Source organism: Sebastes umbrosus, chromosome 15 (genome assembly GCF_015220745.1).
Source record: "Sebastes umbrosus isolate fSebUmb1 chromosome 15, fSebUmb1.pri, whole genome shotgun sequence".
NCBI classification, from domain to species: Eukaryota; Metazoa; Chordata; class Actinopteri; order Perciformes; family Sebastidae; genus Sebastes; species Sebastes umbrosus.
In genome coordinates, this window is record NC_051283.1 from 15,333,761 (window position 1) to 15,405,849 (window position 72,089).

The window sequence follows — 72,089 nt, forward strand, 5'->3', positions numbered from 1 at the left end:
AGAAAAATGAAGCAGCTATAGACCATTAAAAACACCTCAAAATTTAAATTAAACTCCTTAGTAAACAATTATTAGGCTTTATATCTTTACTGGGTTTGTTTATTTCTCTTCATTTGGCTGCAGAGGGAAATCATTCATATTGATTGACAGGAATGCATGACAGATGTGTATAAACCCACACAAGTTTCACTAATCACTCTGTATCATTAACAGTTCAAGATAATCCTGTCAGTCAAAACCAGCCATATTGATCTTCCCTATAAGCAAAACTATAATTGCTGCTGATGTGATATTATATTTGTATAATGGTCTATATCTTTCTGTTTTGTGTTGTGCTGTTATTCTCCATGTGCATTGTCTTTTGCTGCTGCCTTGCGTCCAAGATTTGACTTCAAAGCAGGGATTTTGTGCACATTTGAATGACAATCCAGTTACCGAATCTCAGAGACAAGGGCATCAGATTAGATACAGTGGCTTTGGTGGCAATATATGGAAAAAGGCCTTGGATTGAACTCTTCAACTTTCTCTCACACTATGGCCTCAGCAGCATATCTGTCTGCACCTTGGAACTGACTTGGAACTTGTTGGTCTTGATTTGGGACTTGACACAGGACTTATTGGTCTTGAAATGGCATTTGGCCTGGGATGTATTGGTCTTAACTTGTGACTTGTTGGTCTTGACTCTGGACTTGTTAGTCCTGACTTGTGACTTGTTTGTCTTGACTTGGCACTTGACCTGGGACTTGTTGGTCTTAACTTGGGACCTGGGACTTATTGGTCTTGATTCTGGATTTGTTGGTCTTGACTTGGCACTTGTTGGTCTTGACTTGGCACTTGACCTGGGACTTGTTGGTCTTAACTTGGGACCTGGGACTTGTTGGTCTTGATTCTGGATTTGTTGGTCTTGACTTGGCACTTGACCTGGGACTTGTTAGTCTTTACTTGGAACATGTTGGTTTTGAAATGACATTTGGCCTGGGATGTATTGGTCTTAACTTGGGACCTGACACTTGTTGGTCTTGATTTGGGACTTGACTTGGGACATGTTAGTCCTGACTTGTGACTTGTTGGTCTTGACTTAGCACTTGATCTGGGACTTGTTGGTCTTAACTTGGGACCTGGGACTTATTGGTCTTAACTTGAGACCTGGGACTTGTTGGTCTTAAATGTCTTGACTCTGGATTTGTTGGTTTTGACTTGTGACTTGACCTGAGACTTGTTGGTCTTAACTTGGAACTTGTTGGTCTTGACTCTGGACTTGTTGGTCAAGACTTGGGACTTGACTTGGGACCTATTGCTCTTGACTTGCAGTTGACTTTATACTTGTCGGTCTTGTCGGAATTGTTGTTCTTCACTTGGAACTTGACTTGGAACTTGTTGGTCTTGTCTTAGGACTTGACCTGGGACTTGTTGGTCTTGAATTGGCACTTGACCAGAGCCTCACCTCAACTTTACCATCAGTCCCTTCTGTAGTTAAACATAAAGCTCTCCTGGGATGCAGATCTGAAGTTGTTGTGGTAGAGGACAGTGTCGCTGAAATCAGGGGAAAAATAAAAGAAGATTGGAAGACACGACTGCTGAAGAGAATATATGTCAGTTTCCAAAACCCCTGCTGCTTGCTGATTGATATTCTCCAACAAGCATCCTTGCATACCACTTTCGAAGACATATTTTTTTTCAGCCTTTTTAAATCAAAGCTCATGGCTCACAGCGTTATTCCTTTTCCTCTAACTACCACTGTGAATCTAATTAGCAGGTCAGGTTTGTGAAGGAAGTTTTAATGATGTGTTCTTCTTTCTGCTTGTGCTCATAAGAGAAACGACTCGCTCATCTGTCAATCAATAAAAGTCCTCGTAAGTCCTCATAAGCTACTGAATCACTCTCACTTATGCATGAACAGATTATTGTGGATTTGTTTGAGGGGTTATTCAGGATATACATTAAGCCTGTTTAGTTTGCCTGAGAGTCACTAACAGCTGAAAATGGACTGGGACCCAGGAGGTGCATGCTGAGACCTGAATGAGATGATTGGACCGGCCTCATTTAGTGGTGTTGATTTGCCAAATCATGACACTCTGGCATTTATTTTCCATGATAAAGGGTGTGTTGTAGTTTTGTGATGATGACAACCGATGTTGACCTTGCTGTTCTTGTTAACCTTAGTAATAGCCTATTTCCCTTTTTGAAAAGAAAAAAAAAAGCCTGGAATTCAAACAGTGTTTCCTTTGAGTGCTTTCAAATCTGCATAAATGCTGCATTTTCAATACAGGCAGAAAGAAACTCTTAACAGGAGAGTAGAGAGCAAAATATCCTCAACAGTATTGATTGTTGAAGATGATGGTTCTTGACTGAACCAGAAAAATGTCTTTCATTTGAAAATATTCCCCATTTCCCTGGACTAGATGAAAGCTCTCCAACAAACTGAATGGGTACTATCTATGTGGGTTTAACATCTTATCTTTTATGTTTTTTTTACTCTGACTGAGTCATACTTTCCATTTCACAAAAAAATCTATTTCTCTGGGACTTTCTGTGTTGGTTCAAATGTTTTAGTCAAAAGATGCAAAAAGTCGCAGTGTGATACTTTAAGGACATTTATACTGGAAGTTACACATTTCTATCTATGTCTCACATATACTGTGCAATAGCTTTATTTTTGACATAGTCAGGCAACTGATTTATGACTTCACTCAGACTTTAGCCTCATTTCCAAGGGATATAAAGAGTCTGATGCAGACAAGAGTAAAACGGCAACATGCAAAACATTTGGCTGAGAAGTTATGTAACAAACCCACTTTGCAGCGATCTTGAATTGGCACTTCACCTCGGCCTTGTTGTTCTTAACTTGGGACCTGGGACTTGTTGATCTTCATTTGGGACTTGTTGGTCTTGAATTGGCACTTGGCCTGGGACTTGTTGGTCTTATTATGGGCCTGGGACTTGTTGATCTTGAATTGGCACTTGACCTGGGACTTGTTGATCTTATTATGGGCCTGGGACTTGTTGGTCTTGATTTTGGACTTGACTTGGGACTTGTTGGTCTTAACTTGGGACCTGGGACTTGTTGATCTTCAGATTGGGAGTTGTTGGTCTTGACTTGGGTCTTGACCTGGGACTTGTTGGTTTTGAATTGGAACTTGACCTGTGACTTGTTGGTCTCGACTCTGGACTTGTTGGTCTTGACTTGGAACTTGTTGGTCTCGACTCTGGACTTGTTGGTCTTGACTTGTGACTTGTTGGTCTTGACCTTGTACTTGTCCCGGGACCTGTTGATCTTAACTTCGAACTTGTTGGTCTTGACTTGGCTCAGTACTTCATAGCTAAGACTTGAGACTTACTTGTGACTTGTTTTGCAGTATCAGAATTTCTGAGGTCCAAACATTGTAATCCCTGGTGTGAGGAGACCTCAACATGCCAGAAGTAACACTGACTCTTAAAACAATGTCCCTCAGCGTGATTTTAAAAAACAGTCAGGAACTAGCTGCTAGTCTTTAAATTGGCCATGAGACTGCTTTCACCAAACAAAGGAGGAAATGCCAGCTGAGAGCTTCTATCTGAAACGGTGCTATTTGATGCAGAAAAACACTAATATATTCTAATTTAACCAGGCTGACTCTTGTTTGTCTTGAATCACAATGACACACAAAGAAAAGACTGTTTACGCCCCAGTTTCCAGTCCGTTATCTCTCCTGATAGCGCTGCTATGATGACTCATTGTTCGAGCCGAGCAAGGGATGCTGGGAAGATATCATTTACATGGTGTCATCTGAGGAATTAACAACACTGTGAAGAGCTGCTGCCCTAAGTCTAACTAGGACGTCTCAGTCTAAATAAAGTCATGTTTATGTGCAACCCTTTATACAAATATTTATCAGCAAAGACTTATCAGGGAAGGTCATGGCTAATGTATTCCTGACAGCATTATGTTGATGTGATCTTCTCTGCACTGACACAGCAGGAGCAGACAGACTGTGCCAATCACTCTTTACGTCAATCAATCTTCATATACAGACTATCTGATTACAAGCCTGGCCGTTTAGGGTGAATGTTCCTTCAGAGCTTGGACAGTAAAGAGGATCGCTCTCATACATTAAACTAGGGGGCACTGTTGCTCTTCCTTCAGTCTTACTGCTGTTAGAGAGAGAAACAAGTGCCATTGTATTAACAAGTACAGCATTGTGAGTGATGTGATCAGTGGCATCTCAAAATCAATCATGGTCAAGATATCAGTAATATTATACTGCTGTGATCTTCACAGTAAAATGAATGTGTAATTAAACCCTGTGATCTTACACAGTGCTCTATAATAATAGCCGTGATTATGATACGCTTGCTGCATTAGTTAAAAAGATAAATCCTTCTCTGTTACATGGCCTCCGGCTTTAGATTTCCATTATCTTAGCTATGACAAATTTCAGAGGTTCACAGTCGCTCGTTTTTGGAAAATGCTGCCGCACTAATACCTGTGCTGGGATTTATAATCAGATTACAGTTCATACAGTCCGGAAAGTGGGTCAGGATGTTATAGAATGAAAAAGGCAGCTTGGGATCCGGCTGTTCCTCCCACACTTATTTTCTCTTTTTTGAAGATAACGGGTGTCTTCAGAGGGTGGTGGTGTGAACTCAAACTCACTGTGTAGGGAAACTTCAGAAAACAGTTTCACCCTCACCCCTAGGAAAGCTGCTACTTATAACAGGCTAAGGCTCAGATACGATGCTTCATTGAGGGCTATAAATAACAGCAGAATGCAAGTGTTTATGTTGTTTCAGTGTATAAATGAGATCAGTCTATCAGTCAACATATCAATGCCTCTGTTTCTTTATGTATTGATTATGATGCTTTTGCATGTCATCCTTTTTGACCCCAATGAAGTCAGAAAACTTAGTGACATGGTTTTTACTTAAAGGAACAGTGTGTAACGTTTCGGGGGATCTATTAGCAGAAATGGAATATAATATTCATAACTATGTTTTCATTAGTGTGTAATCACATGAAACTAAGAATTGTTGTGTTTTCGTTAGCTTAGAATGATCTTATCCACATATTGAGCGTGTTGCACAGAACAGACAAACCAAACACTGGCGCTAGCGAGAGCCTTTCGCGTTTTTACGTTACCTGAAGGCTACCGTAATCCTCCGACACGCCTGTTACGCTCATTCTCATTCCCGACTCGTCAAATACCGCTGTTTGGTAAGTGCCCCGCGGCATCGGAAACCAACGCACGGAGGCACCCTTTAACAACAGTATATGTGACGAACCAGGCTTTCTGCTAACTCCAATGTAAACTCACCCGCGGCATTATTGGACAGTTGGAGCAAGTGACGTAGACATCGAACAAACACAAGACTTTCAACCAGGAGACCGGTGTTCGTGTCCTGTGTGAAACTAAAAGTAACATTGACTTATTTTGTTACGTTACTTGTTGGTATCATCAGTCCTTGAGTCAATAGTCAGTGAAGTTAACGTCAACCACAACCTAACTCTAACTCAGTGGTTGTGCTGCCTAAACCTAACTTTCTGTGAAAATGGAAGTTTATTTTGAAAGGACACTGTGCATGTAACGACTGTATATTGACACGCCGTCCCTGGTCCTGGAAACGCAAGAGATATTTACATACTTTTGCATAAAGCAAACTGATTTGTTCACTCCCATGTTGATAGGGTTATTAAATACTTGACAAATCTCCCTTCAAGGTACATTTTGAAGAGATAAAATAATGTGTGATTCATTTGCGATTAATCACAATTAACTATGGACAATCATGCTATTAATCATAATTAAATATTTTTATCATAGATTGACAGCCCTAATATTAACATATCAGCAATGGATCCAATTACTATGTTTATGTGAAAGGGATTGCTTGTGAGAGGAATAAGATAAGATCAGACAAGATAAGATCACACAAGACAAGATGAGATACAACTTTATTAATCCAGAGGGGAAATTAAGAAATATAACCGACATAACATGCAGTAAATATCTACCTACCTTGGCTTTGTGTCAGCTGTGTGGCTTTCTTTTTTTACTGTAATGGACATTAAAGCAGTAATGTAATCTGTGGCAATGTGCCAATAAGCAGAACATTTATGCAGGCCACAGAGCACCGGGATAATAGTAGCACTAGTGTTGCAAGAATAATGTATCGTCATAAACAGGCTGTGGTTCAGCCCATGCAATAGCAAACATTGCCAAAATTTAGCAGATTGCTACGCTCTTTGCTGTGTGAAATTTGCAAACAAGACTCATTATGTCCACTATATGGTTCATTCATCGTTGTGCACATCTGCCACTGCAGTAATTCAGTGGGAATTTGCTCTCCAGATACCAGCCCGAACCCACTCCCCGCCTGGACATAAATACATAAACTGCACCTTGGCTGGGCCAGGCCAGCGTCGGTCACAATAAGTATTCTACAAGCAGGAGGTTTGACATTATGCCACATCCCTGAGGGGAGATTACCGTAAAGTAATTCATAGCACTACTCAGCAAACTATGAATTACTTGTCAAAGCTTGTCATGCTGAGCAGCGGCGGTATAAGAGGGTGCTGGAATTGAGCCCTGGTGATACTCAATTATAGCAGGACAAAGGCATGTAGTGCAGTGACATATTGTAGGGAGGTGGAGTGCAGCAGACCAAAGCTTCGGTGACATGAGGGACACAGCAGCGCATAAAATTGTGATTCTGTTTTTGGTGTATTGGTAAGCCTTTCAAAATGGAATTCACATCGGGATACGCTTTGTCTGGTTTCCTCTTTTGCTGAGAGAAGAAAAAAGTCCTATTCATGACAGTTAATAGAAAGCTGTCAGGTCTGTGGTAGCAGCGAATGATTCAGCGGTGTATCAGCACGTCTGCGCGGTCAGCCCCACGACTTTCACCACAATACAAAATTGAGAGCGCACATGAAAATGAGGCCAGAGCGAAACCAGCTTGCACATTTAAATGCTCTTGTCTGACCGCGTTGAAATGAAAACTTGGCTGCAGGAATTAAAAGTGATGACAGAACTATTTTCTCAATATGATCAAAGACAACAAGCTCAATCTGCTCCTGGCCGGTTTATGACTCACTCGCTCAGCTAAATTGCGTGTCTTCGGCTTGCAAACTTTTTCTCCTTCAAGTGGACATACAGGAAAAGCTAATTAGTGCACGTTAGTGTTATTAAGCATGCCTTTTCATCTTTAGGATTCATTATCTGCGTGTGCCAAGATGGGCTCCATCTCCCCTCCGTGACCCTGAACAGGATAAACGTTTTAGAGGATGGATGGATAGACTCTCACACCTTTATAAGCTGCAAAAAAAAAACACTTCCTTCCTCCTACCCTATTTTTTCTTGGATGGCACTCAAATAACTGCAGTCACCTACTTTATTAGATTTGCTTAAGTGGGTGAATTTGTTTTTACCCGACCCCAGTGGCTTTTATTGATGTGGCCCACGGTGTAGCAGAATTTAGAGTTGCATACTGTGCTTTGTGTGATGGCTCCAACTTAAATAAGTAGGAACAGTAAAAGAAAGAGAACTCAGCAGAGGATAAAAAGTGTATTTTACCAACAAACACACAGGCAGAGAATAATAGGTCATATCCTTTGTGAGGGAAAATGTTGCATTGCCTCCTACCAAGTTACTGTAATAGACACACAACTTTGATTGAAGATTGAATGTGGAGTCTGTGATTCTAATCCAACACTACACTTTTTGTCAAATTCAGCCAATATCTCCTCACAGCCTGCTGGCTGTCCATATCTGTGTGTGTGCTGAAAACAGTCTGGTGTTGATACAGCCCTGGTTCTGTAAATGCGAAACAAATAAAGTGGTTCAGACTGAAAAACATTTGTTCTCATCCAACCCAACTCGTCAGATACCGCTGCCATGTTACACCCCTTGGCGTCTCTTTATTTTCGGCATCAAAACCACTTGTCTTGGCATCACTACAGGATTAGGCAACAAAACCACTACAGTTAGGTTTAGGAAAGAAATACATGGTTTGGCTTAAAACTACTACGTTTGTAAAAAAAAAAAAAAGAAAAGTAAAAATGACACTGAACGTTGTGAACACAAACAGCGGTCTCCTGGATGAAAGTCTTGTGTTGTTGGACCCATCCATCTCCCCTCCCTCCTGTCTGCCCAGTATGTCTCTTTCACTCTTTAAACAACGTCACCACAATCCCGGTGGTTATTTTTGCAGCAGATGGGCTTACATTATAGTTAAAGGAACACCCGATGGGTTCCATGCGGCGCTGAAGGGTGCGACGGTACCGAACGGCCGTGACAAATGGTGCCTTCAAATGAAACTTGTGAGCTTGTGTTTACAACATGGGAAGTCGTGTACGCAATATGCTTGGTGTTCAAGTGGTTAAGTCATGAGAACTCCGCTGCTAAGCAACGGCTATATTAACGTTACTATCGGCGTCTAGAAGCCACAGAGGCTAACAATTTAGCAAGCTAGCAAGTGGGTAACATAATGCAGGAATTGCAAACACCTAATGACAGAGGAAAAAGATGAGGCAGTTGGGAATATCAACATTTTCCTCAGATATATCATACAATTACGAAGAATTACAATATACGACTATAATTACAATACAGTATATTCATTAACAGTATGTACCGCAAAAATGAACATGGCCTCCGCCATTTCTGACCATGTCAACAACCAAGTCACAACTCGTGAACTCTGAGCATTCAGAAACTTTCCACCTACAAGGTTGTGAATACCCCAAGATGGGGGCAATTTATATGGACTCTTCTCGTGAATACGGTAAACACGACCCCATATGTCTCGGTATTTGACACCCTGGGAATGAGAATGGGCTGGACCGAGCCACTAGGGCTGAACTGAATGTTATTTTTTACTTTCAAAGCTTCTATTGAGGTTTTTGAATGAAGCCAGGAATGTCTGTTAGGTGCGGTGCCTTCCTTTGTGTATGTGGAAGCAAATGGGAGAGCAAACAGTTGAAAATGTTGTTTTTGAAAGGGTAAACACCAACAAATATGGAGCAGGACATTTCGTTAGATAAAACATGTTGTGCAGCCAAAAGGACAGCTGCACAACGAACATTTTTGGGAGGTCCTGAATGGAAAAAAAATAAAACGAATTGTGAAGACAAATGTTATTCAAGGTTTTAGAAAAAGAGAAGAAGAGCAGCAAATATTAGGAACCTCTGCGACCGAGCACACTCGAGCAGTAGTACTGTAGCGAGCATTTGTCATCAATAAATTCCCATTTATGTTATATTTCCGTGTATTGATTTTAAAGCCTCTGAACACCCACACCAGCCCAGTCACACAGCCCTCTGTGAAATAGTCGCAAAATTGAATGTATTTTTTTTATACTTTTCGTGATGGTCAGCATGAAATCAAATTGTATGTAATATACATAATTGTGAACCAGGATGTATAAAGAGCGGCGAACGCTGCGTGGGGAGGAGGTCAGGGCGGACAGATGGGTTAAAGAACACAAGACTTTTGCCCACAGGTGTTTGTGTCCCGTGTGAAACCACGTCAGAGTTGATATATTTGTCACGTAACTTCTGTACTTAAGTTACGGCACTTCTGGAGTTATTTTAACCCAAACCACGATCTATTCCTAAAGCTAACTAAGCAGTTTTTGTCAAGTAACCTCCGTACTTAAGTTATGCCACTTCCGGTGTTATTTTAACTGAAACCACGATCTTTTCCTGAACCTAACTAAGATGTTTTGTTGCCTAAGCCTAACCAAGTCAATATACTCCTAAACCTAACTGAGTAACTTTATTTTGAAATGACAGGAGCGGCAATTGACAAGTGCGTCACGTGTTGCTGGACATTCGATGGAAAATGCACTAAAAATACGTCAAAGTCGTGTTGAGCGTCACGAAAAAAAAGGGAAATTCGTTTCTATGTACACAATTCAAATAGATTAAATTTCGTGACTATTTCACAAACTGCATGAGACTGTGTTGCCCACACAGGTGTTTCAGTTATTCTGGTCGATTCGACCTCTGCTTCAACCCTGTCTCCCAAAAAAATTACATTCCCATACAACTCAACTAAACTGCATTCTAAATTACATTTCGAGGAAAATTTATTTTCTCCCACGGTTGTCGTTTTAATATGTTGTAAACACATGGTTAATGTTGTAAATTAAAAAACAACACAAAAAAAACGCAACAACACTACTTAGTTAGGTTTAGGTTATTAGGTTAAATATATCACTATGTGTTAGGTGTTGTGGGACTTTTTACCAACAAGATTTCAGTGTAACTTCCTCTTTTCTGTTTGAGGTAATGTACCAAAAATAGCTCCTGGACATTAAATTTGTTATGTCTATAAATGTTTGCCGCTGGCTGGAAGTGTTTCTGAAAACAGACTGTGATATTCAAACATCCTGAGACAAATGTTTGCCTGAATGAAGGAAATAACAGAGTGTGTTGTTGAGTGATTCACATGTATTACGAGGCACCACCACTCCTTCACATCAGACCAATGAACTTGCCATTTAATACAAGATTTGGAACAGTGGTAACAGTATATTTACATAATTACTTACAGTTTTGATGCTTTACTTGAGTATTTCCATTTTATACTACTTTATACTTCTACTCTGCTACATTGCTTAATACTTTATTTATTGGTTAATTACTGGGAAAAAAAATGATTTTATCTGTATCATACAAAACATACACTATGACTGGTCTTTAAAGTTCATGAATCAACCAGGTATTCAGCAACCAGTTATCACACAAATCAACCCTTGGACTTATTTTTATTAGATTATTATTATTATTATTATTATAGACTTGTAGAAAAGCCAGTTTAAAGAATTTGGTTTTAGATGTTTTTTGAAACAGGTAACGGGTCTGAATACTTCTTCCACGAAGAGAAGCTCACAAAAGGCCATTCAGCTAAAACTAGGCTACCACCGTAACAGATATAATGTCCTTTTGAAAGCACATTTGGGACAACAAGAGAACTGATTGAGGCTCACAAATTATTAAAGGCTACTGATAAAAAACACATCCCGGTTCTCCACACAGAATGAAAAAGTACAAGTAACCACAGTGAGGAAATGCCTATTCCGTATAGCATGATAATCATCTCAAAATGGCTTAACTGTATGCTCAGTTTGAAAAATAGTTGTACATATAATGATTACATGTGTTGACATCATGGCCTCTAGCCCACTCAATGCGTCTTACCCCGGTTTCCAGTAGTGGCACTCAGTTACATTTCACATCTGCACTGGAGCGATCAGCTTCGGATTGAATGATGCAAAGCGAGAAGATCTTTCAGTGAAATATCCATAATGTGAGATAATTTCCACCAGCTGTAGACTCACTTACATTCTGTTGCATCATGCCTTGAGGTAAAGAGCCAGCAACGGGCTTGATTGAGTCTCAATGCATCTGCGTAGCTAATGGCGGTCAGGTGAGGGTTGTCTGTGACTAAACCAAACGTACTTGGCCAGATGACTCAGTAAGTTAAGATGTGCAGTAGAAACGATTTAGTATTTTTCCTTAAAAAATTATCTAAATGATCAATTATACAAATTATTAAGGTTTGTTTTTTGTCCATCAACAAATTTATCAATCTAACAATCGTTTCAGCTGTGTTAAAATACAACTATATGAATGTATTTTCCCTTATGTGGTTTCATTCCATAGAGAACCATAGCAATGGCCCAACATCATTGTAAACACACAGCTCACGTACCTTCACTTTTTGTCCCAGCCAGTGTTCATTCAGCTCACTGATCATAAATTTGCTCTGCATTAGGTGTGGATAGAGAAGAAAGGATTGACTATTAGAAGTGTGTATGTGTGTGCACGTGTGTGTGTGTGTCTCAAAGACAGAGTGACAGAGGAAGGATAAAAGGCAAAGCCCGGGAGTCAGATGACGTTACATCAAGGGTCAGATAAGAAGACAGTGATGTAATTTGCATGCACGCTTTGAATGACATACATTGATAAAATGTCATCTGATAGAAAGGACTAAATAGTGTTGTGTACATCATAATCAAAATAAAAAACAAAGCCACTCAAGAGCAGCTCCCAGTGGGGTGAGCAACGCTAAAATGAATCAATATTTCATTTCATTTGTAAATGGTGTTGCATCTCCTTCGTCGAGGGAATCAGTGTTAGTGTCAACCCATGAATCAAAGCTCAATTTGAACAAGAGAAAGAAGCTCATACGTTCAACATTTTTAAATTGGGAATTTTGCTGTATTTCAATGGGATTCAATGGGGGTCGTTGAGTTGCCGACACACACACTCCTCCCGCAAACGCACTGATGCACTGTTGAGACGAGTGAATAATAACGTGGGTCCAACAGGGTGGCAACTTATTTCAGTCTGAGTAATAGTCTTGTTCATTAGGAGTGACGGGGGATCTCCTGGAGGAATTCAGCAGCCATGAAGCTAAAATGTGAGCTTTTAAATAGATGAATTTGAGAGAGGAACATCTCTGCCCTCATCCTCCCCCAACCTCTTGCTATCAATGGCAATTTTCTTTTTCAGTTGCGCTTCATTTGCAGAAATGGTCGGCAGCCGTTCCTGCAAAAGCAATAACATGACAATTTGTGATTAGACAGATGAATGCAGGATGACAATAAGGTATATCATGATTTTAATAAAAATGTCTTAGTAAGAAATGATGACATTGGGAACCTGAAAAAATACACACTGTATATGCATATATATACATATCTGCATCTGCTCATAAGATAATGTATATAGACAACAGAGAGCTGTGTTCTCTCTGGCATGATGGCAGATGTCGTTCTGTGTTTTAAGGCAGCTTCTCCTTAAGCTTTTGTTTTCATTTGGAAAGTTAAGAAGTCTGGCATTTACCATACCGCAGAACATTTTGCCCTAATGCGTTATTACGCAGATGCCTCCATAATTTCCCAGTGGTCACCAAGCCTTCCAGATCTCAGGAAAGTCATGAAATCCTACTCTCATCGCCACACTGATCCAGAGCTTCTCTCCGTTTAGAGCCATGTGGTGAAATCTCCATCCTTATGGACTCAAACCCGCATATACTCTTCCTCGTTTCAGAGCCTTTGTTTTTATATTTGACGCTGTGTGATAAATAAATACAACAATTTGAAATATGTATAAATAGAATGTATAAGAAACCTACAAGCCACTGAGGGGCTGCTACACTGGTACTTGCCTATTTGATGCGCCGCCTTTGTGTAGCATAGTCGGTTGAATAATTCACATTCCAGCCAAACTCAAGCTTGTGTTTATTTGTACACCATCAGGTCCATTCACAGTGTAGACGCCGATCTACACGCACTTATATCAATTAATAACCTGCATACAAACAAACCAACAGCTCAGTATAGCTATATGACGGCATGACGGAAGACAACTCTCGTGAGATGGTTGAAGTTGGGCTTTGACCTTGAGTAGTTAAGGTTAGGATAGGTCTTCAGTTCTTGAGTCTCACGAGAGTTTTCGTAACGTTTAGGTTACCTTCTTGACACAACACACAAAAACGCATGCCTCTTCCGGGAAACAACACACCTGCTCTGTGATTACTGATTCATCTATTTGTACTTTCACCCATACTCCACATACCCCATACTGTGCAAAAAGGGAATTACCACCCAAGTGAACACATACTATTTCATACAGACGCGTATAATGAACACAATACAAAAATGGCTCCAACACAGTGTATACATATTAGGGGTGTCGCAATATACCTGCATTGACGGTAACCATGATATTTAAAAAATTAAATATAGACATAATGTTAATACATAAATGATAATACTGTGTAAATAATCAAGCGCCTCTTAAATCATTTTATATTTACAGTTATTGTTACAGACTCTCTCCACCTCCTCACACTTGTATTTTGAATGTAATTCATTATTCATTAAAAAAAGAGACAAAATGCAGCAAAGTTAAAGATGAATTTGAGGTAATTCTTTTGGCCACGATAATTGTGTAGTGAAAATCTGACATTGTGCCAGCCCTAGTACATATATACAAACCAATAAATTGTGAGTAATTTAATAAATTCACCAAACTCATCAATATGAAATGCCTTTCATTTTTATATAATTTTGAATTCTTTTTTTCCCCGTTTTTTTAAAGGGCCGTTTTTATTTTGTAACGGCAATTTGCCCAATGACACTTTTATTTTATAATGTCACTTGTCATGACAGTGGAGTTGTCATTCACTAACTGCTGTCACCGAAATGTAGCCAGCGTGCTCCTTGTAGCTAAATCAACAAATATGCCAAAGTAATTCTGAATCAACCAACTAGAGGCTATGACTGTAAATAAACACAGTGCACAGGGACGATAACTAGCCTCTTATTTAGCCACTTATTTTAGTGTTACCTCTCCAGCACTGCGATTCTACACGTTCTCAAAGAAAAACAAAAAAACTCTGTGAAGAACATAAGCACGCAGGTTTTGTCTTTGGTTGTTGTAGCCAAATGGATCTATAGCTGGCTTGCAGGCAGGTGATTGGCCTGCTAGGAGGTTGAGGGCACAGATTATTGGCTAAGAGGTGAAGGAGGCGGGTACTAACAAGTGGGACTAAAAACAAAGGTATCATGAAATAAAGAATTAAAAGAAAATAAGAACGATGAAATAACATTTCATAATAATTTATTAAGTTTTAATAATTTAATAATTACATTTTTTATCTTTGAATATTAATATTCATGTATGATTATCTATTCAACAATGCCTTATTCATACTGAACACTTTGGGGCTCCATAGGTTCAATCTCCATCTTCTCTCTCTCACCCAGAAATCACAGTTTTATTCTACTCCACATCTCATTAAAGCTCATTTACTAATGAATGAAAGGATTTAAGTCCATTCTGAACAACACAGCCATCTATTCAGGACCCAAATCCCCATATAGGAACAATTTACAAGCCAGAGCATTTTCGAGCGTGGTTAAAGGGCTGGCAGAGTTCTTTTAACTGCGGTTCAAAGCTATGTTAAGTGTGGGAATCAAAATCCTTTCTCCTGAGACTAATAGTAGGAAGCACAATGGCGTCCTTTTGATCTTTCTTCTGGTATGTTTTCCTCTACACTTCTACTCCTCCGTCATCTGACTCATCCATTGTTCCATCCTCTGGAGAAATTATGCTAATCAGAGCGAGCCAGATATTGTTAAGCATCAGCAGAATCCAGTGAGAGGTGCAGTGCGGAGACAGATGAACATTTCTCATTTCCAGCTATAATTACAGTCCTGTCTCGCCAAATGGCAGCGTACTTTACTGACTAGGGATCTCTTTGATCCTGATCCACCACACTTTAGATCATGTATTGTAGCTGTGTGTAGCACTATTGCCTAAGCAACATATCCCCTTGGGGACAATCTTATCTTATCTTATTGGAACATTATTTTCCTAACTTTATGTGCAGAGTAGCCATGCATAAGTCTTGCAGCAATCACTTATCTTTTTCTGCTATTCTTTTCCTAATAGTTGACAATGCAAAGGAATGATTCTTGATGTCATCATTAAAAATGTTGGGTCATTTTGCTTTCTTGCAGAGAGTTACATTAGAAGATTAATACCACTCTTATATAAAGCTTGACCAGCATCAGGTTACTGTAGCTTAGCTTAGTTTAAAGACTGGAAAGAGACGTAAACAGACAGCCTAAAGATAACAAAATGTGTCTACCAGTATACCTCTAAAGCTTTAAAGTGTACAAGCACAATAAAAGACTGAATTGTTGTGTGCTGGATTTCTTGGCTGGGACCTTTAGCTGCGCTGGTTGTCTGGCAACTGGTCACAGCCAAGATAATAACTCTTTAAAAGAGCTATAATGGGTGGATTTTGTTACATTTCAAACTATCTGGGAACCCATCGGCTATCGGTCCGATGACGGATAAGCCTCTGAGGGCAAGGGGGCTATCTTTCTGGGGCTTCTGTGTAAAGAGCGGATATCCGGGCCAAGACTTCAGTACAGTCAGATTAGCAACTTGAGATGCGAGAATGGAGTTGGAGTTGAGAGACGATGCTTACGACCGGATTGTTTCACAAATAACCAGTTTACGAGCTGATTTTAAACCAATAAAGAGCAAAATCATCATCAGACGATTAGCCGGTGGGTTCCCAGATTGCATTTCGGCCACCGCCTTCCTCCTCTTTTGCTCTCCACACGGACTGTTTACCTGCCTTCAACCACAGCCTGCTCGATCATGACTGGTCAATACTATTCAGACTACAAACAGAAACCAGAACGCCTCCGATGCCAAAATCTTGTCCCGTTGCCTCCAGATTCAAAGAACCAGGATAGCTGTTTGTCTGGAGGGTATCATGGGATTGGAGACAGTTGGCCACTGTTTCTCCGATCTATAGGATCCGCCCCATCCTGGGAGTCTTTGAGCTTCTTTCCCCTGGCACTTTTGCTTTGTTGTATACTTTCTTTAGCATCCCCTAAGTTACCCTGGTAGTATATTTTCTGTTAGCAACATTCATTACAATTCATTCAAAAACTTTTGTTAAATAAAACTCTTTTTTATGTTAAGTTAAACTAACCAGCAGCTCCCATGTGGTCTAGCGCAAGGCCTATTGAAGCAGGCTGGGTCACGCGTCATCAACGTGTCATATCTTTGAGGTACAACACATGCGCAGTAAAAATCTGCACTAGCCAAAATGAAGCCAATCGCAACGTACGACCGCAGCTTCAGTTACACTGCGCATGTGTTATACCCCATATATGATAAATGTGATGCAGACATTTCAAACAGCGTTTCAAAACACTTAGGGTAAAATGTGTACATATATCTGAAATGATGGAAACAAGCTTGTGGCAGCTGCCAATTCTCTGGTGCTTGCTGTTGTTTCCCTTTTCCCTGGTGTTTTTTTGGTTGAGTTGCTGAGTGATTAGAGGGTTATTCAGTTCACCTGTTGCGCAGGGTGTGGGGACTGGCTCTTAAATGATAGTTGAGAGCAGCTTGGTGCATTCCCCTCTTGGCCAATCAGGGTGTAACGACGCCCTTTCTGTAGGGCTTAAAAGAGGAGGGAAACTGCACACCCAGTGTCATTCTGATCTCTCCTTCACTCAATGCAACATGTGTTATCAGCTTTACCAGAAACTCTGGTCTGTTTTGGGCCCTTTTGGGATTCTGTGATCTTTGTGTTTTGTTTGTTGAGAGTGTTGACTCCTAGTTGGGGAAACAAGTTAAGTGCCAACCAATTAGGTTACCTGCACTGGGACGATTAGGTGCTATTTGTGCAACGATCTGGCTTGCCTTACAATAGCCTAACGCCTGCAGGCTGTATTTTTGTATTCTATTCATTTGTTGATTTTCAATGAAATCCTTTATACCCATTTCTTTTAGTGTATTTTATTTGGGAAAACTTTAAAGGAGGGTAAAAGGAAAAACACAAACCAATATTTCAGTTTCCTTAATTGTTCATTATTGAAGAGGCATTTGTTCATTATTATTATTATTAAGAAGGCATGTTATTTTATATTATTATGTGGATGGGAACTGTTTTTCAGTCTTCTGACTGAACAACTAAAGTCTGGGGAACTCAGTACCGCCACAAGCTGGCTGTAACACACAGCTATACTGTGTATACAGGACTGCCTCGGCATACTGGTATGTGTGTAGTCAAGCCAAAGTGTGTGTGTTGGTCGTTGCACAAGGAGTGCTCTGGATCCACAGAGCTTCAATGAGGATTAAGACCAGTTTCCAAACATCCATATGTCTTTCTCCACTCTAAAGACCCATCTGATAAATCCAATCCTCTCAGATCCACGAAGGCGGATGCACGCACAGTTTAATCAATATCCTCGGTTTCTTTGACACTCATGTCAAGGTCATGCATACAGCAAAGCCTTTGGGTGATACATAAAAAGATGAGTGCAGGGGCATTGAAATGCATTATGGCAGATAGGAGCTTAAAGTTGTATTTATTTATAAGATATTGGATCTGAATAAATTAACATCATAAATGTCATTTTAATCTCCTATATCATATTAGCTGTCTCCTGCAATATTGGCACAAGGCTAGGTGAGGGATGATGTATGAGGGGATGAGGAAAGCTAATCACCGCTAAATAGCGTCTCTAGGATTTTGGAAATATTGAGAAACTCTTTTCTATCCTACACAGGACAGATGGATGCGTTGGTAAGCCCCGTTATTAAATCTACAAAAGATATTTATCTCCATTTGATGGTGGTCTCATTTCAAAATGTTCAAAGGAAACAATCTGTCTGTGTCCTAAAGGAAGATCATAGCAATTTTCTCCTTATAATAATATCTTTCTCCCAACAAAGGGAGATTAACCCATTGTTGTTTGTTGCTTTGGGACCTACTGTGTTTCAAAGATGATAAAATTTGTTGTTTTCTTCTTAACTACAGCGCTTTGTCTTGATAATTATATTTACTTTATATGTAAATCAAGCGTTTGACCATAGACAGTTTGAATAAATGGGCCTGTTGAGCTTGTCGACCAATCGTATGAACGATGTGGTCATTATACAGCTTTTTTTGGCCCAGACAATAAATTGGGTATACCCCTACACATGAACAAAAAAAAAAGAGGCACAAAACATTATTACATGATTCTAATTTTAATTTGGATTATTCGCACCTTAATATGAGGAATCCATGTAAAAGTTATTTTATTGAGAAAACAGAAAACAATCAATATATGGTTCTTTTGCCTTTGCATCAGAAGTTCAACTTTAAAAAATAATTTTTGAAAGAGAATAAAGAGAATTATATATTGTGCAAAACAACACATGCAATTGATATTGAAGGTAAAATGTTATCATTTATGTTTAAATGTGATGATAACAGTTTTTGCTCTACTGTTTATTTTATGTATAGGGAAATTTCATATTCATAAAAGAAAATTTCTTAACTCAACCCCATCTTTTAAGTTATTTTTAATTGCAATTTAATGTTATTTTGAGTCTCTTAAATTTGTGACAAATAAGAAATCCATGTCAGTAACTAAACTTGACTCAGAGATGTTTGTCTGAAGAACACTGTCACTTAAATAATTATTATTTTGATTTAATTTACTTATTTTTATTTATCTATTTATTTATTATTCTATTTTCTTTCTTTTTGTTATTATTCTTTTTATTATTATTATTATTATTATTATTATTATTATTATCATTATACTACATTCTTATGTAATTATTCTTCTTTCTTTATCAACTGAATTGGTATGACTGATTTTTTGTACTTTACGTACTTATATTTCAATTGTAAGTTTAAACAAATGCTCTATATGTTGTGTGTTATCTTTTCAACACAACACACTATAAATGTTTGACTTAAATAAAGGTGAAAAAAAAAAGATATTTGGATTGTTGTGACAACTTGTGATATTGCTCCTGTAACACAAATAGCTCCCCATGATTTTCAGTAATCAAATTTGTCAGGTTAATTGAAAAAGATCATGCAGTGTTTACTGTTGACTTATTATAATTAACTTGAATATAAATATTAATGTGGAGCTATTAATGTTGCCAGTACAGAATGCATATGAGGCGCAGTCAATAGAGAGGGATGCTGATGAGTTTGCTGATGAGTCTAGTTTGTCTTTGTTAGTTTATCTCCTCACATGCTAATTTCTGTTGTGATTTCAAGGTGAGTTACTTTTAAAATAGATATCCCTGTATTCCCTATAGACATACACACACTCAACCATAACAAACACATTCAAAATCAGTTTGTTTTTATACCTATTATTTAATTCAATGTTATCAATTTATCTTTAAGATGTTGCAGTGCAAGTGAAATATTTGTGCCTGCAGGCATACATACTTTTCAAACTGTATTAAGAAATCTCATGTACAAATTTATATGTTAGCTTAATCACTCTGAGAATGACATAATCTGGCGGTTGCCTAACATCAGATTTAGCACTACACGGTACCAATCACAGCTGTGGAGGCACTGGTATAGTTCTTTATATGTAAGGCATTGATGTATGTATATATTTATATTAATATTAATATTTTTTATAATTTTTAATCATGACTTTTTATAGTGCTTCCTGTATTGTAATGTATTATATGTAATGTAATGTATTGTTGTTGTTATTTCTTTTATCTTATCTGGAACTTGAGTCTGCAATAATGTTTGAATTGAATTTATTAATTAAAGGGACTGTTTGTAACTTTTTAAGCGTACAAATGTAGCGGGTCGGCACACATGCTCGTTCGCATATGCGCGACGCGTGTGGCCGGAGCCTCGTCTCCGCTGCCTGCTTTCCTTCACTCAGACAGCGCGCGCGTCCTCGCTGGCTTCGCTCCACCTCTAGACGTGAACGCTCGCTCACTACACACTGCAGAAGAGTTAGTTTAGCTCTGAGAATATCTAGTGAATGTAGAGTGGACGTTTGTGCAGAAATAAATGCTGCAGCTCCTCCAGACCAACAGAGGTTTTCCGTGTCTTGTGAAGTGACGGGGCTCCCCAACGAGTTACGTTATCGTCTCGTTACCGACCGGGTGCCGGTGTCTTTCGGCTGCCGGCTGCGGTCGGGAGGCGATAACGTAACTCGTTGAGGAGTCCTGCTGCTGAAGCCAGCGCTGAGCAGGAAAAGCCAACACTAGGGTCAGCAGTGATTCATGGAGAGACCTTCGTCTGGTCAGCTAACATTACTGCCAAGCAGCTGAAATATAGAGTGATATTGTGGTTTTAGCTGACGTCTGTCGCCTCACTATTTTGAGCGATGCTCGTTCATGTCTATGTAGAGCGAGCAAGCGCAAGCTCGACGCTGACTTTCGTTGATTTCAGGCCACAGGTGTCGCTGTTAAGCAGTATTTCTGAATCCTACAAATAGTCCCTTTAATTGTGGAAATTACACACACCAAACAGTGTTTTTTCGCATGCATTTATCTCTAATTGAATGCATTCATCGGTTATTGCATGCATTTATCTCATATGGCATGCATTAATCTCTTATTGCACGCATATATCTCATATTGCATTCATTTATCTCTTATTGCCTACATTAATCTCTTATTGCCTACAATTATCTCTTATTGCATGCATTTATCTCTTATTGCATGCATGTATCTCTTATTGCATGCATTTATCTCTTATTGCATGCATCTATCTCTTAATTTTTGCATGCATTAATCTCTTATTACACGCATATATCTCATATTGCATTCATTTATCTCTTATTGCCTACATTGATCTCTTATTGCCTACAATTATCTCTTATTGCATGCATTTATCTCTTATTGCATGCATTTATCTCTTATTGCATGCATTTATCTCTTATTGCATGCATCTATCTCTTAATTTGTGCATGCATTTATCTCTTATTGCATGCATTTATCTCTTATTGAATGCATTCATCGGTTATTGCATGCATTTATCTTGCATGCATTTATCTCATATGGCATGCATTAATCTCTTATTGCACGCATATATCTCATATTGCATTCATTTATCTCTTATTGTCTACATTGATTTCTTATTGCCTACAATTATCTCTTATTGCATGCATTTATCTCTTATTGCATGCATTTATCTCTTATTGCATGCATCTATCTCTTAATTTTTGCATGCATTTATCTCTTATTGCATGCATTTACCTCTTATTTCATGCATTTACCTCTTATTACATGCATTTACCTCTTATTGCATGCATTTATTATCTTATTGCATGCATTTATTATCTTATTGCATGCATATATCTCTTATTGCATGCATTTATCTCTTATTGCATGCATTTATCTCTTATTGCATGCATTTACCTCTTATTGCATGCATTTATTATCTTATTGCATGCATTTATGATCTTATTGCATGCATTTACCTCTTATTACATGCATTTACCTCTTATTGCATGCATTTATTATCTTATTGCATGCATTTATTATCTTATTGCATGCATATAGCTCTTATTGCATAACGCGGCTGTGTCAGGCTGGCTGAGTAAGCGAAGGGTTGAACCTCGTCGGCCACCGTCTGATGTCGTGGCGTTTGCTGTTGTTGCTCATGAGCTCAAACTCTTAGCACAGTTATCCGATCACACCAGCTGCAATATCTGGCTTATTTGGGGTTTGAATTTGTTTCCTTACACGTTTATATAAACCACCGGACAGTGTTACCGTCAGTGTTTCAAGATGAGGCGCGCAGGTTTGGGTAAGAGACAGAAACAGACATCTACATCTTGTGATTGTATAAGCTCATACTTAGCTTGCTTGCTAATGTGCTAACAGCTACATAATGTTGTTGTGACTGCTCGTTGCTGTGTTCTCCAGTCTAGACCCAAGTTTACACAACTCTACAGGCTCTATGGGGCTTAAATAGTGACAAAACAGCTACTAACTAACTGTGTATAATGTTGTTGTGTCATTAAAGGTGAAGCAGGCTCTGGTAACTATGTAGCCAGTGGCTACAGTGTGTATGAAGAGGAGAATGAACACCTGCAGGAGGGACTGAGAGCCAAAGTCACAGCTTTGAAGAGTGTAAGTAACTATTATGATGACATGTCAATGTTTTTATTATTATTGGTGAATGCTTTACATAAAATAGGTTGTTGTAAATGTAACCTGTGTAAATATCACATTGGATTATAGGTCTAAAATAAACTGTATTGTCTTTTACTTCAATATTGATATTAATAATACATGGTTTACTTGATATTTTACAGCTGTCAATCGACATTGGAACAGAAGTCAAATACCAGAATAAAGTGCTGGAGGATATGGTGAGTTTCACTTTCTTTTTCTTAATGTTTTAACACTGTAACACAATATGAGTGGAGGACAGGGGCTGAAATTAACCTTTGTCCTCACCTGCCACTGTGGCAGGTCACTGAACATTTCTCATGTTTTTTGTCTTCCACTTCTGAAATCTAGGTAGAAGGCTTTAGAATTGTAAACACTGAGTCAGTGGTACCAGACTGCAGAATTATTGATCATGTAACCTAAATGCATGACTGTATTTGGTAACATGTCATTTTACAGGTCTGCAAAGTTCACGGTAATTAGCTGATAATTAGCAAGTAACCTATTTGACATTTTTTTGGAATTACTGCCAAATTACCCCAATGTTTACCTCAAAATGTATTGAAAATTACTTTATTATAAACATTATTTAATAATTCTATACTAAAATAGCATCTAATGGTTAAAATAGGGCCCTTAGGCTTGAGAAGTGACTGTTCGCTGCTCTTAATCGGAGGTGGAAAACTAATAGAAGACACTTCTGATCAGCACAAATCTCACCATTGTGTGACTTATTGTCTAATAAGAAAAAATTAAGAAATTTCAAAGAAGTTATTTGCTAATTATTATCTATTTATCAGCAGACATGGGAATAAAGCATATCAATTAACTTTGTATTCTTTTCCTGGAAATGTATTTAATAATTTACCAGCTATTGAGAAATAGCGGAATATAATTATTAAATAATGTTTATAATAAAGTAATTTTTGATAAATTTATAGGTAAACATTGGGGGGTAATTTGGCAGTAATTCCAAAGAAATTTCAAATAGGTTACTTGCTAATTATCACCTAATTACAGTGAAATTTGTGGACCTGTAAAATGAAGTGTTACCCAATATTTAATTTAGGCTTTAGAATTGCTTTTTTAAAATAATATTTCTTAATATAAGAAAAACCTGTCTGCCATGGTGTCAGGTGACCTGAAATGTGTACCTGCCACAGCCACCATTTACCCTGTATTATTTGTCAGGTGGCAGGTGCTAATTTCATTCCCTGGTGGTGGAAGAGGTATTCAGATTCTTTACATAAGTAAAAGTAGTCATAACCCATGTAAAACAAAGCACTTCTTACAAGTCAAAGTCCTGCATTCAAATCTTACACAAGTGCAAAAGTATTGGCAGCAAATATGGCAGGGCGTTACATCGATATTATACTGATATTGTGATATAAGACTAGATATCACCTTAGATTCTGGATATCGGATTATTGCTTAAGTGTCTTTTCCTGGTTTTAAAAGCTGCATTACAGTAAATTGATGTCATTTCCTGAACCTATCAGACTGTGCTAGCTGTTCTGTATTGTTTGCCTTTACCCACTTAGTCATTATACCCACATTACTGGTGATTATTTATCAAAAATCTCATTATGTAAATATTTTGTGTCAACCCTACTATATCGTTGCAATATCGATATCGAGGTATTTGTATCTAAAATCATGATATTTGATTTTCTCCATATTGCCTAGCCCTAGCAGCAAAATGTACTTGAGGAATAAACGGTAAAATCCATCCGTCCATCCATCTGCAACCGCTTATCCCGTTAGGGGTCGCGTGGGGGCTGGAGCCGATCCCAGCCGACATTGGGCGAAGGCGGGGTACACCCTGGACAGGTCGCCAGTCCATCACAGGGCTGACACATAGAGACAGACAACCATTCACACTCACATTCACACCTATGGGCAATTTAGAGTCAACAATTAACCTAACCTGCGTGTCTTTGGACTGTGGGAGGAAACCGGAGTACCCGGAAAAAACCCACGCTAACACAGGGAGAACATGCAAACTCCACACAGAAGGGCCCCAAGCCAGATTTTGAACCTGCAACCCTCTAGCTGTGAGGCGCCAGTGCTAACCACTGCACCACCGTGCAGCCCTAAACAGTAAAATCATTTATTATAACTCATAATAAATAATTTTACTGTTTATTAACACTCCAAATTTATGAGTGTTATGCTATGACTTGATTATTGTTTCATTAACCTGGAAGCAGCATTTTAATGTTGCAGCTGGTGAAGAGGGAGCTACTTTAAACTGCTATACTGTTGGGTAGCTTTAATATCAGATTTTAGAGGATGATCATATATTTTATATGTAAATTCATTAATATAAGTAAATGAAGTGGCATACAAATAACAATATTTCCCTCTAAAATGTAGTGGAGTAGAAGAATTAAATAGTTACATTTGTAATTATGCACATTATTATTATTATTATTATTTGAGTAAGTGCAGTTGGTTATATCATATTTTCTGGGATCTGCTTGTTAGAGTATGTGGTGTATGTTTGCTGGCCTGCGTGGACTTTAAACTTGTTATCCGTCATTCCCACACCAGGACACGGACTTTGACTCAACAGGCGGCCTGCTTGGTGCCACCATCGGCAGAGTCAAGCAGCTGTCCAGAGGCAGTCAGACCAAACTGCTGTGCTACATGCTGCTCTTCTGCCTTTTCGTCTTCTTCGTCCTGTACTGGTTCATCAAGCTGAGGTGATAGGAGGGCCCTCTATGTTGGACTTGGCCTCTTAACTCCACATCTTCATCCCCAGTCTGTGAAACACCGATGCATCTCAAAACTAGACCCACATACTGTAATGGTGTCTCAGCTTTTACATGTGCCCACGTCTCCCGACTGTTTCATAGAATGACCCCAAAATTGAGTCACGAAAGAACTACTGATGCTACGTAATGGAATCATGAAAAGTAAGTAAAAGGGGTCTGAGATGATTAATGACGAAAGTAGAAATCATGTACTGTATATGTATATCTGAAGTAGACACTGCAAGTACGTGTATGCTGTTGATATCAGCCCAATTTACCTGGATGGGAAGATGAGACATAACATAGAAGATACTACTGTGTCAAAAACCTTAATGCAGTCGTGGGCACATTGTAAGATAGATGTACGATAGATGTGATGCAAGTTGTGTTAAAAGTGATTAAGTTATAGAATGCTACATGAAGCAGATAATCCAGTGTATTTGCTAATAAGAATGAATGGCTATAGTACAGCATTTAGCATCCATACAGAAGTTAATAGCAGTGTTCCTCATTGTTCCATCTTTGTTGTAAAGAATATTTTTTAATGTAAATAAACACATTTTATGCTGTGTATTACTTGCATCAATGACATAAAAAAAAAAATCAGAATCTTTGCAGGATATTTATTTTAATTTACATAACAGTTATTCTACAAAATTACCATTAAAACCATAATTACAAATTCCATAATAAAATTTGACTGTAGGCGGTTGACATTTGAAACATGATGAAAAACAAGAACACACTGAGCTTCATTATTATACCCCCGCGACAATGTTGTCGGGGTTACTGTATACAGCGCTCTGCGTTTCCATCCGTCAGTTTCGTTTCCGGAGAAGAACTCAGAAACTATTTAACTTATGAACTTCAAATTTGGCATGATGGTTGACAGTGTGGTTTAGTTGTGCCTTTTGGGGGTTAGAAGTCCAGGGTGCCCAAAATTGTTGATGTTTTTGCATTCTTGTGTTTGAGGTGAGGTTATTTCGATGAACACTAGTTAAAACAATAAGAGGTAAAATGTAAAACAATCAGCTTCCTTGTGTATGTTAGTAATTTCTTTTTCATTGTTGAGCATTAAGCTCTTATACAGCAATGTCTTAAATTCAAATTGATACAGATTTGCTAAATTGAATGGTTATCTTATTATCAGCAGTGGATTAACAGTTCCCCTGGCTCAGGTGTTGGAGACATCAGTTCTTGGGCAGTGTGTCCATGTACTTGCAGATGATTGCCAGCATGACCTCATCAGCCCCTCCACCGATCGACAGCAACCTGGAATCCCTGTGGAACGGAAAAGATTAATACAACAATCATCTAAATTTCTTTCAATATTTGATTTACTTAAACCTGCATCATTAGGCAAAAAATTCCATAATAACCTTTCAACATATTGTAATTCAAGTGTTCTGAGAGATAACTAGGCTTCTGCACCTCCTCATGGCTCTGTTTTCAGGATTTAGAAAAACTAGCCTGTGACGGGTGACTTTGGCCAATCACAGGTCATTTCAGAGAAAGAGCGTTCCTATTGGCTGTTCATTCAACGGAGGCAGCTGTCAATCACTCACAAACTTCGATCAAACGGTCAAACTAGGCAGCGTTGATCAAATATGAATCAATATTCTGTTACTGTAATGCCTATTTCTCGCCTCAAATGTTTTCAGAAACATCTTGTAGTGCACGGTTTAGTTATAATATGAGAAAGTTTGCTCCGGCTGGTGGGCGGTGCTTGGTATTTCCTCAACTGATCTCAACATGGCTACCGGGTCACAAACTTTCTCATTTTACAGCTAAACAGTACATTACAAGATGTTTCTGAAAACATTTGAGGTGAGAAATAGGCATTACAGTAACAAAATATTGATTCATATTTGATCAGCGCGGCCTAGTTTGACCGCTTGATCGAAGTTCACGAGTGATTGACAGCTGCTCAGAGATGGCAGGCTCCAGCTCGGCTCTGATTGGTTGTTTTCCTCCGGTCTGTGAAATCTTGCAGATACCATTAGGAGCACCGGAGGACACAGAGGCACATGATTTTTTTTCAGATTACCTGTCTCATGCACTGTCAGGATATAATGACTATTTCATAAAAATAACTTTTTTTTAAATCATATTTGCTCCAATTCTACCCACTGCAGCTTCAAATAACTACAGCAATGATTTTCTTTCTCTCTCGCTAAAAGCAACATTGTGCATCCGGCTGCATTATTTGCCCCGTCAGTAGATGTCAGCACAGTGTAAAAAAGGGATTCAGAGTATCTGAATCAGTGTTACTTGATTATACACTGAATGAACAAACGAGGAGACTTGTAGCCCAACAGTGCACAACAGGAGACTGAGCCTAATTGCACGTCTTCAAGAATTATAATTACTTGATCACATGCTATCATGTTTATGTAGAAGCCATCAATCAATCTGGTTTAACTTCCTTGTAAAAAAAACAAAACACATTGACCGTGAGCTTTATCAAGCTCCTGCCAGGCTGGTGAGGTTGCTCTTACCATGGAAACGTTATACCCTCCCAAAAAGCATAGTTGGCAGACAAATATAACCATAGTTGGCTAGCAACCTGCGTCAGTGACTGGTGCTCCCATGTCATGGTTTTGCGCTCAGATATTATTTGTTTTTTATGGATGAGATGAAAAAAGTGCACAGGGGGTGAAAGTAATTGAAAATCATGTTACAGTATAGACCTTTTCATTGTCGTTCTGTTGCTAGGGCTTGCCGGTTTACTTCCTGTCAGGTACTGCATTAACGAATATTGCAACAGGAAATACAAAAAGGGCCCATTTCTAATGTTTATGATGTCAAGTTTGAAAAGGTCTATAGGCTATGAATCACCATGATGGCGAAAACAGGAGACATTCTATTACTGTTACCATTTCTCTGACCAGCCTCACCTGTAAAATCTGCTGACCAGCACGTCACTGGTGAAGCCCATTCCTCCCCAGTACTGCAGACAGCTGTCGCCCACTTCCCTGGCCAAGCGGCCACCCTTTAATTTGGCCATGGATGCCAGCTTGGTGACATCATTGCCTTTGATGTACATTGCTGCAGGAGAAAGAAAGCATAGAAGAATGAAAAATGTCCATGTGGATAAAAGGAACTATAAGGAATATAGAGAGGGAAAAAAAGACAATACATAAATGTGATACAGTTTCAGAGTCACCGCTGGCTGGTCAATGCCTCTATCGTAGGTACCCTCCAGAGGAACATGTGTGAGCTGCATGATTCAGTGTGTAAAGAAGTTTGTTTGTGCATCTGTGCACGTATGCGTGTTTATCTACCTGTGCCAAACAGATTCAAAAGCTTTGCTCTGTTTTCTGGGCAAGCGTATCGAACCAGCTCGATGAATTAATTCAACGAGAAAATCACAACCTTGAACACCCGCCCGCCAGATGCACACCCACATACTCATAATATCATAAACACGCCAGTGTAAAGCACTTGGGATGTATTTTGGAGGCGCTGGGCATGCGCCAGTTTCCAGGTGGCCAAGCCTGTGGGGTTTTGATGTTACGCCGGTACACACACAAAAACAACAGTAGTTTGGTGGGGCGAGTCGGCCAATAATGGTTTATCTGTCCACATGTAAGTGTCCTCGAGCAAAACACTCGACCCGAAATTGCTCCATAACATCACTTACCATTTTAAGAAATATACAGAAATATATATATATATATATATATATATATAGAGAGAGAAACGTTATCGTCTCTGACCGGGTGCCGGAGGGAGACACCGGCACCCGGTCGGAGACGATAACGTTTCTCTTCCTGCTTCAGCCCCGGAGGCTGAGGCAGGAAAAACCAACACTAGGATCAGCACTGATTCATGGAGAGACCTTCGTCTGGTCAGCTAACATTACTGCCAAGCAGGTGAAATATAGAATGATATTGGGGTTTTAGCTGACGTGTGTCGCCTCACTGTTTTGAGTGATGCTCGTTCATGTCTACGTAGAGCGAGCAAGCGCGAGCCCGACGCTGACTTTCGTTGACTTAACGGCCACAGGTGTCGCTGTTAACAAGCAATTCTGAAAGCTACAAACAGTCCCTTTAATAGTAAGCTACCACATTATTCTCCAGCCGACATTGTGTCCTCTATCTTTTAAACCAACCTGCTGCATTGTACATGGACAAATTACCCACTCAAGGCTAGTTTGGCATTCACATCATTCTTTCAGAGCAAAGTCAACTGTGGCCTCTATTACCGAGGCCCCACTCTTATCTACGGTATTAAGTGCCGCGAGGATTTGGTAGGGTTTTCCTAAAATACAGCACATTCTAATCTAAGCATGTACAGTATGTTACTAATCCTGGCCTGGGTTTTAAGGGATCTGCAATGTCGGGAGGTGAAATAACTACATCTTCCTTACCTTACGCAGAAAAGGAAACTTAATCCAGAAAAGGTGGATGTTGCAGATAAATGTATATTTTGAAAAGAAACGTTATTTATATTAATAAATAACATTAATACTTGCCAAGTGTACCAATGGATTGGTAAGTAGGGACAGACGTTTGGAAAAAAAACTGATAAAAAGTCCCAAACACACACATTCACCCAAGTGTTGTGATGATGCTAATACAACTATACTCATTGTGTGTGCCTCCATGCTCTGAGCCAAACATGGAAGACATTAAGAGGGAACAGAGTCATTATTATATCATCAATTTTTTCATTTTTGTTATGTCATGTCCGTATATAAAGCGAGCCCACCTGTAGAACGTTGGAGGAGGGAGCGGAGCAGCTCGACCTCCGTCTGCAGCTCGGCCAACCTGAAGTGAACCGCCTGGTGGTGGAGGACTGGCTGCTTGAAGATCTTCCTCTGCCGTGTGTACTGCATGGTCGCCTGGATGATGTTGTCCATCATCGTCACAACTGGAGGTGTTGAGATAGAGAGAGGCAGAGATGTGACTTTACTACTACTGCTTCCATCTGCACTGCAAACATGTCTGTGAGTGCTTGTCAGTTTATTATGCACTCAAACAGAATAGGTATGAGAGCAACTTTCCACACTGTAATAAAAAAAAAAATGTTTTATTCAAATAAAAAAAAAAAAGATTTATTCAAGTAAAATAAAATTGGGATTAAAAATGTATTAATGCAAATCCAAAAATTGTATTTGCCATTGAGCTGAATCTCGTGGGCGCGACCTACGCTAAAAGATGTAAAACACGTCTCTATTGACGAGTCTTGACAAGACAAAGACAAAAGTTGATGTGTAATTACTTAATTAAGCGCCTTCATTTTCTGTCTTCTCTATTCATGCTCTGTCTTCTCCATGGACTTCAAAACTCCCTCTCTCGTGTACTAACAGTGGATGTTGCAAAGCTGTCATTCTGATTGGGACCGGCCAATAGAGACGTGTTCTTACATCTTCCAGCGTAGGTCCGGCCCACGAGATTCAGAACAAAACCTTTGGATTCACAACAAATCTTTGTGATTAGCGAACAAAACGTTTGGATTCTTAAGCAAAACTTTTCTTATTTTTTGATTGCATGTCAAAAGTTTTGCTCTCAAACCTATTCTGTTTACCAGGCCAGATGCATCGGTGTCAGATTCAGCAACAGCATGTTTCCCTTCTCCTAAATAGTTTCTAACAAGTTCGCCCCAAGAAAATATTGATGTACGCTTGTTATTCAAAATCAAAAAAGCAAACAACTACTTTACAGGAGATTAATGGCTTGAACTATGAGACCTGAACTCCCTAATTCTTGGAAACTGAAACGGAAATGATACCATAATTTAATAAGCTGTGGAATTTACAGTTAAGATCTGTAATAACCAGACGAGATGTGATGAAAAACTGAAGTGAGAGTGAAAGATGAAGTGAAAAAGAAAAGTAACTAGGAAAGATGACGTCTGATTACTGGATATGGCTGTGGGAGAGGGGGAGATGAAGAACAGTAAGAGAGGCTCACTCACCATTGGCCACTGCCCAGAGCCGTTCTTCCTGGAACTGAAGCATCTGATAGGTGAAGCCCATGCCTTCCTGGCCGATGAGGTTCTTGCAGGGCACACGAACGTCATCGAAGAACACTTGAGCTGTGTCTGACGACCACATACCGAGTTTATCAATCGTGCGGGCGATGTGTACTCCTACAGCCGGAAGGGAAACAGAAATAGACGTCATCGTGCGTCTCGGCGAAAGCACTCTAATAATAACAAATCCTACTGATAGAACAGATACACACATTCGGTAGAGAGGACGTTTTAGGCTCAGGCAAATCATGTGGGAATATTGCAGTAAATCACCTGCTTTAGTAGGACTGAAAAACACAGAATCTTAAATTTGAGATCTGTTTTTAGATGTACTTGAATCCCAGGTGATGAATGTGAAAAAGCCTTCTGATTTTACAGGAAAATCATCCCACAAATAACTAACAGACTCCTACAGTACCTGGCAGGTTCATGGGCACACAGATGAGGGATTTGTTCCTGTGTGGGGGCCCGTCACTGGTGTTGGCGAGGAGACATATCCAGTCAGCCTGGGTACCGCTGGTGGTCCACATCTTTCCCCCGTTGATCACATATTCATCCCCTTTCCTCACCGCCTTGGTTATGATGCCTGAATTGATGTGTGGTAGAGTGTGTAAATGGATGCAGAGAGAGAGAAAATTGGGAAAGATGAGTGCGAGGACAGGAGGTTAAATGGAAAGTTTCGACGGATGAATAATCCAAGAAATGTAATTTTGGCCCTCAAATGAAGAGACTTCAGAGCAGAAAGCTTCACCAAAGATATTCCGCTGAGTCTAAAACTGGTGTATTAATATAAACGTCAAACATAAAACATACTAATCCAGAAAAAGAGAAGGCAAAAAGTGGTGAAATCTGATGAATTTGAACTTAGGCCCGTATGCAGTATGTCGCATTGAGCATGAAACCCTCTTCTCTTGAGAGAATATGAGTGCCAAATTGATAGTAAAACGACTGTATTTCTGGCTCCTCAATCATCTCTGCAGCACAAGTTCATTCAAAATGGTCCTCCAGGAGCCAAAAAGGAAATTACAGTATATGGTAATAAATGACCAGGAGATGATGAAGGAGAGACGCACTTGAGACATCAGAGCCGGCACCGACTTCACTAACTCCCAGACAGGCCACTTTGTCCCCCATGATGGAGGGAAGGAGGAACTCTCTCTTTAGCTCAGCTGAACCAAACCTGCACACACACACACACACACATATATACAAAGAATTGAAAGCATATTAGTAACTATTAATAAGCATTTGACACAATCCAAGAGCATCGCTTGTTGATTTCCTGTAAACAAAGATCTAAAAGACAGTACCTTCTATATTTAATACGAACATGATTGTCAGGCAACTGTCTGATAAAAGTTGTGTGAAACTCTTTAAATGTGCTGTACAACTGTAGCCAGAAAGAGCTCTAGATTGTGTGCTTTACAACCACACTGCCATGTTTGAGGCAATTACAGTTCCAGTGGGACAGAGGAGAGAGAGTCTTATCCTGAAGCTCCCATGGTATCACGTTTTTTTTGCTGCTCTCTTAGCACTTAGACCTCGTTGCAAGCTAGTGTAGATCCCTTAATTAAGCTCTTGAGACTCCCACTGTCTATTCTACCGAATTCGGTCTTGTGTCACCAGCAGCTGTTTCATAGCAGGATGATATCACACAACAGGCCAAGGCCCTACAAGGGTGAAACAAACAATTACTAATTACGGAGTGTAACTTTGATAAAGGGCTGTACAACAGGCTGTATGTTCTAGCCAAACTATAATACAACCACTGAGATACAGTTAAAGAAGGCCTGGACTAAGGCTGCAACTAACAATTATTTGTGTTGTGGATTAATTCGTGGATTATTTTCTTGATTAATCGAGTTGTTTGGTTTATAACATGTCAGAAGACGGTGAAAAATGTCGATCAGTGTCTCCCAAAAGCCCAAGATGACGTCCTTGAATGTCTTGTTTTGTCCACAACTCAAATATATTCAGTTTACTGTCATAGAGGATTAAAGAAACCAGAAAATATTCACATTTAAGAAGCTGGAATCAGAGAGTTAAGACTATTTTTTCTTAAAATATTACTCAAACTGATTAATCGATTATCAAAATAGTTGGCGATTAATTTAATATTTGACAACTAATCGATTAATCGTTGCAGCTCTAGCCTGGACCATAACAGATTAGGCCAGTGGTTAGCAAACTTTTTTCTGCAGGGCCTCCCTTTTTGTAGATAAAAAAATATGCATAATTTATATTAAGCCTCGCCGCGCCTCCACTTTTATAACTCTGGGCCCCCCTTAGGCGTCGCGCCCGCAGTTTGGGAACCAATATGTAATCACAGGGGTAACATTGTTAGCTAGATAGTTATATCTACATCTGCATATGTTGGCCAACATTAAAGAAGAATATCTTTTTACACATAATGCAGTAAAAAGTACCTGAGATGATACTTAGTTTGTGCAGCAGTGAACTTCAGGTTCAGTTGTTTATAACTCTCTGCAGCCACTGAGCTGGCAGAGGAGCATCGCAGCGGAGCAGATGGTGCTGCAGATCCTGTTAACAATTAATCAATTCACAGTAAAATCCTCTGCCTCCAGAGGAGTTCGCCACAATTGAGGAATACTTGTAGTTTTCATTTATTTAGCAGTGGTCAGGATCACCGGTAGAAACAGTACGGATATGGATTTGGTTATAGCATTTGTAGCACTATAAAATGGATTCCAACTGCATCACATTAAGTGCAATCAGCGCGACTCACTAGTTGTTAATGAGTGCAGCTCACTAAAATAAAGCTAAGAAAAGGTGGGTGAAAAAAAGGAGACAAACATCTCTGCAAAGCTGGACCTAATTATGACGAAAATGTCTGAATTGAAGGTGCTTCTTCCGTTGTTTGGACATGGGTTTGGTTTTAACAACTCATACATCAAACACAATATAATTATCTGCAAGCTAATCAGGGCGACAGTTGTTGCCAGGGGTAACAATACAAAACACAGCCATGAGGGTGAATGTTTGAAAATATACTCCAGCTCTGACACAAGTGGCTCTAGTGGGGGTGTAAAAATGGAAGAAAAAAAACCAACACAAAGCAGACATTGTTGCCCCAGTCCCTGAATAGTTGTGGTCCTTTTGATAAAAAGAAAAGGCAGAGGTGGAGGGAGATTAGTGTGGCAAGCAAAATGTGCACGTCTCCAACCCAAAGGAATAGGGAAAACACTAGATTCGGGGTATGTAATACAAACCTCTGAAAAACATTTTTACAAAAGACAATTATCAGCGGATATATCAAAGAATCAAATACAGCTCATGCTCGATCATGTACCATAACGTTCTGGGGATTGTACCTGGCCAGTGCAGGAGTAGCCATGTCAGTCTGTACACCGATTGCCATGGGGATGCCTCCACAGTTGATGTTTCCTAGTTCATCTGCAATGGCGATGCTGTAGCTGAAGTCCAGACCCAAGCCTCCATACTCTGCACGGGACAAAACACACACACACACACACACACTCCTTCAACTGCTGCTGACAGTTCACAGAACACTGTGTGGATTCTTGAGCTTACATTATTTTTTTCCTTATTTATATACACTTGATAATAAACCATCACTTATCAGCTGAGAGAGGAAGAAAGAATGGCTTACCAATGCCACTTTGGATGAACTACATTAGTCACCTTAAACTAACCTTGCACCCATTTTCCCTGTCTCCCTGTCTAACTTGTTTCTGTACACACACACACACACACTGGTATATATGTGGATAATACTCTGAACTGATCTATTGGAACCAGAGCATGCACTCAAATTAATTACAGGCTGTTATCATCTGTAATTATGTGTAAAAAGCACTGCTGTTAGATCAGCAGCATAGTGCAGATATGGGTCAATGTCATCTCAGTGTCATCTCATCTGCTCTACTTAGTGTAGCAAACTTGATTTAGATCTCTTAAACAACCGGTTTACTGAAAAAGTCAAAAACAGATGTCTATTTAACTTCATTGTGGCAGTGGAGGCATTTGTAAAGACCTTAGGTCCTTAATGGAGTCGAACAGTGCATTATAAACCATGTTTAAACACCACTTTCTGTCAGTTATCCACATAAAGAGCCATCTCTTCTCCTTTCCTTTCTTTTGCCTTTCATCATCATCAGCAGCAGCATCTATTATAAAATGAATAGGCTGGTTTTTATACAATATACTTTATGTTAAAGGCCGATTTTCTGTCCACTACTCATGGAATTAGCTGGCTAATGTGCTTGCTTTTATACAACATTACTCTTAAATTTGATTGTGTAAAAAGAAATAATTCACCCTCAAAATGACCATTTGTATATCAATTTATCACGCCGTGTTACCTTGAATTTGTGAAGAAAACTTTGTTTTTCTCGCATGCCTCCACGGTGAATGAAAAATCAAAAAACGGAGAAAAGTCTTGATGAATTGAAGTAAATGGGGGCAGCGTTTAACAACAGCAAAACTATATCAAAACATTGTGCAGTATAATCCAAGTCTCCTTTATCCAGTCGTATGCTCACTACTTCCCAAACACATCTCAGCATTTTTTATTTTTTATTTCAGTATTTAAACTGGTTATATATTGTGTGTGTTTGATGCACATATTTGTACATATTTCTAACATTTCTTATTTATTTATATTTCTCTCTACATATATTGTGGCAATATATACATCATTTACATGTTGCATACTTTATTTCTATATTTCTTATTTTTCTTTATGCTTTTATATAAGAGCAACTGTAACATCACTAAACTTCGCTAAAACTTTATCATTTAAAACACTTCCACAACAGTCAGAGCGCTTCTCGCCCGTGCAACTTTGGATGAGTCCAAAGTGTTTTAAATAGTAAGGTTTTAGCGAAGATGCATGTGTTTGGGAAGTAGTGAGCATACGACTGGATAAATGAGACTTGGATTATACTGCATGAGTTGTGTGAGAGTTTATAAACGGATGTTTTGATGTAGTTTTGCTCCTGTTAACCGCGGCCCCACATTTACTTATATTCATCAAGACTTCTCCGTTTTGGGGATTCTTCGTTCAAAGTTTTCTTCAAGAATTCAAGGTAACACTGGGTGAGTAATTAATATGCAAATAGTAATTTTGAGGGTGAAGTATTCCTTCAAACATACACCCATTCAGATCCTTTCAAGATAAAACAATATGACAATGAATGGTCTTTCTGCAGTACAAAAAAAATGGACATTGTCATCCTGTACTGGTCTAGCAAATGTAACCTGACGGTTATTCATTTGATAGTAACGTCCGCTCAGCCAAAACTAACAAGACTGAGCATTTGTGAAATGTTTTCCCACAATTAAATACAGTATGCCAGCCGCTGCATGATCGATACTAGCACTGACTGACAATGAATAATTATCAGCGAATTTACCACACGGAGGCCTGCAACTCCAGCAAATGTCATCTGTCAGACTAGTTATCGAATAATGGAAAGCACAGTCTGGCAGAGCGTCAGAGAGAGAGACGGGGAGAAAAAAGAAATGGGGACAGAGAGAGAGAGAGAGAGAGAGAGAGAGAGATAGAGGGACAAGCAAACAAGGGAGTGGGGGAGCTAAAAATCAGAGGAAGCAGGTGCAGCTGTGCAGCGATAAGTCTCTGAGCAGTGGAAACCCTGCGGCGGATAATGTGGACGAAGGGAAGCACCGAGGTTTATCCCACTTTAAGCAGAACAGCGGGCCGTCTGGTTGAACAAGCAAGCAGAAGAAAAACAAACAAAACTCTGTCACAGATGTCAATCCTATACACATGTGTTTCTTCTGAACACCAGATGTTCCTCAGCGTAGGTTCTCATCGGGTGGAGCTCCGTATGAAGCACAGATTGAAGGATAAAGCACAAGCAGACACCGGCAAATGTTGAAGCGGGTGACAAAGTTTTCTATTCTGACCTGATGATGAAACCAGAGGGCCAACGAGTCAGATCCATGACAACTGTGTAACAGTTACTACAATAGACGTAGTTGTATGTGCTCTATTACTCAACCCCTGGATGTATGCATCATCATTATATTATGATGTATTAAAAAATCTGAAAAGTCACTGTGTTAGTAATATTTTAGAATAGAAAGCCATTGTAATGGATGTATCATAGTATTGCTCAAGTAGAAACGGTGAAAGCGGAAACAGTCTGGACACACAACTCTCTCCAAAAGGTTATTCATCTAAACATTAGCAGCAAAAATATTCAGTTAAAGGGGAAAACTGCGGAGGCTGCCAGGTTCGATCTGTCAGGCAGGAGACAAGAGGCCATTGCCACGGCGTGAACAGCGGATACCTCCCTTTCAGAGCAGAGGAAAACAGGCAGCGAGCCAAGGGTCATCCCTGTCTCTTCCCTCAACGTGGCAGGAAAAACTTCCTGTTCTCGTGTTTTGAAGGTAGTAGTGCCTTTCCATGTACATGGGAAAAGAGTGGAAAATAAGGGTTGGGTGTTTTTGTCAGTGGGTTAAATAAAGGGACATGCTGTATGGCACCAAAAGATGTCAACAGGACCATCATTGTTGCCTGGCATAAATCCATTACTCCCAGTACTCTGTTTTCCTGGATTTTAAGTCGACGATGCCCACGGAGGAGCACTAAGTCATTAAAAGCCTAGAAACAGGAATTCTTTTTGACTCATTTGTTGGGCTGACGCTCAGATTTGTTTTATTTCTTGCTTTTTGGGGACATTTTATGCCTTTATTAGATAGCACTGACAGGAAATCAGGCAGAGATGTGGCTGGAGATGCAACAGATCCTCTGCAAGATTCAAAGATTTTCTAGTTTTTGCGGTGTGTCCCGCATCGTCGGCTCTAGTCGGTTAGAGAAATCCCTCTGATTGGCTGTTCAGCTTAAACGAATCAGTGCACGACAAGAGAAACGGAAGTGAGGAAAGCAAATAAATGAGTAAAGTCAAGAGGGCACAAACAGAAGGCTCTTTTAGAGTGGTGTGAAAGTGGTCGGCAAACGCTGCTTTATTTCATGTACATATCATAACAACGGCTTGTATATTCACAGTCCTAGGTCTTCCAGTTTCCCTTATTGAATAACGAATACGGGCTTCCACTACCTGCCAGTATGTAGAGTTATTCCATCTCACGTAGGCGCAGAACGTACGTGGTGGTTCGGCCGTTGGCTGTAGCCTTTGCGGTGTGTTCGAGTACAACTTTTTGGCCAAAACACAGGCGATGTGAGGTGACGCAACAGGTGGCCTTCGTCGCCGCTAGTTCTCTGATGTCGGTTTGGTGTGTGTTTTTTTGTGTGTATTTGTTTTACATAATGACTTGTACAACATGGTACTTTTAAATGGTTACTTAGAAACTAAAACCAAAATATAAAATTGCACTTTCCCTTGAAACTAAACAGTATAATGCAGATGATGCAAATCAAGACAATATCACTTGATTCTGGTTTATTCTTGAAATATGGTTATTTATATTGAGTAAATTATTAAATCTCATGTCTATGACGTTTGTGTATGAGACTGTGTTGTATTGTTTTTGGCTTTCTCATTCCACCTGATGAATCATTTCTCCATTGAATAGACTCCTAAATCCCTTCTCCCATTCCTGTAATCCGAGCCTCTAAATCAATTAAGCCAGCGCACAATTCTTTGAGGGTCTGCCCCATTAGTCAGCACTGCAGCAAAGCCATGTCTAGTTGTACACTTCACTGAAGACATATAACACCATGGAAACTTCCAGGAGGGTTAAAAACCCTCCTGGAAGTTTCCATGGGTTTCCATGGGGAAGGATAAATAACGCTCCAAAGTTAGGCTAAATTTTGGCAAGTAAAAACTGCCATGGCCATTTTCAAAGGGGTCCATTGACCTCTGACCTCAAGATATGTGAATGAAAATGGGTTTTATGGGTACCCACGAGTCTCCCTTTACAGATGTGCTCACTTTATGATAAAAATGCCGTTATTTTCGCCTATTCTGAACATGATGTGTTTGAATATTTCTGAATACGGGGGTCCCTAAACAGTCTTGGAATTACATAAATTGGGCATCACCGTAAAACTGAGACTCTTGTGGATTCAATGAGCCGAAATGTATTCATGTGTGATGATGCTACTCCCCATAGTAACCGTTTCATTGTAGTGAGACCATTTTTTGAAACTTGACCTCACTGTATAAAATGACCTATGGTGACCTCTAGGATAATCACAGCCTCATGAAACTTTACAGCCATTGTAACAAATGGTATCAACCCCAAAATCACTCATGACATAAGTGAGCATGGGGTAGGCCATCATATACCTCCATCATGTTGTTCTTAGCCCTTATACACTTTCACAATTTATTTTAATGAATGAATGAATGAATTAATTCCTGTTTATTTCTGATTTATGACTAGAACAACTTGACACAGTGCTGAACTGCATCTCAAATTAATCTTCAGGTTCTCAGCTTTCAGATGATGTACACCACCTCTATGTGACATCTATTGTTGACCTGCTAGCTCCCCCTAAAGACACCCTGTACCCCCCTAAAAAAAGACAAAAACGGGTCTAACGTGGGTCTCAGAGGGTTAAAGACTAGAATCAGAGATTCCTGTACTGCAAGTAAAGCGAGGTCAAGTTAAATTGCATATTGAAACATGTCAACCCTGACAGTTGTTTCTATATACTTAACCCAGGTAATCTTCCACCTGATAATAAAGTGTGTCTTCCGCTGAGACGCTCCTCCTCCTCCTCCTCTCTAATCCTGCCTACTAATACTTAAGACTCGTGCACTCAGCAAATTTTAATTCCCTCGCCCTCTCCCTGCTTTGGCCTACAGAGCCGTGGTGCAATCCTCTTCACAAAGCTCCGTGTTCAACATTATTGTTCACAGATTTGTTCTTTTCAGCATCTAACGCTAGAACAGCACGGACAGCTGTTTTTACCACGGCGATATTATCACGGCAAGACGAACATAAAGATGAGAAGTGGCGAATTAATTGAAAGAAATGAATCTATTACCGTGGGAATAACAGAAAACAGTATAACCTTGAAACTAAAGATCTCTGATGTTGTGAAACACTTCCCACAAATCTCTTCATATACAAAGTTAGACAGTATTACACATCACAACCACAACTATTCCGCAGTCCCATGCTGTACAGTACTCATTCCGCTCCCCTCCTTCAACCCAGCAGTGACACAGCTGGGTACACATCTGGAAATGGGATATACTGGAGCAGACAGCCGTTGTGGGATGTTGCTGTGACACCGGCACCCATCATCAAAGCGGGAAAACATTTCTACACCAGACCGACTGTAATGCATGGCTGTCAAACAGAGAGCAAATGAATGGAAAGGGAATCCAGCTGTGACAAAGAAATGCCAAATGCTCCTTGAAGCGGAGATGGTCAGGCGGGACACATTTTCAGCCACATGTCCCTCTAGGCAAATTCCAACCGCGAGTTAAATTATGATTATGAGTGACTTGTTATTCATGTGGACTGTATTAAATAATTGTATCCTTAAAAGAAAGGCGTTTTCAATTCACAGATATGTTACAGATTTATTGTGGGAGTTTTTGCAATGGCAACAGAAACAGCACGTCCCAAAAACATACATCATGTAGACAGGTGATTAATCAGTCGTCCTATTTGTATGGATTACCAACTAAAATGCCCAAGAATACAAATGGACTAAAGTCTGCCATCAAAACACTTCCAGAGCCATTTTATGTCATGGATACATATTCTGCAAACACAAGCCAAACAGATTTATGCTCCTGATTTGTCCATTTAGAGCTCCAGTGGGTAGAAATGGAGCAAATACTGTATGATTGAAAAAAGTTATTTTTATAAAACGGTCACTATATCCTGACAGTATAGAGACAGGTAATCTGAAAAAAATCACATGCCTCGATGTCCTCCGGTGTCACAGATGGATATCACAGACCGGAGGAAAATAACCAATCAGAGCCGAGCTGGAGCCTTGACGTCTCTGAGCAGCTGTCAATCACTCGCTAACTCCGATCAAACGGTCAAACTATGCAGCGCTGATCAAATATGAACCAATATTCTGTTGCTGTAATGCCTATTTCTCACCTCAAAATGTTTTCAGAAACATCTGGCAGTGTACTGTTTAGCTGTAAAATGAGAATGTTTGTGATCCGGCAGACATGTTGAGATAACTTGAGGAAATACCAAGCACAGGGGCTGGAACGTATCCCAGCATGCACAAAGATACAGGCGGCCAAACATACACCAGCTCTCACTCCATAATGTCATGCCAAACTCCACAACAACAGGAGTGGTGAACTCACCGAGCTACTGCATCACCCAAACGTGTGCTTATGAAAATGAATGTTTTTGAATACGATCCTCTCAAAGTGAGCAGATAATCTAAACACTCTTACCAACTGGTTTGTTGACTCCGAGAAAGCCGGCAGTTCCTAAGATCTTGAAGATTTTGTGGGCTGGAAACTTCCCTTCTGCTTCCCACTGATCCACGTGGGGGTTGATCTCCTGGTCGATGATCTAGAGCGCAAACACAACAGGGGAGAGATGGGATATGTAAATGTGTTTACTCCTAATTATAGTGTGCATGAAATCATCTTTATCATCACTGTGCATATGTTTGCATGTTACTGTGCACAGATTTTCTGTTTTTTTTTCCTAACAACAAATGTCAGCTCTTCTTTTCTATCTCCCGTCTCATAACTAACGTCAAGAAGATATACATTATGAGTGAACACACACACTGGCTGTTGTATGGGTTTCCTGCTGTGCAGTGCACGTCTCTACTTAAGTCTATGTAATCTATCTCTAGCAGACGGCAAGATAAGGTATTAAATATCAATGAATAGAGAGCAGGCTGGAAAAATGAAATACATGGCGAATCTATAATGATGACAATACAGTGACAGCATGCATGACATGCTATTTCCTACACATACATGTTATCAGTCCCCTACTGATAACCAAGGCCTGGCTAGTGACATAAAATATGACAAGATGCAGGCTCATAAAACAATGGCCTCAATCCCAAACCGTGTCATCTGGGAGCAGAGAAATGGTGCTAAAAACAAGGCCGTTAACAGAATTCAGTGGCGATGTTGGGAACACAAAATGGTTCTGATATTCGACAACTTTTCATTCAACCATTCGAGAGCCAATATTTTAATGACTCAGAGTTTCCTTCACCATTTTAATCTTGGCAGGGTAGAAAAACCTCTGAAGTACTATTTAGAACAGCATGCAAATATAAAGCTCGACACTGAAACCCACACTAATGACGTTCCTTCTGGGTGAGTAGCAGCTACTCCATCTATTCAGCCACAAAGCCTGAAGGATGGCTTTTTATATGCTTTAAGATTGGAACCAAAAAGAAACTGCAACTAACCATTATTTTCATTGTTGATTAATCTGTTCATTATTTTCTCGATTAATCATTTAGTTGTTTGGTCTATAAAATGTTATAAAATGGGTGAAAAATGTCAATCAGTGTTTCTCAAAGCCCAAGATGACGTCCTCAAATGTCTTGTTTTGTCCACAACTCAAAGATATTCAGTTTACTGTGATAAATAAATAATTATTCACATTTAAGAAGCTGGAATCAGAGAATTTAGACTTTTTTTTTCTTAAAAAAGTACTCAGACCGATTAATTGATTATCAAAATAGTTGGCGATTAATTTAATAGTTGACAACTAATCGATCAATCGTAGGGATGCACCGATCTGACTTTTTCAATCCCGATACCGATAGCGATTCCTGGGCTTTGGGTATCGGCCGATACAGAGTACCGATCTGATACCAATGTTTAATGAATGTATGCTGTATGCCTCACTGTGTGGAAGTGACTGGGATCATTCTATTATGTGTAAGGCGTTAGGAAAGACATTGCTTTTCTAACTTTGTAAAACAAAATGTAACAAATAAATGTATGGATAACATAACATAAATTTAGTGAATTGATATTTATTATTAAAATTATGAATACACCAACAACTTGACAAAAAAATCTAAAAATCAGGAATTACAATTCAGGTGTAAACCTTTTTAATGCAGCAAAAAAAATGGTCAAAACTTGAACAAGAATCCAAATTCCAGTATATTATATATATAGTGTAGAAACATAGAATTTAATTTAATAGATCGACCTAATTGTCACCGATATGTGATCCAGCTATTTGAGTCAGTATCGGCCCGATATCCGATCCGGTATCAGCGCATCCCTAATTAATTGTTGCCACTCTAAAACAGTGTGCAGTTGTGGTTAATGAATAATTTCCACTATATGGAGGTGGATGTCCTTAACTGACTGATACAGTATCTGATTTTAATAACTTATTATATCACATATCTCCAATTGTACGACCTGTGTGCTCATTTGTACCAGATCTAAATATAAATAATGAATTCATAAGGGAGGAAAAAAAAGTATTCAAGTAATCGTGTCACAGAATTTTACATAATATTCTTCAACAGTGAGAGCGGCTTTTGTTTTGTCTCTCGACACCGCAGCATTGTGCTTCATCAGTGTTTATCACTAGTGCCTGGTTTTGTGAGTCACGGCCAACATGTCTGCAGGGAGTGACGAGGGGGTTGTAACCTGGCTTTGGAGTAGACTTTTGGAATGAGTGAACCTCGATGCCGTGACTCATTTCGAACACCTGGAAGTTGTCCACAGCTGGAGAAGCATTTATGATTCTATTGAGGCACTCATACGGTGCTATTTTTGCGGGAAACTCACAGAGAATAGGCTGCAGATCTTTAGTGTGGTATTTTGTTGCCAATTCTTTTAACAATTCTATCCCACACAGCGCGCTTTGTCAACAGGAAGCTTTAGTGAACAGGATGTAAACCACAATTTGTTGGTATTAAGTGCTGTACCTGCCATTTAAACCAAATAAATATATAAAATAAAAATGTATGAGCTGTGACTTTCCTTGTCTGTTTCTTGCTGAACGCTTTTCAATTTTTAATGCATAAACATATTCAATGGGCCATGGTTTCAACGGACCATGACATTCTGCTCCATGTGTTTGTCTGCTCAGTACAATATGCTCTAAATGGTGGGTAAAGCCAATGAAAAGTTAATGATTAAAGAGGCATCTCATGAAATAGGAAACATTAAATTCAAGCCTCGGCCAATGACAGGAGTTAAATGAGCCATGTGCAATAATGTGGATTGTGAAAAAATGAATGCTATTTGATTATTTTTTCATGTAGCTTTTGTTAAATCTCTGCTTGAGAGTGAAAGTACAACCAGTAATGAGCTAGACTTGGTCTGGACAAAGTACTGAAGAAGAACCGACAGGTTTTTTTCCAGGATTGCAAAAAAGTGATGCACACTCATTTTGTCCTTCCAAAACACACAATCCCAAACCAACCGACAACTCATCCAGCCAAGAAAAACGCACTGGCTGTGAAACATCTGAATACGAGGCAGACGGAAAACACGGACATCATGTTTTTACCGCTCAAAACAGAAAGCAGACACTACTTTCAACAGCTATATGGAGCACATGTCTGGACCTTAATCTAAGAAAATCACGCTAACTTAACACAACGTCAAACACAAGACCAAGCAGTAAAAAAAAAAGGCAGGTACTGGTTCCCTTTAACCTACAATAGACTCCAACATGTCCAAAGTTCAAATCCTGAGGAGGGAAAGGGAGGGATGACTAGCTGCTGAAAAGGGAAGCATAAAAAGGTCATCAGGGAGTGATTCTGCATCTCTATTGTGGAGTGATTGTGTTGCACACCAGAACAATTTCACATCACACAATGGTCAAGTATTAGGACAGGGTTCAGGTCTTACAAAATATCCAGTCTGGAGTGTTTTACCCTGGCTGGCACTCTGCCCAACCCACACGGTTGTGTTAACTTGGGTTTACTTTTATATATATACAGAATATATATTCAGTATACTACATTCAATATACTGGGACTCACAAGGTTACTCAAGATCTGATTTCAATTTCAATTTTTGGGGAAATATGATGACATATCGCCTACTATGAGACGCTAGAAATTTGTCAAGCCATCAGAGACTTTGCTATACCATCCCTTTAAAAGGGACTGTTTGTAACTTCTTACACATATAAATCATTGCGGGTCGGTGTCCCATGCGCTCTCACGTGTGGCTACGCTGTTCAGACAAGACTCCAACACAAACGACACGGAAGCACTGATTCCTGGCGAGACCTTCGTCTGGTCAGCTAACATTACTGCCAAGCAGGTGAAATATAGAGTGATATTGTGGTTTTAGCTGACGTGTGTCGCCTCACTGTTTTGAGCGATGCTCGTTCATGTCTATGTAGAGCGAGCACAAGCGCGAGCGTGAGCAACAGGACGCTGACTTTCGTTGACTTAACGGCCACAGGTGTCGTTGTTAACGAGCAATTTCTGATTCTTACAAAAAGTCCCTTTAAAATGCAACAACAGCTGTCAATGTGTCAGTGCGCTGACTTGACTATGATTTGCCCCAAACTGCATGTGATTATCATAAAGTGGGCATGTCTGTAAAGGGGAGACTCGTGGGTATACCATAGAACCCATTTTCATCCATATTAAGGTCAGAGGTCAAGGGACCCCTTTGAAAATGCCAGTTTTTGCAGAGTATGACATGGTTGGTACTAATGGATTCCTTAAGTTTTTCTAGTTTCATATGATACCACTATCTTTAAAACTGAGTACGCTACAACCTAAAAATTGCAAGTTGCGTTAATGCGTTAAAGAAATTTTAATTTTTAACAGCCCTAATTAAAAGCCTTTATTTAGTTGTTTTAATGAACACCTGCCAATTTTGCAGGATGGACATATAAAAAGGTAATTTGTTACTGGTAGCACATAACATAAAAGAAAGTAAAGAATTATAGCCACTGGCCAGCAGTGCTGTTCTGGCTACAGCAATGTTTTTTTAGAGTGGGAGGTGGGAAATCCCAGTCTGAAACCATGGGAGGCTGCACGTTAGGAGCCTCTTCCTAGAAGTGTTGAGGAAATCTATTCTGGCTCCTTGTCCTCATTAATGCCGGTAGTTGACCTTCCATACACACACACAGCAGCCTTGGATGGTTTGGTGGTTTGTACATGTGGGAGACTGGAAGCCTGACTAATTTCTTAGTATGGGAAGTCGTTTGTGTCATCTATAAATGAGCACCACACTACACACACACAGACACACACACACACACACACACAGCTATATTGACAAAAGTGACCCTACGCCCTCCCCACCCACCGACAGAGGATTGGTTGTGGAAACATTGGCACTATGAACGTCTGACCTTGGACAGTCACTAAAGGATTTCCTATAACCCCATTTGTATACCATTTATAAACACACATTATCCTACGGTGGGATCCTTTAATAAACCTTGCTGCCTCAAGTTCCCTTTCCTGCACTGCCAACATATTGTTCTGTATTTCCTTTTCACATTTTCATCCTTCCCATTATTCCCAGTGCTAGTTTATTTTCAGCCCCCCTGCATCCTTTTGAAGGTTTACTCACACAACAAACTTCCCGCAACATCTTTGCTCCCTGTCTTAAATTAGGCATTTGTTTTTATTTTTTGCAGGCTCTGTTTCCAATGTCTGTCTAGTAATATGTATCCTAAATGAGTCATGCTGGTTACTAATGCTTGCTTTGATTTTTTACAGCCATACAGTAACTTGCAGCTGGTGATATTTAGCTTTTCAAAAATAAAAGCTATAGACGTCAGAAGTCATTAACTGTAGCAGAAAAAGGCGGACTGAGTTTAAGTGGAAGAAGCTGGGAAAAAGAAAACAAAATTCTGAAAGATGAGTAAAACTTGCATTGTTCAAGCAAACAGCTAATAGAGTGCTACACAGGGGCCCAAAACCCGGAAATGAGTTAGCATTTTAGCACCTCCGGTTCCCTTGTCTGGAAGTCAATGGGTTTTTTGAATGGGTTTTTAGTTAGATGCCTGAAGAGATGTTAATGTTTTGATCTATGACATAAAATATGTCAGTTAATATCCCACTCACAATTTTGAAGACTTTATGTGTCTTATAGAAGCCGCCTTCTTTGCTAACAAGTGGCTAAATGAGACAACTAAACGTCATCACGCCGAATCGACGGCTTTACAGCCTCGTGGTTTATAGTCGCGTTCTTGCGACCGTGGTGTAGTTCGTTTATAGCCTAATGTTTGCTTTTCACTTCTGCTGATTGCATTCACGCTTCAAAAATCATAAAAGTAGTATTCATATGTGGAGTTTATCTTGCTGAACAAAACGCATAAGTATCATAAACGTTTGTTTGCCACAGAGCTTATTTTCTGCAATAATCCAAAACCCAATGGAAAAATCCCATTGGCTCTTTGTTGAGGGAACCCAGGGCGATGCTAACTTCCTGGTTGGCTACAAAAATAAGTCATCCCTGCATCACTCTATAGTTGACTGCCTAACCCAATTCACAAATCACTAACAAAACATTTACTATATACAGTAATTCTGGAAAAATCTGAGTAAATACTAAATAAATAGTCCATCTTGCCTTCTCTTCTAGGCTTTTGAGACAAAATAGCAAACTTATTTGAACACATTCAAATTAAACAACCATTCCCATTTTTGATTGTCTCTAAACCAGAATGTATCCTGAAGCAGGATCAGTCAATAAAAATACTGTGGCATGGAGTAGTGTGAAGGCATTACCTTTTTCTTTACTGATGCTGTTCTGATAGCTTTGTACCTATGTGATGTGCATATACTGTAATTAATTTTATTCAGGGTTTTATCGAGCAATTTCTGGGAAAATTGACTTATATCATCACATTGTGTACTCCTGTACTTTCCCCATACACAATCTGTTTTCCTAATGAAAATGTTTTAAGGGAGGCCAGAGGCCAGAGGCCAAAGGCCAGAAGAAGAACACTCGATCTCAAATATGCAAGATCTATGGCTTCTAGATAAGGGAGATGTAACATATGATTCAATGCCGAATATTTGTTTGAAAAACAAACATTATATCTGCTTTGGCTAAACTACATTGGTTAGCCCCACTGGTTTGATTTCCTCTGAATACCACGGCCCCCTCAGTTGTCTAGCCACTATCAATGTTTATCTTATCTTGTTCTTACATTTAGTCACCAATTAGCAGACCTTCTGTTATCAGAAACTTTTCCACACATGAGTAATGTGCACTGACCTGTCTTACAAAGGAAAAATAGTTTTAATATGAAGCTGACTTTAAATGTAAGAGTGCAGGTCTGTGGCACTCTGTCAGGGGATCCGCGAAATAATTTGCTATAAATTATAAAATTGTGCTGTATCCTTAAAGAGTGGGCAGCACGGTGGTGCAGTGGTTAGCACTGTCGCCTCACAGCAAGAGGGTCCCAAGTTCACACCCGGCTTGGAGCCCTTCTGAGTGGAGTTTGCACGTTCTCTCTGTGTTAGTGAGGGTTTTCCTCCCACAGGTTAATTGTTGAATCTAAATTGCAGTCTGGCGACAGTCTGGCAACCTTTATAGAATACAAATAATTTCAATGGCATCCAAGAGTACAAATGGTAGCATATGCTTAATCGGTGTTACGATTAATAGGGGTCCTTGGAAAATGTCCTCCCCTGTAACGGGTCCCTGGCCCCAATAACTTAGCGAACCCTTGCTCTAGCTAACATCAGTCTCTGAGACACATGCAACCCGAGCTAACAGCAATTTCATTATCTAAAAATAACTGCAATATGTGTTGCAGCAATGATATGTCAAGGGACACCTCACTCCATTTCTTTCATTATGTTCACATTATGTCAGGATTGAGTCAATAGTGTGTAGAATTTCAAACACAATTCAACCCTGCTTCTGAATATTCATTTCATATTCACATACTGTGTGCATCCAGACCTCCTGGCGTGTAATACCGGAGGATAGAAATCTGAATTGACAAATGTATCCATAGATAATATCTGTGCAAGAGCAGACAAGAGCTGACATTAATCAACTGTGATGTGGGAGTGTAGTAACGGTCGTAAAAACACACAAGCCAGAGGCTGCTGTGTTTGGTAATATCAACCAGTGTAGACTCAGTGTACCTGGCGCTCTGCCTCTTGTTATTCACCACCTTCCCATAATAAATAACTTTGGGCAGCAGAAACAGAACATGTAGACTGAAGGAGACCAGGGTCTGAAATTAAGTTTTTTCCTCACATGCCACCGTGGCAGGTCACCGAACATTTCTACTAGCCACACAATTTCTTTGTCTGCCACTCCTGAAATCTATGTAGAACGCTTTAGAATCGTAAATACTAGGGCTGTGTATTAGCAATAATCTGGCGATACGATACGTATCATGATACAGGGTTTACAATTCAATATACTGCGATACATTGCGGTACTGTAAGCAAAGCGATATATTAATTTTTTTAAATCTAATTTTAGAAAAACGGTCATAGTATAAAAAAACACACCGCTATATGCATAAAATCTGACTTTTTTATGCAATCAGAATAGTCGGATCTGCATTTGCATTTCTCTTTGCAAATAAAATAAAGTATTGACTGAGTTCATGTTTGCTTGTAAACGTTTAATTAGAAATTAATACACGTTTTTTGAGAATAGATACAGTATCACAAAACATAATATTGCAATACTCCATATTTTTTTGATTTCCTTCCACCCCTAGTAAACACTGAGTCAGCGGTAACAGAGAGTAGAAATATGGATCATGTAACCTTAATCACTGATTATTTTTATTCAGGAATTGCTTTTGAAAAATAATATTTAATATAAGGAAAACTTATCTGCCATGGTGACAGGTGACCTGGAAGTTTTACCTGCCACAGCCAACATTTACCCTGTTATTTGGCAGGTGGCAGGTGTTAATTTCATTCCCTGATGTAGATATATACATTAACACAGCTTTCTGTGTAATCTCAATACAATTTCTACTACTTTTGTTGGTTTGTTTCTAGCTTCTACAAACATGAACACAGTCCAGTTGAGAGGAGTTACACAACTAACAAGTTAGTGACCTTTCACCCACTTTTTCATTGTACTGCCCTTCAGCTGCTTCTTACACTCACATTAAGCAGAATAACACTGCTGCAACACACATGGACATTAAAACATCCAGCTGTTGTACCTGCTACGCGTCATAGCCTTGTTCTCATGGTAACGCCGGATGTGGGAAGTCAGCATAGGTTACCTTTCTGAGGGACTCCTTCAATGCAAAGTGCTCTTCTGTGTAGATTAAATGGCTTCCCGGTGTCTCTGAGGCACTGGACGTTACGGGTTTAGCTGACACATTGTCAGACGCCGACCGGACACCGACACATGAGGTGAATTTGTAGATATTGCGGCTGTTTGATAGCAGGTTGAAGCGGAGAGCTCCTCCGACCAGCGCCATGTTTGTTGACAATCAGCTCTCTCTTTGCGCATGCGCAGTGTGTGCCTGTAACTGTAACCCACTTTGGCAAGGTAAGGTAAGTTTATTTATATAGCACATTTCATACACAAGGGCAATTCAAAGTGCTTTACAGATATAAAAGCAAGATAAAAGAGCACAAAGTGCATAAGAGAAAAATGAATAAAAGAATATAAAAGTATAAGTTAAAGGGACTGTTTGTAAGAATCAGAAATGCTTGTTAACAGTGACACCTGTGGCCGTTAAGTCAACCAAAGTCAGCTTCGGGCTCGCTCTAAATAGACATGAATGAGCATCGCTCAACACAGTGAGGCGACACACGTCAGCTAAAACCACAATCTCACTCTATATTTCACCTGCTTGGCAGTAATGTTAGCTGACCAGACGAAGGTCTCTCCATGAATCAATGCTGATCCTAGTGTTGGCTTTTCCGGAGACGATAATGTTTCTCGCTGCGGAGCCCCTTCACTTCACAAGACATGGAAAACCTTTGTTGGTCTGGAGGAGCTGCAGCATTTATTTCTGCACAAACGTCCACTGTACATTTACTAGATATTCTCAGAGCTAAACTAACTCTTCTGCAGTGTGGAGTGTGTGCGCATGCACGTGAGGTGGAGCGAGCAGGATGCAGACAGGCAGCAGAGCAGAGGAGCAGAGGAGCAGAGTACATCAGAGACTCCGGCCCTGGAGACCAAAGCTACGGTCTCCCTTGCGTCCTTTAACAGACGGGCTTCACTAGATACAACCAAGAGGTTTTGGTGCTTCCGTGTAGTTTGTGTTGGAGTCTGAGTCTTGACAGCGTAGCTACACGCGAGCATGCATATGCGAGCGCACATGGGAAACCGACCCGGTAGATTTATACGTGTAAGAAGTTACAAACAGTCCCTTTAAAAGAAAAAGAAGAAGAAGAACAAATTAAAAGGGTTATAAAAACAATCAAAAGACAGTAAAGTGCAGCATTTGATCAATTAAAAAAAAGCGTCTGAGAACAGTTTGGTCTTGAGTTTAGATTTGAAAGTGGCCACTGTTGGTGCATCTTTGATCTCATCTGGAAGTTTGTTCCACAGTTGAGCAGCATAGCAGCTAAAAGCAGCCTCACCATGTTTTGTTCTGGGCACTACTAATAGATTTTTTTCCCAGTGACCTTAGAGGTCTAGTAGGTGTGTACTGCTGAAGCATATCTGAGAGGTAATTTGGACCTACCCCCTTTAGTGATTTGTAAACAAGAAGTAGTGTTTTTAGTATTTGGGAGGAAACAACTTGAACTTGAACTTGAGCTTGACTTGCACTTTGGGTTTCTGCCAGGATAAAACTTAACCCCAGTGGGAAATGTAAATGTTAGTAGTGTTTGACTTCTGTCGTTTTGGAGAAAAACCATTAAACAAATAGAAAAAAGGACTTTTACCACTTACCGTATGACATCTACTAATGAGGTGGTTCCCAACATAGGGGTCAGAACATTTAAATGGGTCATAAGTTGCACAAGAAGTTGCAAAATAGGAGAGAATGAAAAAAAACATTACCTTCCTCTATAAAAAAATTGTACATTGTGTTCTTTTCTCTCATCTTTGCTATTTTATTGTGAAATACCGGCTAGTTTTTGCCTCTTCAGACTTCTAAAAATCATTTAAATCACTGAATGAATCACTGTTAAATGAAAATTCCTCTTTGGTGGAAGTCCTGACACATAACACATTGTGTGACATAGGGTCACAAACAGACATGATTTTTATTTTAATAAATAACTGTATTTATCATAATATAAATAAACAACTGGCCCCTGATATTGTTGGCTCAAAAGTGTTTAGTCAGTTTCACTACGACGAGAGTTTAAGTGGGGAAAAGTGTATTTCTTTATTTCTTTCTTTATTTGTTCACTGGTTACCACCGGTATTTATTTATTTATTTATTTTAGAAGGGGACCAGCGCCCCCCAGAATCCCTAGGTGACTGCCTATATGGCCTTTGCCTTAAGCCGACCCTGGTCACAAGGAAAAACGATTGAAAACAACCATCTTAAAGAATCATACCACTAGATTTGCATGTTTTTACCCATTTATAGAAATCGTATTCTTCTATACCAGGCAAAACATTTTCAAACTATGCAGAAAAAGAGCTATAACTTGCCCACTATGGTCCTTTAAATACGGATACAAAATGTTAATGATCTTGTAAAGATTTATGAGAAAAAGTTGGGTAAACTCTAAATATATGCAAACTGAGTTATGAAATTGTATCTGTTTCTGTCTGAAACCCTCCCACAGTGAATGATGGAGACAGGCTGAGTTATAAACAAGCACATTTAATGACAGTTGCTTCTGTGTATGAAACTGAAACAACACATGGGCCCATTTGCTCAGACTATTTACACCACATGAGAGAGAAGCATTACACAACCCTTGCAAAATACAACTCTTATTTATTGCATCTTTTTTAAAGAATAAAATTATAAGGCTACAAATCTGGCCTGAAGATGGGGAATTGTTTACATGGGAACTCGTGAAGTTTTATAATTTCTGTTCTTTATTATACCCCTCTGCTCTTCTCAGTCTGCAAATCCATTTTATGAGGGGAGGGAGAATGTCCTTGGGTGCTAATCTGAGCTATGAAAAGCTCCCCGGGTCCAGTCTAGCAGACGACACAGCCACCTTTCTCCTTGAAGGGGTTCTTATCCTCTGCAATGCCTTTGACGAGGATGTCCTCGTCCTCTCCAGCCTGAATGTATTCCTTGATTTCCTCGCAGCATTTAGATGTCTAAAGTGATCACACAGAGGTGTTCAGACACTCTTATCCAGACAAGTACTGTATTTCAGTTTTAAATGTTGTTCCTGGTAGAATTTACTGTGTATAACTGACAAATTATGACAAGGATAAAAGTCTGAAAACTTAATTTAAACAATACTTAACAATAAAGATATTCATCAGCTCAGTGCAAAAAAAAAAAAAACTCACCAACCACCTCTCAAGTTTTATTTCAGTTTTAAGTTGGGTTACTTCCATTGTAGCCTTGTCCTTGTCCGTCAGGTCATCTATATTGATGTACGGCATTCTCTGTCAAAAGAGGAAACATTTTTTGCGAAATCTTCACCGCCATATAACAGATAAATGATCTCGAAGGATTCAAACTCAACAAAACTTAATTGATAGAATAGAAATGTACTTACGGATGCTTACAGGGAGCAGTCCTTCACTCTCGAAATCCTGTTGAAGAATTCCTCTCCTCTCCCTTAATCTGGGTTATAAAGCAATCTGCATACACAACCCTAATCTGATAATCTGATTAAAACAAGGCCCCATTGTATGATCAAGACAGTCTCTGAAGTATCAAACAGGACGGTGATTCACACAGGTGTCTGTTTGGCTTCTTTGTTAATTATATGTACAACAAGAAGGTGTATTTATTGCATATTAAATTAGGATTTGTGCTGATTTGACCCAGTTTATTTCCTCATATTCAGAAATGGGTTAAGGGGTGGCGCTTCATGTATCAGGTCACATTTAAAGACGTCTAATCTGTAATTAGCCTCCACCTGTCAAGGTGGAGACACATCATTATTCTGAACATGACTGCATGGCAGTTTTCCAACAACATCCTTAACAATAGATGGCACAATTATGCAGATAAGTGAAGCCACACAGCTATATTTTATTGCGCATTGCTGCCTTCAAGTCAAAGGAATGGTGACCTTGAAAATTTAGTGGTGCAAAGACATTATGCTTTCTTGAAAGAATTTTGGGGGCGGCTGCAATTATTAAGCAAAACAATAGATAAAATATAGAGCACAAGGTTGGAGATGTAGGTGACGACGCTTTGGGGCTTCGAGTGAAAGTGTGTGCATGTTTGTGTGTGTCTGTGTGTGTGTCAGATCCAGTCAGACTGGTATGTGTGATAGAACTTGGCAGGATAATTGATCGGACAAGTTAGATGTGTTATTGTTTCACAAGAGTGTCTGTCTCACTTTGGTTTGAGCGAAATACTGTGGAAACATTACAGAGATACTGTTGGGGGTTACTGGATGTCGACAGTGGTGGAATGTAATGAAGTGCATTTACTCAAGTACAGTACTTAAGTACAATTTTGAGATACTTGTAATTTACTTGGGTTTTTCTGTTTTAGGCTACTTTATACTTCTACTCCACTGCATTTTGGAGGCAAATATTTTACTTTTTTTTTTTTTTACTTTTTATTACATTTATTTGATAGCTTTAGTTACTTTGAAGGCTTGAATTATAAATTATTATAATTATACTTTACTTAGAGAGAGAGAGAGAGAGAGATATTAGGGCTGTCAAAGATAACGCAATAATAATGCATTAATGCAAATTACTTTTAACGACACTTATTTCTTTAACACATTAACACAATCAATCTTTTGGAGGTTGAAGTTCAATTTTAAATGTCTTTACAGACATGCCCACTTTATGATAATCACATGCAGTTTAGAGCAAGTCATAGTCAAGTCAGCACACTGACACACTGACACACTTACAGCTGTTGTTGGGCTTGAGTTTGCCATGTTATGATTTGAGCATATTTTTTATGCTAAATGCAGTACCTGTGAGGGTTTCTGTACAATATCTGTCATTGTTTTGTGTTGTTAATTGATTTCCAATAATAAATATATAAAAAACATTTGCATTAAGCACACAGATTTGCCCACTCCCATGTTGATTACGTATTAAATACTTGACAAATCTCCCTTTAAGGTACATTTTGAACAGATAAAAATGTGCGATTTGTGATTAATTGAGATTAACTATGGACAATCATAAAATAACTTATAATAACTAATATATACATATATATATATATATATATATATGTATATATTCAAAAAATATTATTATTATATTATATTATATTCAAAAGCTTACTTAAGTAAAAGTACATAAGTGTGTGTATATATATATATATATACACTTATGTAGTTTTACTTAAGTAAGCTTTTGAATGCAAGACTTTTACTTGTAAGAGTACAGCACTGTATTTTTACTCTGTGGTATTGCTACTTTTACTTAGGTAAAGTATCTGAGAACTTTTCCAACCGCTGGATCTCGATCTGTACATCATCATCAACATCATCACCATCATCATCATCACCATCATCATCATCATCATCATCCTCAGTGACTACTGACGGCAGAGGGAATTCAACTTCCTTCCTTGTTCATTTCATTTGAGTTGAATCTGCCCTTAGTCATTATTAAACACTCCTCTATACGCAATATAATAATAAAAACGAGTTTCTCTGATGTCAGTGATGAATTCATCACCACTGTGATCTAGTTTATGAAAATGAGTCATTGCATCCCCGCCCCTAAACTTCCCCATGGGAGACACTTCACTCAACTATAAAAGAGGATGTGGCTGTGGATGGTTTAACAAAGCGGAAAAGAGTTGGAGCAGTTTGGAGCACAACAAAGTTGAACAATGGAGTTTTTCTTATTAGCGCTGGTTACACTTCTCTCCTCGTTTTACAACGTTTTGGCGTTGACACCGAAAGGTAACAGCATGTTTTATTCTCGTTTCTTCTCTATTTTGTTGTTAGCCATCACAACATCTGGTGCGTAAAAGACATGTTGCCATTCCAGCTGTTACGCGCAGCAGTTTAAAGCTTCATTGCTGCGTTTTTTTTTTCTCTCTGGTGTTTTTTTTGGTGTTTCAGTAACACTATCTTTGCTTCTTTCAGCCGTGTGTCTCCTTCAAGTGGACGAGGGACCTTGCAGAGCAGAACTCGAGCGCTACTTCTACAACACTATCACCCAAAAGTGTGAGCGTTTCTACTACGGAGGCTGCCAAGGCAATGCCAACAACTTCAAGAGTTACCAGCAGTGCCAGAAAACATGTTTCAGAATCCCAAGTAAGTCCTCAATGTGATGGACATAATGTACACTTGAGGTGAGGGTGACCTTGCTATATTAGCTGTGGAATGGGAGCTGGGTGTGGTTTACTCTTCACATTTTTATTTTGCAAAAAAAGTACAGATTTTTTAATTTTGTGCAATTTTTTGTGTATTATTTGAGTAAGTTACTAACTCAAAATGTGTTGCTTACAACTTCTTCAACCACAGCAGTGTTTGCATATGGGTATTAGTTTTACCAAAAGCACAACAACCAAAAAAAAAAACTGGCCTGGCTGGTTCTTCACTTTCTATATTTGATAATGTACCTCGCCTGTAAAGAAAATCATAAATGTATATTTGATTCTTGTTAAAGTAAGTTGTCTTTGTGCAAAAGGTGCACAAACACTCCGGGATGCCATTTGATCTAACCCCAACCTCAAACTTTGTCATCCCCCACCTCCAGTGGGTGTGGTTTACTCTTCACATTTTTTTTTTTTTTTTTTAAAAGTACAGATTTTTAATTTTGTGCAATTTTTTTTTGTGTTATTTGAGTAAGTAATTAACTCAAAATGTGTTGCTTACAACTTCTTCAACCACAGCAGTGTTTGCATATGGGTGTCTTTATTAGTTTTACCAAAAGCACAAGAACCGGTTCTTCACTTTCTATATTTTATTTATTATTATTTTATTTATTTAAAAGGGACCATATACAGTTTAAAACATAAATGTCACCATTTGATGCACCGTACCAGATTATAGCTTTAAGATAATTCACATCTGTAGTCCCTTGGCAGGTCAAAACAAAGAGAACATTGTACAGTCAAACAAGAAAGAACATACAAAACGCACAATACACAGCTAAACACAATAATAGCACATCACAAAGTATGCTTGTCAAGTAAAAGCAAGTCATGAAGACCATGGAATAAAGATCAGCGAGTACAGAGCTGAGCATTTGATAATGTACCTTGACTGTTAAGAAAATCATAAATGTATATTAGATTCTTGTTAAAGTTAGTTATCTTTGTGCAAAAGGTGCACAAACACTCCAGGATGCCATTTGATCTAACTCCAACCTCAAACTGTGTCTTCCCCCACTTCCAGAGGTTCCCCAGATCTGCAGGTTTCCTAAAGAGGAAGGACCTTGCAGGGCCCTCTTCCACCGCTACTTCTTCAACATGACCACCATGCAGTGTGAGTCCTTCTATTACGGCGGCTGTGAGGGCAACTACAATCGCTTCCAAAACCTCGCCTCCTGCAAGGAGTACTGCAGTCCAAGAAAAAGTTAGTTTGAACATCATTATTTACTCTGACGTGTTGCCACGGAGTAATCCTGAAGTGACGCTCGCTGGCATCAGCACAAGCATTTCAGGTGTAATTTAGTGGCACTACTAAGAAAGAACTGCATACATTCAGCATGTGTGAAAAGAATGTCTCATCATGCCTTTGTAGGAACGTACAATGGATTTCATTTCATTTCAGAAACAATGATTTTACTTTTGAAGAAAAGCAATCTGACGGTTCTGCTCTTCACAGCTGATGACTGATGGTCTTTTTGTGTCTTATGTTCCAGCTGTCCCTGTGCTCTGCCTGGACCCTCTGGACAAAGGGAGCTGTTCGGCCTCCATCCCTCGGTATTACTACAACACAGCCACCAAGATGTGCGAGGAGTTTGTCTACTCGGGCTGCGGAGGGAGCAGCAACAACTTTGTGTCGAGGCAGAGCTGCATGGACGTGTGTGCTAAAGGTGTGTGAGTGAGGGATGCATGTGGCGAACGTCTCACTGTCTCAGTGTCAACGATGAAGCCTGTAACTGAAGATGATCTTTTGAGGAGAATTTGACATAATTTAGTAATGAGGGTATTTGGATTGCCAGTTAGAGCCACTTGTTCCTTTGAATTTGGAGAGTATGGAGTCACAGGAGTGCCATAAAAAAACAATAAATCTGTAAAAGAATAAGAAATAAATGTGGAAATATAAAGAGGAATACATTAAAGAATAAATAAATAAAAAAATGTGGTAATAAAATGACAAATAATAAAGTATAAAATAATAATTAGAATCATTTTCACAAGTTTGTTAAAATGTATTTATTAATTTATTTCTGTATATATTTATTTCAGTATTTTTAAAAATATTCATTTATTGCATATAAATTACTTTTTTAAATTAAATTTAAAATAGAGTAATTGACTTCCTGGGCAGAAATGTTGATTGACAGCTTGGCCCTTCATGGAATAGCAAAAGCAATAGGGAAAAGAATAAAGAAAATTAATGGGATCAAAATAAATAAATTACATTATATTTATATATATATATATATATTAAAATATATAAATACATATATACAGAAATAAATGAAAAAAATAAATGTGAAAATAGATGAAAATGCTAGCAGTTATTATTTTACATTTTGTAATTTTTCTTTGTATTTCCACATTTATTTATTTTTCAGACTTATTCTCTTTTTTATGGCACTCCTATAACTCCATAGGTTTGAATTTGGAGATTTCACCTGATGTAATTATCAGAGGAAACCAAGGAAAATCTGACCCTAGAAAGTTATATTAGCTCTATTATGAGAATATAATTATAGTTTATCACACTAATCTGTTGTTATACACATTTTTTGTTCCAGGAGCGAAACAACACACAAGCCGAGGAAAAGTTCGTCGCGCGAGACGGAATAGAAATAAGCCGATCACTTACTTGCAGGCGTAGACGTCTGACACTCAGTGACTCTCACTTGGACAAGCCCTTAAAGGAAACTAACATTTAATAAACTGACTTTTTTTTGTTATGCCAAAATGACGACCAGCTCTTCTTTGTTGTTACAAGAAGAGTTATAGTGGTATATGTATGTACAGTATGTATGTAATGCTTTATGAGCTATATCAAATGTGATTTTGATGAAGTTTGTTACTGCACTAATGTTCCTGATTGTGTATTTTGATACTGTATGTATGTAATATGTGTTGTACAAGTAATACATTATGATGGTGAATATTTTTGTTTGCCTAACTGTTATATAAGCACATTTTTTTTATAAAAATAAAAAATTCTATGAAGTATTGTACATTTTTTTGTACTTCTATGTGCTTTATTTTGTGTTGCTTGCAATTTCTTCAATTGGATACAACCTTCAAGGGTGTCTTTATTAGTTTTTACCAAAGCACAACAACACTGCAACCCAAAAAAAACAGGCTTGACTGGTTCCTTCACTTTCTCACAGTCACTTTCACTTTATCTCCGGGCCGCTTCCATTCCTCACTAATGCGGCTGTCTTCCCTCCCTATCTGGTAATACTCTGCGAGGCACTCGAGCCTATCTCAGTCGCTTCTTCTGCATAGCCTTGAATCAGGAAGGAAGCAATCACACGACCATGGCAGGTTCATTAGGACGTCTCTGCGTGTTTAGAGGAGAGGAAACTGCAGCTTTACACAATGTGAATCATGAGCTTCCAGCAACGTCTAATTATAATGTAATTATTGTAATTATTACTGAAAAGCACGCAATTATGAGTACAAACGCAAATGCATCCATGCACAAATACACACATATTCTCCCAAACTCAATTATTAAATCATATTTGACTTTTTCTTTAATCAATAACACCAGATAACGTACTTTATGTACCACAGGAGAAATCAAATTGCACTGTTAACGGGAATGATGCTATTAATTCTAAGTATTCTGTGTTTTACGAGAGTGTCCTTACTGTCCTAAATCTCTGCTCTGTTCCATCTCCTATGATAGAATAGTTGAAGCACAGTGTGATTTTTCAGACAATAAATATTTATGGAAGATATCAAAGGAAACAGCTCACCCATCTGGCTTAGCTATAAATAGCAATTAAGGTTAGGCTAGGCCCTTTGCTGTTAACAACCAAAGCTAAATCATCGACACAATAATGATGTGAGAGAGGATGTCACCCTAACAATCTCCTCAGCTTCTCAAAAGCCACATTATGTTGAAATCATCGCTACTGGTGGTTTTGAGGAATTGAATCAACTTACTGCTCCTTGAGGTAAACTTTTCTTCCCTACCTGAAGTTTTCAATCAATACAAATAAAAGTAATAGTACATTTAAAATGTGTAGAAAGCGGAACAGCAAAACAGGCGTGTTGAATCTCATCCGGTACAGGTATTAAACCTGCAGTAGGCAGAATATTTTTAACATCATTGGGCAAAAAGTCCATAATAACCTGTCAGCATATTGTACTTCAAGTGTTCTGAGAGAAGACTAGACCTCTGCACCTCCTCATGGCTCTGTTTTCAGGCTTTCAAAAATCCTATATAGTCCTATTGGCTGTTCATTCAACAGAGGTACCTGTCAATCATCAATTCACAAACTCCGATCAAACGGTCAAACTAGGCAGCGCTGATCAAATATGAATCAATATTCTGTTACTGTAATGCCTATTTCTCTCCTCAGATGTTTTCAGAATCATCTGGTAGTGTACTGTTTAGGTGTAAATTGAGAATGTGTGCTCCGGCTGGTGGGCGGAGCTTGGTATTTCCTCAACTGATCTCAACATGGCTGCCAGGTCATAAACGTTCTCATTTTAAAAGGTAAACAGTACAACTCAAGATGTTTCTGAAATCATTTTATGATTTATTTATTTATGATTTTATTTAGAACATTGATTCATATTTGATCAGCGCTGCCTAGTTTGACCGTTTGATCGGAGCTCGGCTCTGATAGGTTGTTTTCCTCCAGTCTGTGAAATCTTGCAGATGCCATTAGGAGCACCGGAGGACACTGGAGGAACATGATTTTTTTCAGATTACCTGTCTCATGCACTACTGTCAGGATATAGTGACCAATTTATAAAAATAAAGTTTTTTTTTTAAATTTGCTTTATTTCTACCGACTGCAGCTTTAAGCATGATGCAGTGCAGCATATTTTTTACAAGATATAAGCAATTTTTCTGTTGCAGATGATACCAAAACTCACCATTATGGTTACAAATCTTCTGTTTTGAGTTCAATGACAGCCTGCAGCAACACACTCTTACGGTTTATTTTAATCACCAAAAGACATGACAAATGTGTGAGATGCTACAGATGGACACAGCTGGTTAACTTTTAATTATAACAAAGCTCTGTCTTGGACCATTAATGGGTGGCGATATAATACCGACCGGTATAGTCCAGAGGGCTTGAGATGAATTGATCCAGCTCTGGTTATTTCATTAGCTACAGTGCATTAGGCAGGGTGATTTTGTCTCTCATTCTCTATGGTGATTAATGGACGTTTACACTAAAGCTTCTCATTTAAAATTAGATAAATTCCATGTAGGATGCCTTGACCATTTGTCAGATATTGTTTTGTATTTTTGATTTTAAAAGTTGTTATTAGAGTACAACACTAATTTTAAAGTAGGTACAATATAATGTCTGTATTATGGTAAGTACTAAATACTTGCTGGAGATAAAGTATGCTAATTTAACATTTAACATGATACTAAATGAAGTATACTGCTTTAAGATGCCTCAACATGCTGTTGGTGTAGGTGACGCCCCCTGGTGGTGAATCACATATCTTTGTTTTCAAGTTTCAAGTTTTAGTTTACACAGGGTCTACGGTACAATGAAATGTATAGGATGAGAGAATGGGACAGCTCAGCACTAACAGCAATATATAAGATAAGATAAAATAATAATAGGTGTAAGATTAAAAAAAGTGATGAAATAACTCAAAAGAAATCTATTACTATTACTACTACTTGTGAAAGCAAGTGACAGTAACTCAGAAACAATATTGCACAAACGTAATGAGAAATAGGAATGAGATACGTAGATAGATAAAAAAATAAAATAAAATAAAATAAAATAAAATAAAATAAAATAAAATAAAATAAAATAAAATAAAATAAAATAATAATATCTAACAACAAGCAAAAAATTCAGCACTGACACTTCTATTTTTGGGTTCAGATACGTGTAAATATATCCTCTATTTATTTGTAAAAAAAAAATTGTTTAATGTAAATTAGCTATTTTTCTGCCTGCTTTAATTAAACTAGTAAACTGCAGATACAACAAATTTGGCAGCCACCTGTAGCCACTAAATGTTTCAGAATACTGGAGCAACCCACGCCACGCAGCTCAGGTGTTGACTCAGCAGCATTTATTCCACCACAATCTGTTTTTGTGGGTGGATTTGGTTTGCTGAAGTGAGCACTGCCTGACTTCAGAGTGCTCTCACAGTTTTGGCAGCAGGGGAGTATAAAAACCACTGGATGGAGATCCAGCTGCATGGTTTACAAGTTTACTCTCTCTGTGGTTTTGGCCCAGAACCAGCCCATCTGGTGTTTCTCATCTAAGAAAACTGACACTGGAAGAGGGTCAAGCAATAATTGATTATTTTAAAGACAGTTCTTCAGAAGGAAACGACATCCTAATCTGATACAGTTTTTGCTTTAGACAAATCAATCTTTTCCAATGTGCCAGTGTCCCCAACGGCACAAACAGGAAATCCATTATAGCTGTTTGTGATATTATCAGCAAACAAAACATCCCTTTCTACAGATTGATGGATAACTTTGTTATTGCTCATGAAAACTCCTGACTTAATATAACATGATATGAGCACTAAGGTTTTTAAATGTTGGTGCTGAGTGGAAACAAACCTCATTAGGTGTAGGGGAGAGCGGGGTCAGTTGGGACACTTTTGTATTGACACCAAATAACCTTCTATCACTCAGAGACTACTTGAATTTGATCCCAGTACAGATGCAGGTGTCTGCTAACATTTATCAACTTTTTAGAGCCCAACCCAAACGTGAAAGGTATAGAGCTGTGTATTGACAAGAATCTGGCGATACGATACCTATCACGATACAGGGGTTACGATTCAATATATTGCGATATATTACATCACTGTAAGTAAGGCGTTATATTGCGTTTTTTTATATATAATTTTAGGAAAACTGTCATAGTATAAAGAACACACCACCATATGCATAAAATCTGAGTAAAAAAAAGTTTACTTTTTTTATACAATGAGAACAGTGGGATTTGTATTTGCATTTATCACAGTCCCTGTAAAATCCAACATCACAGCACTACTCTCAGAGGGTAAATACACTGAGAGGGCACATCTCTTTGCATATGAAATAAAGTATTGACTAAATTGTAAACTAATAATTAAAAATCAATACAGTGTTTTTGAGAATCAATACAATATCACAAAACATAATATCACGATATTTGATTTTTTTTTCGATATTTTCTAAAAAATATCATTTAAACTGAAAAAACATTATGAGCAAATTTGAACACCTTATTTAATGTCACTTGTTAACACATTTCTTTGAGAAAAAGAAAACATTTGTAAAAAATATTTAATTTTTATAAGTTACTGAGATATGGAATTTGACTTTCTGACTGGCTGCCACCTGAGTAAACATTCACTCAGGTGGTGTTAATGAATTAGGGAAAAGCCTTTCTCTTGTTATTGTCTGCTTTTTGTTGATTTGTAACAAGGTAGGAATTATAAACAATATTGTCCTAACCGTTCTAGGGAGAGCAGACACACTTTGGACTCCTGTGCTAACTACCAACAAAAATTCAGACAGCTAAGACTAGCATCATCTGATAGACCATAAAATAAGCTTTGAATGTTGCATAACTAAAAACAGTATGATAGAAGACAAATAACAAGAGGTGAACATTTCTTTACATAATGTAGGCTATACTTCAAAACTGTGAATAAAATGTGAGTCAGAAGGTCTCCACTTTGAGGTTGAAAGTGGAGAGGATGTGGATGAGTATGAGCATGGAAAATGGCATAGGGATAGTTGCTTTATAACTTGCTAAAAAGGCACAATCCTGCCGTCCAAACCGGCCCCGCTCTCCCCTAAATACTCTTTTCGTTCTATGATCTAAATCAATGTTTCGTCAACCAGTAAGGTACATTTTGAACAGATACAAATATGCAATTAACTATGGACAATCATGCAATTAATCACAATTAAATATTTAAATCGATTGACGTCCTTAATTATTAATAACCATTTAAAAACCATTAAAAACCAAAGACTGATTTTTTTTTACTTCACCGATTTCTTTTTTTATTCATTGATTTTTTTTATTTTCATAAGAAAAAAACAAATGTAAGTAACTATAGCATATTCTGGAGTAAAAAGCTGCAGTAGTTTTGTCTAGCAGAAATATGTTTTTTTCTGTCAATTATCCATTAGCTTTATCTTGCAATACTTACACTGCTGCATTGAATCACATTAGCAGTGTACAGAAAGTGTGTTGGAAGACCGAACCTGCTGATGGAAATTGAACTCTGGCCAAGGAGTAACAAACTGCATGTGAATTTAAGTGAACTTTTACTTTAAGATTCATTTTTTTGTCTGTCAGAGTTTGGTCTTTTTAAACTGTAGACCAAACATACCATGCCCCGAGACGGCATCAGAGTTTCCCCAACATCCATCACCCTCTGTCGGGTAAATATGGAACATCTCAGGCACCCCGCCCCTTCCTCTTAAACACACCTAAGATTGATGCTTCTGGTGAATGTTGGCTGTTCTTCACTTTCCATCTGGCTGCCAAACATACATAGCTGATAATTAAACAAGTCAGACGACTCCATACTTCTGCTTCCGAAGCCTTCGCAGATTATCAATTGATTCCCTGAGAAATGCCAACAGAAAGAGATTCATTTAATGTGTGTGTTGCCTGTTCACATGCATGTAGTAGAGGTTTACTAATAGTCATTACCTTCCCGCTTCTAAAGTCCTGATGTAATTTCAGCCTGCCTTGGCTCCCGTAGTGGTGCAGTAATTGATTTTTGGAACTGAATACTAATTTCTACAGTTTCTATGACAGACTTTTGGCAGTTAAAAAATTTTGTTTTAACAAAATATTGACCAAATACTACCCACAGGTCTTTACTGTAACAACCTACTGTACTTTTGTTGTTTGACAATGTACATCCCACCACAGCAGATGACTCATAGCTGTGAATAAATCTGGTTTCACCCTCCTGCAAATGTGCCAGCATCCTTTCCCATCAAGGTTGGGACAGATTAAAAGTGATTTGAGCAGAACGAACAAATACAGATGCCTATTTTTCCCTGAGCCAGATGATATTTTTTTTTCTTCCAGCACAGTTGAAAAGCGCTGAAATAAAATAAATAAATAATAAAGATTTCAATCTGAGCAGGAGCTTCTTCCTCTCCTGTACACTTCAATTACCAGCTTCCCAGATAGATCAGGCTCCCGTTCAGCAGCTCTTCTGCAGACTCTGCAGCGTGACACATTGGCACAGCTGAATTTACGGCTTGATAATGGGTTTTTAATATATATTAGCCTAAATTTAGGAAAGCTGATCCACCACATGCTGCCCACAAGAGGAAACATTCCCTGAATAAGCATGTTGTATGAGAGCAATCTGTCTTTTGTGAAAGCTGCTGCAAACTAAACTAATCAAGGATGTGAGCTTACTGTACTTATTGCAAAAACAGATGTATGAGAGTAATATTAACCAACTGATCACACTGCTACAATAACTTTTTCCAAAGTAACAGTGTTTCCAGTAAGAATATCACTGACTCTGACTGGCGTCACATCCAGATCCATACAAAAACCTTGAACCAAAACCTAAAGAAAATGATATTAAACAGTATAATCCGTTAAAACCTGCAACAAAGTACCAGTAAACAACCCGCCCTCTTAAACCTGTGCTGCTTGGGTGCAGCAGAAACTAGCTGTAAACACAATTATCACCTTATAAAGTTGAAATGGCGAAACAGTTGCTTGGTTTCACATGCGCAGCAGGTACAGAGCAACATTATCATTAATTTGGATTTGTGTTTCTGGCCATCTGTTGACTGTAATTACAATATCCGCAGTTCTCTTAGTTCTGTTTTGCTCTCCGTCAACTCCTGCGGGAAATATCTGGCTACACATTGCACCATGTTCACCAGTCGACCAACTTTGTCTGTCTGCTGTTTGGTGCTGGGTGTACACTTAAACTGATATTGATTTTTTTTTAGGTGAGCCTTTCTTTTAGATGGCTAAAATATGTTTTCCTGTCAGCCCCGTCCACAGCAGTACATTGCTTTGCTCCTGTGCCAGTACTCCTATCTGTTTCTCCAAACTGGCCGGCGTCATCTACTGTAGGTAATGCACTATGGACTGTTGATAAGTACCTCCTACAACAACACTTCAAAACTTCCTGAACTATCCCTTTAATGAGAGTCTTTTTGTGCTTAAAACAGCTTCCTTCCCATTGCTGGAAATGTAGTTAAAGAGGACCTATTAAGGTCATTTTCAGGTGCATACTTGTATTTTGGGTTTCTACTAGAACATATTTACATGCTTTAATGTTCAAAAAACATTTTACCTTTCTCATAATGGCTGTGTTTCAGCACCTCTTTTCACCCTCTGTCTGAAACGCTCTGTTTGAGCTCCTGCACCCCGTTAATAAAAGCCCAGTCTGTTCTGATTGGTCAGCTGGCTCACTCTGTTGTGATTGGTCAACCAAATTAAACTCCTCGGACTCCGCTCCAGCTCCGCTCTAACTAGCTTTGTTTGAGGGCGTGCCAAACCAGCCGATAGGCTGGTATTAATCAAATGTGTTACTTGGTGACATCACCACATTACGGAAGAAAAGGCAGGGCGTTTCAGGCAGTTCAGGAGCAGTGTTTCTCCCTTTGGCGTGGACTTTGTAACTTTTCAGACCTTTTACATGCACAAAAATATGTGTATAACACACTAAAGGAAAGGGAAAAAAGCATAATAGGTCCCCTTTAAAAGCAGTGAAAGTGAACCAAAACAGTAGACATTGTTAATATAAAAATATTGAATATAGCAGCTTTAATTTTCAAAGAAATTACCCTGAAATAGAATTAATAAATGTGGCTTCAATAATGTCCATCTCAGTCTTTCCTGAAGCTGAGCAGCAGAGGGACTAAAGTGATTATGTCATCTAGAAACAAATCGTTGAGCTGCTCCATAGAGACTGAGGAAGCACATTTCCTGATTCACTGCTGGAAGCCGACACTAAAAGCAGACATTTATGAATGAAATATCACAGACAAACACACAGCGAACCCACAAGAATTCAACTCCTGATGACGTCACCCATTCATTCAGCACCCATTAAAGAGTGTGTGTGTACAAAATCAATGGAAATACACAATGTTTGTAGTTGGTTTTGTTTCTAGTTGGATGTTGGAGTAATCCCTTCTGAAAAGATATGAAAACAAAAACTGCATCTAACATCTTGTTTATTGAGCATAATTAGCAGGAGCGCGCCACCGCCTTTCATTTTCAGCGCTAACAATCGTTCCAGCCTCATTTGTTGTTCCTGAGTTCTCCAAGATACATTTTTTTTTTTTTAAATCACATTCCTTCATGCCAGTGACGTCCTATTAAATTCCGACTATGCACAGGCGCAGCCAATACTGGCACCGAACTCATGGCCTTTTCTCTGGAATCATTATCCTCCAGTTTCACATCACAGCATGTCCCACAAAGCAGGCGTCCCTCCAGCTCCAGTTTCCTCATTCATCCCCCACCTTCCATCATCACCACATCTGACCATAATGAGGGGATTCAGCGAAGAGGATTTGCTTTTCCGTTGAAGTGTCCTCTAACCGCAATACCATCTGCAGCACAACTTCAAATGGGACCAGTCAAAGTGTGTGTGTGTTTGTGTGGGGAGGCTTATGATGCGACTGTTCAGGATGACTTACTGTATATCCAGGTGTGGATAGGAGGGGAAAAAGCTCCAAATCTGTCATTGACAACCCAAAAATGAATTATCTTTCCATGTCCAGAAATCATTGCTATTGGAAAGTTTGTGTACATACTGTAGCATGATTGAGGGGTAATCTAATTAATTTATGTGTGCAGACGTGCATGTCAACCGTAGCTGACAGGGGCGATGTTGTTTTCGGCTCGGGTGGATGACTAACATTTCTAAGTAGATTGTGTTTGTCCACTCCTCTCCTCCTCCCTGGTGGATGTTCTGTCTCTTCTGCTGGTTTGTTTGCAGATCTCCTGGCTTTAGAGATGACAGACTCATCACACCGTTCACTGTTCTAATGTGTTATAAGTATGCAGCAACATGTACTAACCTGTCTCTGTCTGGGTGTGTGTGTGTGTGTGTGTGGGGGGGGGGGGGCAAATGAGACATGTTCAATTTGTGATGGCGGGAGGCGTAGATAAACAGCTGATTGTGTTGTAAATAAGTGTAAAGAGAAAACAGAAAGACAACGATTAGAAGCACTTCTTGTTTTTCTAGTAGGTTCCCAAAGGAGTTGGTTCCGTTCTGTTTTATATACCACCAGCTATCTACAGTAGATGGCAAGTCTGACTAGCAGGCATCAAATTACCAGACCTCTAATAAGGAAATCACCTGCGGTTACAGATAATGGATGGATTATTATTAATATCATTATGACAACAATGAGTTGTATAGAAATCTTGGTATGAAACTTAGTTGGTTGCCGTGCTAATATGAGTTAACATAAACAGCAGCAATGAGATAAAGCATGAAACGCTCCTGTTAATTCTCAGTTATCAATGACGTGTTAATGACGTCATTAACTAAAGCAGATCCTATATTCACTCACGGCTTTTTTCACATTGATCTGCAGAAGGGGAGACGTTTCTCTGTGCTCACCTAAAAGGTGCTGAAAGTTTTGTTTTAAACAAACACAAGTTATGTTTACTGTCAATATTACTCACCAAAACACATGAGACCTATGTGTAGCCTTGAGGTCCAACAAATACGTTGAGTGCATTTCCTCCCTATCATTTATACTACTATTTAAAATCCAGCAGTGTTTACATCCATGTTTAGCTTGCAGTCTTCTTCTTCCCTATCTTTGCTGGTGCATTGCAGCTTTTGGCGTGTTATCGCCACCTGGTGATCAGTGGAATAGTGTGACACCATCGGTAGGACTGTGTATCACCTGGACGCATAGAAAAACGGCGCCACAGCGCTAGAGGACTGAAACTCCACAGGGAACCTTTAAATAAAAAAAAGCATGATTTTGTGACATCACAACTGGCAGCCAATTGTGGTCCAATATGCAACTTGAAGAAGCTGATGTGGAGAATGGACTCCGATGTGGAGTGAGGTGGCTGTAGCTCAGAGCCGGTGGTCCTTTAGCTGCAAGGTTGGTGGTTTGATCCCCGTCTCCTGCTGTCTGCATATCAAAGTGTCTTTAAGTGAGACACTTAACAGCAGTCCACTGTTCCGAAATGCTTAGGATGGGTTAAATGCAGAGGTCCAAGGTCATGTGTGTACCTACAGTATATGTACGTATATGACGAATGTAAGAGTGTTTAGGTGGGAGTCATTTTGTGTCCTGCCGTTAAAATTCTAAAATGGAAAATATCCACAAGGAGATAATGTAATTGTATGAATTTTTAACATATCATTTAACTTTTTTAGTGGCAAAAACAACTGTATATCAGACAATTCCAAACATATTATATTATGTCTTAAAGGGACTATTTGTAACTTTCAGAAATGCTTCTTAACAGCGACACCTGTGGCCGTGAAATCAACGAAAGTCAGCGTCGGGCTCGCGCTTGCTCGCTCTCAATATACCTGAACGAGCATCACTCAAAACAGTGAGGCGACACACGTCAGCTAAAACCACAATATCACTCTATATTTCAGCTGCTTGGCAGTAATGTTAGCTGACCAGACGAAGGTCTCTCCATGAACATGATTTAGATCTGATCCTAGTGTTGGCTTTTCCTGCCTAAGTGCAGGCTGAGGCAGCGGGGCTCTCCAACGTGTCTCCCTGCTCTCTCCGCCCGCAGCCAGAGAGAGCAGAGGAGACACCGGCACCCGGTCGGTAACGAGAAGACAACGTAAATCTCTGTAGAGCTCCGTCATTTCACAAGACATGGAAAACCTCTGTTGGTCTGGAGGAGCTGCAGCAGTTATTTCTGCACAAACGTCCCCTGTGCATTCTCTAGATATTCTCAGAGCTAAACTAACTCTTCTGCAGTGTGTAGTGAACGCGCGTTCACATCTAGAGGTGGAGCGAGCTGAGCTGTCTGAGTGAAGGCGAGCAGGCAGAGGAGGAGGGTACAGCGGCTACACGCGAATGCGCATACGCGAGCGCGCATGTGTGACGACCCGCTACATTTATGCGCGTACAAAGTTACAAATAGTCCCTTTAAAACATGTCTCCAGTAAGGTCTCCTTTAAGGTTATCTGCAGAGTATCAGCTGTAATCTAATGTTTATCACCTGATAGTGAGACTATTTGACTATAAAGTGTGAAGGAAGGATTTAATAAGCCTATATCTATGATTAGATAATCAGTTTGATAAGCAAACAATTTATGATATGATTTGTCACAAATTATTTCACCATTATAGGCCTATTAGTGATAACAACATATTTTATTCATTCAAGATATTTATTTATTTATTTATTATTTTTATTATTTTTATTGTGTTATAAAGTTATTACAAAACAAGTGAAGACATGTGCAGGGACATATATAAAAAAGGCCAAAATATATTATACAGAGAAAGACAAATAACAAAGTACAAAAACAAAACAAAACTAAGACAATACAAGGGGATAAAAGCAGGTTGTGTGTGTGCGTGCGTGTGTGTGTGTGTGTGTGTGATGTGGATAATGGGTATGTGTTTGGCATTGAATGAGGCTAGATGGTCATATATGACATATATCTACTCTTAAACACATACAGACATCCTTCCTTTTATGTGTAGAGCATAGGGGGAGCAAAAACAAAACAAAAAGAAAATAAATGTGTAATATATATATATATATATATATATATATATAATACAGTATATAAACATAGACATATATATTAATAATATGAATAATAATAAAGATGATGATGATGGTCATGATAATAATATCAATAACAATAATAATACCAACACTTATAATAAGAAGTGAGATAAATAAATAAATAAATAAGTAAGTAAATAATAACAATAATAAAGAAAAAAAAGTGTTTTAAGTTAATTCGAAAGGTCATATAATTATAACTGTGTATGTGTGTGTGTGTGTGTGTGTGTGTGTGTGGCGTGTATGTGTGTGTGGGGTGGGCAGAAATGGTGGGGTGGTACCTGGTCAGACCTACAAGGGAGCCTGACAGAAGAGCAAGTATCGATTAAGATATCATTCAAGACATTTATAAAAGAAAAAAATATGGTAACCTGTTCAAAGAGGTCACTTTAAAGTCTCTGTTGACCTTCACAGACAAACTGAGTTGTATATAATTTCTCATTATGGTGTTTGTTTGTCCAGAACTGTGTCCAAACCGCGCACACACACACACACACACACACTATGGAGAGGCTGCCTCCTCTAACTGTGTGTGTGTGTGTGTGTGTGTGTCTGTGTGTGTGCAACACAACGCAGTGAGAGAAAAGGCGAGGAGGAGCTCCAGCACCTCACGCTCATCCGGGGCAGTTAGACGCACTTGGATTACCGGCCAGTCAACTGTCACCGCTCATAACTGCTCCACACCGGCGCGCTCCTCTACCGCGCGCACCGCCGGTCGCTCATTAATTCATCTCATAAAAAAAGGCAGCAGACACCTGGGCAGTAGCAGCATTTGATTGATTTTTTATTACTATGGGTTTTTATCTCCGTGGATGCAAAAAAAGAAAAAGTTTTTTTATTGACGCTGCGTTAAAAAGGAGCTGCGAGTCAGTCTCCTCCGAGGAAGGAAGGAGGGAAGGACACTGA

The 72,089-nt window shown here is 39.0% G+C and overlaps 5 protein-coding genes across 5 annotated transcripts in view; 3 read left to right on the forward strand and 2 right to left on the reverse strand.

Annotated features, from left to right (window-relative positions):
- The first annotated feature begins 21,892 nt into the window (after window positions 1-21,892).
- On the forward strand, window positions 21,893-25,795 carry bet1 (Bet1 golgi vesicular membrane trafficking protein). Its single transcript, XM_037794928.1, has 4 exons — window positions 21,893-22,100; window positions 22,320-22,426; window positions 22,612-22,668; window positions 25,022-25,795. Exons 1-4 carry the CDS (start codon window positions 22,082-22,084, stop codon window positions 25,175-25,177), a joined length of 339 nt encoding a protein of 112 aa, XP_037650856.1. The 5' UTR covers window positions 21,893-22,081; the 3' UTR covers window positions 25,178-25,795.
- A 37-nt stretch (window positions 25,796-25,832) lies between these two features.
- On the reverse strand, window positions 25,833-50,532 carry zgc:85777 (uncharacterized protein LOC405871 homolog). Its single transcript, XM_037794927.1, has 9 exons — window positions 50,305-50,532; window positions 41,556-41,676; window positions 34,536-34,665; window positions 32,277-32,383; window positions 31,622-31,789; window positions 31,147-31,320; window positions 29,938-30,099; window positions 28,122-28,272; window positions 25,833-26,505 (listed from the first exon to the last, which is right to left on the reverse strand). Exons 1-9 carry the CDS (start codon window positions 50,503-50,505, stop codon window positions 26,415-26,417), a joined length of 1,305 nt encoding a protein of 434 aa, XP_037650855.1. The 5' UTR covers window positions 50,506-50,532; the 3' UTR covers window positions 25,833-26,414.
- A 2,272-nt stretch (window positions 50,533-52,804) lies between these two features.
- On the reverse strand, window positions 52,805-53,748 carry gngt1 (guanine nucleotide binding protein (G protein), gamma transducing activity polypeptide 1). Its single transcript, XM_037794033.1, has 3 exons — window positions 53,687-53,748; window positions 53,475-53,573; window positions 52,805-53,276 (listed from the first exon to the last, which is right to left on the reverse strand). The coding sequence occupies exons 2-3, from the start codon at window positions 53,568-53,570 to the stop codon at window positions 53,151-53,153; spliced, it is 222 nt and encodes a 73-aa protein (XP_037649961.1). The 5' UTR covers window positions 53,571-53,573; window positions 53,687-53,748; the 3' UTR covers window positions 52,805-53,150.
- A 2,116-nt stretch (window positions 53,749-55,864) lies between these two features.
- Window positions 55,865-59,441, forward strand: tfpi2 (tissue factor pathway inhibitor 2). Its single transcript, XM_037793659.1, has 5 exons — window positions 55,865-56,026; window positions 56,213-56,383; window positions 57,470-57,649; window positions 57,939-58,112; window positions 59,004-59,441. Exons 1-5 carry the CDS (start codon window positions 55,954-55,956, stop codon window positions 59,084-59,086), a joined length of 681 nt encoding a protein of 226 aa, XP_037649587.1. The 5' UTR covers window positions 55,865-55,953; the 3' UTR covers window positions 59,087-59,441.
- A 12,262-nt stretch (window positions 59,442-71,703) lies between these two features.
- calcr (calcitonin receptor) overlaps window positions 71,704-72,089 on the forward strand; it is a 64,476-nt gene continuing 64,090 nt past the window's right edge. The window contains exon 1 of the mRNA XM_037795494.1: window positions 71,704-72,089. This exon is cut by the window's right edge and continues 58 nt beyond it. The gene's annotated coding sequence lies outside the window, so the exon portion shown is untranslated.

What these genes read in the sequence shown, in the direction of transcription:
- bet1 (XM_037794928.1), top strand. An exon ending in AAGTCACAGCTTTGAAGAGT is followed by an intron (nt 22,427 to 22,611) that starts GTAAGTAACTAT and finishes GATATTTTACAG; the next exon opens with CTGTCAATCGACATTGGAAC. An exon ending in ATAAAGTGCTGGAGGATATG is followed by an intron (nt 22,669 to 25,021) that starts GTGAGTTTCACT and finishes TTCCCACACCAG; the next exon opens with GACACGGACTTTGACTCAAC.
- zgc:85777 (XM_037794927.1), bottom strand. Translation starts at nt 50,505, where the DNA reads ATGGCGCTGGTCGGAGGAGCTCTCCGCTTCAACCTGCTATCAAACAGC. An exon ending in GCTACTCCTGCACTGGCCAG is followed by an intron (nt 32,384 to 34,535) that starts GTACAATCCCCA and finishes GTGTGTGTGCAG; the next exon opens with GTTTGGTTCAGCTGAGCTAA. An exon ending in GCTCTGGGCAGTGGCCAATG is followed by an intron (nt 30,100 to 31,146) that starts GTGAGTGAGCCT and finishes CAACACCTCCAG; the next exon opens with TTGTGACGATGATGGACAAC.
- gngt1 (XM_037794033.1), bottom strand. Translation starts at nt 53,570, where the DNA reads ATGCCGTACATCAATATAGATGACCTGACGGACAAGGACAAGGCTACA. An exon ending in TAAAACTTGAGAGGTGGTTG is followed by an intron (nt 53,277 to 53,474) that starts GTGAGTTTTTTT and finishes TGATCACTTTAG; the next exon opens with ACATCTAAATGCTGCGAGGA.
- tfpi2 (XM_037793659.1), top strand. Translation starts at nt 55,954, where the DNA reads ATGGAGTTTTTCTTATTAGCGCTGGTTACACTTCTCTCCTCGTTTTAC. An exon ending in TTTGGCGTTGACACCGAAAG is followed by an intron (nt 56,027 to 56,212) that starts GTAACAGCATGT and finishes TGCTTCTTTCAG; the next exon opens with CCGTGTGTCTCCTTCAAGTG. An exon ending in GTACTGCAGTCCAAGAAAAA is followed by an intron (nt 57,650 to 57,938) that starts GTTAGTTTGAAC and finishes CTTATGTTCCAG; the next exon opens with CTGTCCCTGTGCTCTGCCTG.